This window comes from Dermacentor andersoni, chromosome 1 (genome assembly GCF_023375885.2).
Source record: "Dermacentor andersoni chromosome 1, qqDerAnde1_hic_scaffold, whole genome shotgun sequence".
Lineage (NCBI taxonomy): Eukaryota > Metazoa > Arthropoda > Arachnida > Ixodida > Ixodidae > Dermacentor > Dermacentor andersoni.
The window spans coordinates 409164444-409236532 of record NC_092814.1 but is presented as its reverse complement, the minus strand read 5'-3'; positions in this window follow the sequence as shown (position 1 = coordinate 409236532).

Sequence of the window (72089 nt, the reverse complement as noted above, 5' to 3'; positions counted from 1 at the left end):
AAAATGTGTACTATAATTTCATGTGTGACCTCCTGAAAGCCTGCCACTGCCATGTTGCTGCCAATGTACGGGTGGCACGGCCTCGTCAGGCAAATGTTTGCCTTTAGCCGTGTCCCCTAAGACAATCTGTTCATTGTCTTAAATAAATCAATAAAGAAAGAAAGAAAGAAATCGTCTCGTTCTTGTCTGGTCGCCATGGTCTACCGGATGCCTGCAGCCCGCCGACAACGCCACGCTACCCAACAGTAACGTCGGTGTAGCTTAGAGAAATAGGCATCGCAACTGATCGGCAGCGGTGAGGTACGCTACCCTGGAGAATGTAACAAAGGGTACTGCGGGGGAAGCTTATTGGAAACAGACACCTGAGTACACACTTCACCGAATTACCCACTGATCACCACATCTACGACCGGAAGGCAGACACTCACTCGTGCCCTCTAATACAGGCTTTATCCAAGCGCATTTGCTATTGTATTTTTCTTACTTCACATAATCCGGGTGCACCAGGTCAGTGGTTGCTCCACTGTCCCGCAACACGTTAGTTTTTCCCATTCACCTGCAGTTACTCTAGTTCGTAATTACTCTGCGAGCCAGAAGCGCACGCGAGCCCAACTTTTGGTTTGCGGCAGTCGACCGCTATATGACCGGTTTCGTTGCAGTTAAAACACGTCACCGGCCTCCGTTCTTCGAACAAGCTCTTCTTAGAGCGTTTCTCACAAATCTCTCTCTTGTTCTCCTATCGGGTTCTAGTGAACCTCGGCTCCACTTCTTTCACAGCACCGCTCATATTACTGGGCTTAGCTGTACCCTTCGAGCATCTCTTTTCCACCACACCGGCGATCGCAGCCTGCTCTTTAATTCCTCTGCGTGAGGCATACTGATCCGCCATGTCAGTGGCTGACTGCACCGACTCGACACGATCCCTGTCTTGGATCCAACGTTTCATTGCCTCCGGCACCTTTGAGTAAAACTGCTCCAAAGCAAACACATTCACCACCTTTCCGAAGCTGCCAAAAGCTTTGGCGCCGTTTAACCACTCTGGCAAAGTTACGTTTAACTCATAAGCGAACTCAGCAAAAGTGGCGCCCTGCCTTTTGTTCAGACTTCGAAATCTCTGCCTGAATGCCTGCGCTGACAAGTGAAACCGCAATAATAGGCTCTCTTTCACTTGGTCATAGTTGTCAGAATCATCCGCAGACAACCTCGCAAGCACATCTGCTGCCTCGCAGGGCAACAAACTGAGCAAGCCCAGCGCCCAAGTGCTGCGAACAAATTTTGACTTTCGCAAGTTCTCTCGAAATTTACGAGATAGAGGCCTATGTCTTGGCCAACCTTGAAGGGCTGCATAAGTTTGAATAGATCATAAAGGTCACGTCTACCTGCTCCCTCTGATTCTGGAACCACCACTTGTCTCTCTCAACTCGACTTTAAGTCGAAGTTTCTCTATCTCAAGCTCTGTTAGCTTCTGCTCGTCCGCCTTGTGCCTTATGATCTCATTCCAGATTTCTACGATTTCCTCTTTCGCAAGATCCGTGCTCTCAATCGCTTCAATGATACTTGCTTTCATCATTTAAAGCTGAACTTCACCGCGTAGCTCCTCGACAAGGGATATCAGCTGAGTTCTATGCAACCGCTTCAGATTCATCGCGGAACACTGGTGTGACAGTGCCGTGACCTCTACCCTGAAGTACCAAAACACACGCTTCTGCGGCAGCTCCCTACCAGTGACTAGGATTACACGTCTATCAAGTCAGCCTGGTCACTCAAATTAGCAAAGCCAACACTAACCCGCCCTAAGCGCTTCCTCCCCGTGATCTCGGTGTGCTGTCGTCCGTCATACTTCAGGCTCGATTCTGCCGCTCGCCATCCCATTGTTGCGTGTGCCGAGGTATGTGTGGCCGGCAGGAGGTTTGGACCCCACTTCACGAAGAGTCAGAGACGAGGAGAGCTTTCCCGGCGAAGAATTCTTTATACAATGTTTACACGTTGTCGTAGTTATCGAGAGAGCAACGGAGTAGTTGCAAGCTGCTTAAATAAACACCCGCAGTCCCCAGATTCCCCAGACAGTCCCTATGGACGAAAAAAGGTCGAGAGAGTGAGGGTCCTGGCAGCATCCGTGGTCCTAACGCCGCTCTCGGTGGCCGGTGCTTCCTCGAGCCGCGCTGCGGAGCCAGGCCAATCTGGCGGTCGGTCAGAATAAAGCCCCTCCATCCACGCGCCACCGCCGCTTTCTTAAGTAGCGACAACCGCCTTTTCCCCTCACACCAAATCCGGTTCCGGCATTTCCGCTTCCGGTATTTCCGGTTCCGGCATGTCCGGTTTTAAGATTTCCGGTTCCGGCGTTCACGCTTCCTGGAGTTGCGCTGCGAGAATTTCCACTGTGATTGCAGACGATGGTGAGACGCCCGTGCTTAGCAACCGGTGCTAATTTGAGTAGCTCGCTCTAGCCATTCCACCAAGCGTCATTCGTGTGCATCTACGTGCTTGTTTGCGTACGCTGCGCCCGCACGCTTTGCCTGTCGTCCCCTTTCTCTGACAAAGTGCGGAGAGCCATGGGCTGGGGCACAACACACGAACATAATTCGCCGTACCCATCTGCTCGCGTCACAACACTAACACAATTCGCCGTACACCTTTGCACGCGTTACAACACGCGCGCACGCACCAATTCACTGCACACCTCCACTGATATCGCACAAGAAAAGCACACTTGTTTTCACCATGTCACTGAATGCCCTCCACGCAAATTTGAACTTGTTATATTTCATAGCTTCACGTCATTGCAGTTCTTCACGCAGTGCACGCACTTGGGACATTCGTTACCTTCGATCTGCCGTACGAGACAAGTTCAACCTCAGAATCAACAGCATAAACTCTATGCGTCTGCCGTACAAGTTGGCGTCGCGAACTCCTTCACTAAAGTCCCTCCATACGTGCTGGCTGGAGGGGATGTATGCTTCAAAACAAGAAGAATTCAAAGGGCACAAGCTGTTGTATTCCGCTGAAGTAGTAGTTTGCGGTCGCTGTTTTCCAAATGCACGAAAAACGGGAGCGGTCTCCAAGCACCCAGGCACTACGTTCCACTGTACGTTGTTTCTCGTGGCACAACTTGTCGCAGGTTGACGCGAAGCAGCGAACACGACCAGATCGCCGATTACAGTAGGCGGTGGTTCTTGGATGGAATCGCATTAACAGTTTCAACCGCAGCTGGTGCAATTAAAGCCTCTCCGTAGACGCGAAAGTAAACAACGCTAAAAAAAACATAGGGTCACTTCCACTCGGAACAGGAAGCTGAAGCTACGTAAGTTCCGCTTGACGCCGGAAGCTGAGGGGGTGAGTGGGAGAGGAGCGTGGAGGAGGAGGGCAGGTTGGCGGTACTTAACCTGGTCGGCGGTGACGCGTGGATGTAGGGGCTTTAGGTCAGAATGGTGCGACGGGCAAGTTTTATGACCCGGCATAGGCCAAAGGGAACCAACTGCAAGAGGCACGAGGTCGAAACACAGCCGTCCTTTGGAAACTGTCCCAAACGCAAAGGGAGTCGTCCGTGGTGCGGGCGCCGCCGGACACAGGAGGGAGGATGGGTGCATTGCTGCCGGCCCGGGGAGGTGCCGAATAGCAGTCCGTGAGCCGGCGGCCGCTTCCGTCGTGTACGCCGTGCAGCCGCGAGGAAACCCGAGCCGTGTACGCAGTCATCGTATGCCCGAAGCAGGTACCATGCGGGGATGAATGCTGCCTCCACGGTCGACACACCATAGTAGTGACCTCCCGTCAGGCGAATCCCAGGGCAGGAACATAACAATAGCAATGATCGAGAAGACACCGCCCCCCAATCTGCCTATGATGCGTTGCCATTCCTCTTTTGAGAGTTGATGAAGCGAAAAAAACTTTCCGCGTTTGCGCGTGACCTAAAATTAGCTCAGGGGAATTCATCCGAATTCACAAGTGCACGCATTCAAACCATTCAAACCTAACGCGGACCCTAATTTACAGCTTCGTATTCCACCCGCCCTTCCGCAACGTAACTGCAGCCTTCTGGTCCGTCTACGGCTTGTAACACTTAGAGCGCTTTCGCAGACTTCGTGACAGTGCCCACAGAAACAGTTCTGTAGTGTGTGTACGTGTGTGTGCTTTTTTTTTCATATTATTTCTATCTCTCTCACCTATCGCATCCCCTCTTACCTCACCCGGAACAGAGTACCCAACTGGAGATTATAGTAGAGAGTTTTAGAATAGGGCCCCCAAAAGTTTGGGGCCCCAACGAGATAGCGTCGAAGTCACTGCGCATGCGCGAGACGCAAACATCGTTTGAGTTTGCGTCCGGCACGCTATTTCACTGATTCAGCGGAGCCCCGAAAGCTGCCCCTAAAGATTTGCGTAAACAAACATGGCGGCACCAATCGAACCAACGGCTCTAACCTAGCACCAAACTCGGCTCGATTCGTGGTAACGCGTGAAGTTCGCTAGCTAAGAGGCGTGACAGCGGTTATGGCTTTCTCTCAACTAGCGTGTGTTATGAAGATTGATTCATTAGACGCCGCTGCTTCCAAATTCGATTGTTGATTTCATGGCTCGTGGGCCTAACGCGGCTTAGCTTGACTGGTGAAGGCACGTCACGTTGGTTACTCAAAACTAAGCGCAATTAATTGTTTGCTGCTAATAGAATGATAGCAGCGGTGGCGTAGAGGTAGAGCATCCGCCTCGCGTGCAAGAGGACCGTGGCTCGCAGCGGTGGCGTAGAGATAGAGCATCCGCCTCGCGTGCAAGAGGACCGTGGCTCGAATCCCCGTGCCGCGCAATTTCCCAGCGGATTAAAAAAAATACACGTGTTGATAAAATTGCATAAACAGGCCTGGAGTGCGGCCTGATCCCGGTGAGCAGAACCGACAACGAACTCCCTCACCAGAGCAGGATTGGCCGCCCTGGTGCAGTACTTGGCCACAACCTCCTATATGCATACAACAATCAAACCCCGACCCTCAGTCCCCAGCAGCTGCGAAGTACCCGACCACAACGGCAGTCAGACCTGTGACAAAGAAGAGGCTCCTAAGAATATCTCGGTCCGGACAGACCGCCATTGGAATCTGAACCTGGCCACATTTAACGCTAGAACGTTATCTAGAAAGGCGAGTCTAGAAGTGCTATTGGAGTAATTAGCGGGCAGAAAATGGGATACAGTAGGGCTCTGTGAGGTTAGGAGGACAAAAGCATATAACGTGCTAAAAAGCGGGCACGTCCTGTGCTACCGGGGCTTAGTGGAGAGACGAGAACTAGGAGTCGGATTCCTGATTAATAAGGATATAGCTGGTAATATACAGGAATTATATAGCATTAACGAGAGGGTGGAAGGTCTTGTTGTGAAACTTAATAAGAGGTACAAATTGAAGGTGGAATAGATCTACGCCCCTACATCCAGTCATGATGACCAGGAAGTCGAAAGCTTCTATGAAGACGTGGAATCGGCGATGGGTAATGTAAAAACAAAATACGCTATACTGGTGGGCGACTTCAATGCGAGAGTAGGCAAGAAGCAGGCTGGAGCGAAGTCAGCGGGCGAATATGGCATAGGCTCTAGGAAAATGCAGGGGAGAGTTATTACTAGAGTTTGCAGTACAGAATGATATGTGGATAATGAATACCTTCTTTCGCAAGCGGGATACCAGTAAGTGGACGTGGAAGAGCTCGAATGAAGAGACTAGAAATGAAATAGACTTTATACTCTGCGCTAACCCTGGCATCATACAAGATGTGGACGTGCTGGGCAAGGTGGTAACAACTCGAATTAGCCTAGACTTGATGAGGGAACGGAAGAAACTGGTACATAAGAAGCCGATCAATGAGTTAGTGGAAAGAGGGAAAATAGAGGACTTCCGGATCAAGCTACAGAACAGGTATTCGGCTTTAACTCAGGAACAGGACCGTAGAGTTGAAGCAATGGACGACAATCTTATGGGCATCGTTAAGGAGTGTGCAATAGAAGTTGGTGGTAACTTCGTTAGACACGATACCCGTAAGCTATCGCAGGAGACGAAAGATCCGATTAAGAAATGCCAATGTATGAAAGCCTCTAGCATTACAGCTATAATAAAACTCGCAGAACTTTCCAAGTTAATCAACGAGCGTAAGACAGCTGACATAAGGGAGTATAATACGGATAGAATTGAACATGCTCTCAGGAACGGAGCAAGCCTAAAAGCAGTGAAGAAGAAACAAGGAAAAGGCAAGAACCATATGTATCCCTTAAGGGGAAGCTGAAGAGTCTGTCGAATTCAATAAGACGCTCATATACGGATGCGGGAACCTTATAAACCATGTAGGTAAAATTTGGGGGTTTTTTTCAATTAGGAGCGACGTAATCGTCGATTAAAATTGCGCTGTAGCTCCGCTCCCCGTCGAATGCCGCGCGTTGCTGCTGACGCTCTCGATGCGAGCGGAGACCGGAAACCGCGGTGTTGTGACGTCAACACTAGTGTTCCGTTCCTTCCCAGCCTCCGCGACCGTGCCTGACCATGCTTGTTTCTGCGTGCGTGCCATCGTAATCTGCTTCGATCGACCCTGCATTCCTTTGTTGGTGCGTCTGCGTGTATGTAGAGTGGTAGTCAACGTGGACAGCGCACAAATGCCGACGATCGCACCCCCGCTTACGTTCCACGAGGAGGCATGCAGGAACACAACACTACAGATGTTTGACCGGAAACGAGCTCACTAGATCGGCGAAAGATCGGCGAGATCAATAGATCGCTTTGCAAAAAACATACTCACCAAAGAGCATTTGCAACACGAGGAGATCCCAAGACTTCGCTTTCGTTCGCGTCGAAAGCACTGCTCGCACCAGCATCGCTTGCTTCTTCGAGAGGCCGGCTCTTCGCAATCAGCTCGTACATGGAGGGAGTAACGCCGAACTCCTCAGAAAAACGCAGTCTCCCTAAATTTTCCCTTACTGTCTCAGAAAAACAGCACCAAACTACCTGGCACCGCGCTGCATGTGTAGCGGCAGCGGTCGGTTCGGACAAACACTAGTGTTGACGTCACGAGGCGCCCGACCAATCACAGGCGGAAACGAGACGCGCGAGCTGGGCGTGTCCGCTGCTGCACTTTTCGTCGAAATAAAATATATTTGCGCTTTCTTTCGCTCAATTTTGATACGATATTCGAATTCGGAGGGTTGAAAACCATTATGTACAGATGTTCACTCATTTTTTCTGGAAAGCCTTTCAGCTTCCCTTTAAGAGACAATGCCGGCAATATCATAAACTAATATGGAGTTCTATAAAGATTTATACAGTTTATGCAGATTTATCCCTCTTCCACGACGATAACGGAAGAAGGAATAGTTTAGAGGAACCTGACATCCCACAAGGAACGCCGGAAGAAGTAACGAAAGCCTTGGGATCTATGCAAAGGGGGAAAGCAGCTGGGGAGGATCAGGTAACAGCAGATTTGTTGAAGTATGTGGACCGATTGTGCTAGAAAAACTGGCCACCCTGTATACGCAATGCCTCATTACCTCGAGCGTACCGGAATCTTGGAAGAACGCTAACATAATCCTAATTCATAAGAAAGGGGACGCCAAGGACTTGAAAAATTAAAGACCGATCACCTTACTGTTCGTTGCCTATAAAGTATTTACTAAGATAATCGCTAATGGAATCAGGAACACCTTAGACTTTTGTCAACCGAAGGACCAGGCAGGATTTCGTAAAGGTTACTCAACAATAGACCATATTCACACTATCAATCAGGTGATAGAGAAATGTGCGGAATATAGCCAACCCTTATATATAGCTTTCATTGATTACAAGAAAGCGCTTGATTCAGTCGAAACCTCAGCAGTCATGCAGGCATTAAGGCATCAGGGTGTAGACGAGCCGTATGTAAAAATACTGAAAGATATCTATAGCGGCTCGACAGCCACATTAGTCCTCCATAAAGAAAGCAACAAAATCCCAATAAAGAAGGGCGTCAGGCAGGGAGATACGATCTCTCCAATGCTATTCACAGCGTGCTTACAAGAGGTATTCAGAGACCGCGATTGCGAAAAATTGGGGTTAAGAGTTATTTATTTTATTTTATTATTTATTTATGTCATACTGCAGACCTAGTTCATGTCCAAGCAGGGTGGATAAACACTACGATACCACAATACATTATTCAATCAAGCAGGGTGATAAGACACAACAGTAGTACGATGAATCAATCACTTGAAACCTGCAACGGGTTATTCCAGTCAGTTATAGTTTGGGGAAGAAAAGAACACTTGAATACATCCGTCCGTGCGAAATAAGGTGTTAGTGAATTCGGATGATGGTGTCGAGTAAGGCTAGACATTGAACTAGACGGATAGGATGCAGGATTAATTTATAAGTCTCCATTAAAATGTATGAAAGAAATCGAATTCTTAAGCGTTGCCTTCGCTACTCAAGGATTTTGGTGCCACTATCACGCAGTATTGGTGAGGGGGAATAAGATCGAGAGAATTTTGAATATATGAATCGCACGGCTTTCTTCTGTACCCTTTCGGGGCATTTAATATTTTGTGTCGTAAACGGGTCCCAAACAACACATGCATATTCAAGTTTCGGCTTAATTAATGAATAAACAAGCGGTTTTACGTTAGGTGCGGAATCTTTAGGTTTATGTCGCAAAAAATATAGTTTACGCAAGGCCAAAGAACAGAGATTATCAATGTAAATTCCATGATAAGTTCTTAGTAATTGTGACACCCAAATACTTATATCTTGTTTCTCCCTGCAAAGGCAACGAACCTAACGTGTAATTAAAGGTTAGTGGAGCTTTCTCACGAGTGAAGGGAAGAAAGACTGTCTTTTCAGCGTTAAGCCACATTCCGCACATTTTGCACCAATCAATAAGGCCAGCTATAGAAGTATTTAAACCAGTTAGATCATTTGTTGATGTGATTTCTCTAGAAAAGCACACAATCCTCCGCAAACAACCTAATTTGCCACTGGAATGGATTGAAGTAGTAATATCATTTTTGTAAAGAAAGGAGAGCAATCGTCTTAGGGCACTTCCTTGAGGAACTCCCGAGGTGACCGGAAGACAGCCAGACTGTTGCTTATAATTTCCACGAACTGGCGACGATTTTTTAGATAGTTTTTTATCCATGCGATCAATATTTCTGGGAGCTCAAGATGTCCAAATTTTAGTATTAATTTGTCATGTGGAACTATAGGGAAGGCTTTGCTAAAATCAACGAGAAGAAAGGGTTAACCCAGGGGCCCGATCTTTATTAGTCATATCATAAGAAGCCAACAAATACTGACACCAAGGACAACATAGGGGAAATAACTTGTGCTTAATAAATGAAATACAGAAACGATAAATATAATGGAAATTAAAGTGAACAAAAAAAAAACTTGCCGCAGGTGGCAACCGAACCCACAACCTTCGCATTTAGCGTGCGATGCTCTACCAATTGAGTTACTGCGGCGCAATTTCCCCATCCACTTTCTTGGGTATTTATGTGTCCTAGTAGAACCCTGCAATTGCAATTGGCCAGAGGCCAGAGGCTGCAATTGCACAGAGGCCTTTCGCGCGCTTTCATACGATTACATATCGAGGACAGCTTACACGGGGCACTGAGAAGCAAATTAATATTATGTCTATTGGAAACATTCTTTAGATTGCGCGACAACTTGTGCAAGTATGGCACCACGTGCGTTTGTCTCTTGTATTTATTCTTTTCTTTTTGTGATGTTCCGAAACTTATTTTTTTCTCTTTCTGCAAGATGGCTTCGCATAATGTTGAAGACACGTGAAGCCACAAATCATAAATCGCGTTTCACTGACTGCAGGCGCAACGTTACCTATCAGATACCGCTGAGCTCTGGAAAAACTCACATAGGTCAAACGGGACAGTGTTTCAGTGAAACAGCTCGGCAGCACGCCAGTAACCTAAAGAATGGCTATGGGAGTCATTTATCAGGACATTGTAACAAGTGCCACTGCACTCCCATATTTGAAAAAAACAAAATTCATAGGGAAAGCAAAAGGTACGAGGGAAAGGAAAATAACAGAGACTTACTACATTAGAAAGGAAGGAGATAAATGTGTAAGCACTCCCTCCCTTACCTTGTCGGGAAAATAAATAGCTTTTTTGGATGTAAGGTTATGATGCTGCTGATTCGTAGACATTCTTGCGACTGGTGTAGGCATGCCTATGGTGGAAAAGTTATAAAATGGCTGGAGAATTTCAAATGAACTTCTAGTTGGCAGTCAGCGCTTGCCTGTGGTATTTGTTTCCTCGTGTCCTTGTTTTTTTTTCGCGCAGTTGAACCTCAGTTCTAAAAAGGTGTCCTTCCGCGTCGAACATAATTCAGCAAGCCATTGCTCAGCATCACAAGATCATGTTTAATGATCAGTTCATAAAACCTTTCACCTCCGTGACAGTGCGGATGCGTACACCACGATGGATGACGTGCATTAAAATCTCCACAAATAACAAATGATTCTGCAGCACGAGAAATTAAATTGTCCAAACTACTAACATCTTATGAACGAGTGGGGAGAAAGTATGAAATGAAAATGCAGTTGTCACTGTTTTTCCGAGGCACACGGTTCCTGTTGAGCACTCAAAATCGGAACCGCGTATGGCCACCGTATCTATCAAGGGAAAGTTCAAATCTGCGCGAACATACAGGCTATTTGAGCGAACACTTTCAAAAATCTTTAAATGTTGCCTGTGGCAGATATCACAATTCTAGCTCATGAGCTGGTCTACTCGAAGCGGCGGAAAATACTTGCACAAAAAATTGAGATGCAAAATCGATTAAATAATAAAAAATCACTAATTAAGTTTTTAACTAATTGCATTATGACGCATATTGCAATTTACAATTTCTGCCCGTGGAGTTCGCAAGAAAGATCCACTCGGAACGAACTTTCAAGATGACACCACTTTTGAGATATTAATTCCCGAACTTTGCGGAGAAATGCATTGGCGTTCCAGTTAATTTGTTAATGAATCGTCGTTTCATGCACTGAAGCACACAAGTAACTGGAACGCCAATGCATTCATTTATTTATGTATTTTATTTATTTATTTATTTTACAAGTACTGCCAGCCTTGTTACCAGGCCTTAGGATGGAGTAGGCATTGGGAACAAAAAAACAAGTATGAAATAAGATCAAACAAGATAACAGACACTGAACAAGAATCTGCATAACAAACAACATAAGAGAAACTTTTTCACAATCTTGATTTGACTGTTCAAAACGAGGGATGAACGCTATGGTTTATTCAGAAAGTGCCGAAAGAAAGGATGAAACCGTTGGACAGTCGACAGTTGTGGCCGGTAATGCGTTCCATTCGGAAATCGTGCGCGGGAAAAAAGGATGTTTAAATGCGTTGGTCCTGCAGGAAAAATCGCTAACTTTTTTGTTTTCATAAGAGCGCGTGCAGCGGTGGCTAGCCGGTAGAACATATAATGTCTTTTCTATTCCTAATTGACTGTTATAGAGTAAGAAGAAAATTTCATTCTGTCCCGGTAATGCCTTATTGCAAGGTTTTCCAGTTCTGCAGCTTCTAGAAGAGATGATGGGGTTCTGCACCAGCCATACGAATTGAAAATAAACCTGGCAGATTTTCTTTAGACTTTCCCAATTTTAGTGATGTTGGTTTGTGTGTGCGGATTCCAAACAATCGCAGCGTATTCTAGAATGGGTCGGATGAATGTTTTATACGCTAAAAGTTTTATTTCAGGTGAAGCGTTTCCTATTGATCGCCTTAAAAAGCCTAGTTCCTTCATTGCTTTATAATAAATGTATGTTACATGCTCGTTCCACCTAACGAGAGGGTGGTAGGTCTTGTTGTGAAGCTTAATAAGAGGTAGAAATTGCAGGTCGTACAGGTCTACACCTCTACATGCAGTCATGATAACCAGGAAGTCGAAAGCTTCTGTGAAGACGTGGAATCGGCGATGGGTAAAGTCAAAACAAAATACACTATACTGATGGGCGACTTCAATGTCAGGGTAGGCAAGAAGCAGGCGGGAGACAAGTCAGTGGGGGAATATGGCATAGGCTCTAGGAATAGCAGGGGAGAGTTATTAGTAGAGTTTGCAGAACAGAATAATATGCGGATAATGAATACCTTCTTCCGCAAGCGGGATAGCCGAAAGTGGACGTGGAGGAGCCCGAATGGCGAGACTATAAAAGACCTTATACTCTGCGCTAACCCTGGCATCATACGAGATGTGGACGTGCTCGGCAAGGTCTGCTGCAGTGACCATAGGATGGTACGAACTGGAATTAGCCTAGACATGAGAAGGGAACGGAAGAAACTGGTGCATAAGAAGCCGATCAATGAGATAGCGGTAGGAGGGAAAATAGAGGAATTCCGGATCAAGCTACAGAGCAGGTATTCGGATTTAGCTCAGGAAGAGGACCTTAGTGTTGAAGATATGAACGACAATCTTAGCACCACTAAGGAATGTGCAATAGAAGTCGGTGGTTACTCCGTTCGACAGGATACCAGTAAGCTATCGCAGGAGACGAAAGATCTGATCAAGGAACGCCAATGTATGAAAGCATCTAACCCTACAGCTAGAATAGAACTGGCAGAACTTTCAAAGTTAATCAACAAGCGTTAGACAGCTGACATAGGGAAGTATAATATGGATAGAATTGAACTAGGAATTGGCAAGAATCAGATGTATGCGTTAAGAGACAAAGCCGGCAATATCATTACTAATATGGATGAGATCGTTCAAGTGGCTGAGGAGTTCTATAGAGATTTATACAGCACCGGTGGCGTCCACGACGATAATGGACGAGAGTACAGTCTAGAGGAATTTGAAATCCCACAAGTAACGCCGGAAGAAGTATAGAAAGCCTTGGGAGCTATGCACATGGGGAAGGCAGCTGGAGAGGATCTGGTAAAAGCAGATTTGTTGAAAAAGGGTGGGCAGATTGTTCTAGAAAAACTGGCCACCCTGTATACGCAATGCCTCATGACTTCGAGCATACCGCAATCTTGGAAGAACGCTAACATAATCCTAATTCACAAGAAAGGGGACGCCAAAGACTTGAAAAATTATAGACCGATCAGTTTACTGTCCATTGCCTACAAAGTATTTACTAAGGTAATTGCAAATAGAATCAGGAACACCTTAGACTTCCGTCAACCAAAGAACCAGGCAGGATTCCGTAAAGGCTACTCAACTATAGACCATATTCACACCATCAATCAGGTGATAGAGAAATGTGCGGAATATAACCAATCCTTATATATAGCTTTCATTGATTACCATAAAGCGTTTTATTCAGTCGAAACCTCAGCAGTCATGGAGGCATTACGGAATCAGGGTGTAGACGAGCCGTATGTAAAAATACTGAAAGCTATCGATAGCGGCACCACAGCCACCGTAGTCCTCCATAAAGAAAGCAACAAAATCTCAATAAAGAACATTCATATTTAAAACAGCGCCAAAAAAACACGGACAAGGGAGGACACAGGACGAGCCCTGCAACAAACGGATGGCTCAGAGAAAACACAGAAAGGAACACTGCTCGCAGACGATAAATGATGACTCAGAAGGGTTTTGGTGCGAGCTAGTTGGTACGGATCATTGGTATTTAAAACAGCCCCCCCCCCCCCCCAAAAAAAAAAAACACGGACAAGGGAGGACACAGGACGAGCGCTCATCCTGTGTCCTCCCTTGTCCGTGCTTTTTTTGGGGGGGCTGTTTTAAATATGAATGATCCGTACCAACTAGCTCGCACCAAAACCCTTCTGAGTCAATAAAGAAAGGCGTCAGGCAGGGAGATACGATCTTTCCAATGCTATTCACAGCGTGTTCACAGGAAGCATTCAGAGACCTGGATTGGGAAGAATTGGGTATAAGAGATAATGGAGAATACCTTATTAACTTGCGATTCGTTGATGATATTGCCTTGCTTAGTAACTCAGGGGACCAACTGCAATGTATGCCCACTGACCTGGAGAGGCACAGCAGAAGAGTAGGTCTAAAAATTAATCGACAGAAGACTAAAGTCATGTTTAACAGTCTCGTAAGAGAACAGCTGCTTACGATAGGTAGCGAGGCACTGGAAGTGGTAAGGGAATACATCTACTTAGGACAGGTAGTGACTGCAGATCCGGATCATGAGACTGAAATAATCAGAATAATAAGAATGGGCTGGGGTGCGTTTCGCAGGCATTCTCACATCATGAAGAGCAGGTTGCTATTATCCCTCAAGAGAAAATTGTATAACAGCTGTGTTTTACCAGTACTCACGTACGGGGCAGAAACCTGGAGGCTTACAAAAAGGGTTCTACTTAAATTGAGGACGACGCAACGAGCTATGGAAAGAAGAATGATAGGTCTAACGTTAAGGGACAAGAAAAGAGCAGATTGGGTGAGGGAACAAACGCGAGTTAATGACATCTTAGTTGAAATAAAGAAAAAAGAAATGGGCATGGGCAGGACATGTAATTAGGTTTACTTAGAGATTAAGGGTTAGAGACTGGATTCCAGGGAAGGGAAGCGTAGCATGGAGTGGCAGAAAGCTAGATGGGCGGATGAGATTAAGAAGTTTGCAGGGATAAGATGGCCACAATTCGTACATGACCGGGGTAGTTGGAGAAATATGGGAGAGGCCTTTGACCTGCAGTGTGTGCAACCAGGCTGATGATGATGATGATGATGATGATGATGATGATAATGATGATGATGATGGGAGAGACGGATTTGCTGTTTTTGGTATGGGGATGACTTTCGCGTAATTCCAGTCGGTTAGAATTTCCGCACATGACAGTGATTTATCTAATATTAGGGTTAAATAGTTTGAACACCATTCGGCGTACCGAAAAAAGAACGCATTCGGGATTCCATCAGCTCCGGGCGATTTTTTAGCGTCCTGGTTAAGCATACGTGCTAAAACACCTTCCTCAGTAATTGTGGCATCACCAATCGGCAGAATGTGTTCATAGCTAGGGAGCTGTGGGCTGATACCGTCGACATGCGTAAACACTGAGCAGAAATATTGTTTCGGGAAGAAAGCAGGCCCACGAGTGTAAAATAACGCATATTTACAAATGGTGTATATGACGTTTAGGCAACTGCCAGACTTCGTCTTCCTCTTGTCCAATCCAACTTCTTTCTTCACTTCACCGTAACATCACCCTCCCGGTGGGGTAGCTCCATCCCGGTGCAAGTTATACAGCCTCACTTAATGGGGGGGGGGGGGGGACATAGGGCTTGAACCTGGTGACGTGAACAACTTCGCTGGTTACGTTGGGAGGCACTGAAGGCTGACCGACTGGGGTGATCTCGTACGTCACGTCGGACAGTTGGCGTAAGATCTGGTAGGGACCATAATAATGAGAAAGTAGTTTTTCCGACAAGCCGACGCAACGTGAAGGCGTCCAGAGAAGGACAAAAGAACCAGGTGAAAAATGGTGGTCTGGGTGCCGAAAGTCGTAGCGTCGCTTTTGAGAAGCTTGCGAGACTTTCAGGCGATGACGGGCGACATCTCGAGCCTGGGCGGCTAAGTCAATAGCATCGCGAGCGTAACCAGTGCTAGGTGATTGTACTGCGGAAGGTAGCAACGTGTCAAAGGGCAAGGTGGGGTCGCGGCCATACAAAAGGAAAAATGGTCAAAATCCGGCAGTGTCATGACGGGACGAGTTTTATGCGAAAGTGATGTATGGTAAAGCGCCCTCCCAGTCGCGGTGATCGTCGGAAACGTACATGGCGAGCATTTCATTGAGTGTCCGGTTGAGTCACTCGGTGAGGCCGTTCGTTTGAAGGTGGTACGCGGTAGCAATCTGGTGTTCTGTAAAACAGGAGCGGAGCAGAGCATCGACGACGTTCGATAGGAAGTAGCGGCTGCGATCCGTCAGCAACTGGTGAGGGGCGCCGTGGTGCAGGATGACGTCGTATAGTAAGAAGTCGGCGACATCTGTAGCGCAGCTGGTTGGCAGCGCTCGTGCGATGGCATATCTCGTGGCATAATCGATTGCTACAGCAATCCATTTGCTTCCTTTCATGGAAGTAGGAAAGGGGCCAAGGAGGTCGAGGCCCACGCGGAAGAAGGGCTCTGTAAGTACATCAATTGGTTGAAGCAAACCAGCGGGAGGCATAGCAGGCGTCTTCCGGCGCTGACACAGGTCGCAAGAAACGACATAACGGCACACAGAGCGCTAAATGCCGGGCCAGAACAAGCGGCGCCGCAGGTGGTCGTAAGTACGAGTGATGCCCAGATGTCCAACAGTAGGAGCGCCGTGAAGTTGCTGGAGCACGGCGAGTCTAAGGTGCTTGGAGACGACTAGGAGGAGCTCCGGGCCGTCAGGACGAACGCTTTGACGGTATAAAGTTCCATCGCGCATGGTGAACATCCGAATTGATGGGTCGTTGGGCAAGGAGCTTAGGCGTTCCATAAGTGTTCGAAGAACAGTATCCTTGCGTTGCTCCTCGCCAATATGGAGGAAGCCGGAGAGGGATAGAACACTGATGTCCGAGTCTGCATCGGTGTCGTCCGGGTGATCCACGGGATTGCGGGACAGGCTGTCAGCGTCTTTATGCAGGCGCCCTGACTTATACATAATAAAAAATGTATATTCTTGTAGACGCAATGCCGAACGTGCAAGTCGTCCAGTTGGGTCCTTCAAAGAGGAGAGCCAGTACGGGGCGTGATGATCGATTACGACGCAGAAGCTCCGACCGAAAAGGTACGGCCGAAATTTCGCGACCGCCCATACGAGCGCGAGACATTCTCTCTCAGTAATGGAGTAATTTCGCTCGGGCCTGGAAAGAAGGCGGCTAGCGTAAGCGATGACACGGTCTTGGCCATGTTGATGCTGAGCGAGGACAGCGCCGATGCCATGACCACTCGCGTCAGATCGTACTTCAGTGGGCGCAGAAGGGTCAAAGTGTGAGAGAATCGGGGAAGTTGTAAGCCGCTCAATCAGGGTAGAGAAGGCTTTCTCCTGTAGTGTTCCCTAATAGAAAGATGCGTCTTTTAAGAAGGTCAGTGAGAGGGTGAGCGATGTCGGCAAAATTTTTCACAAGTCGCCGGAAATATGAGCATAAGCCCAGAAAACTACGGACATCGTTGTGGTTGTGAGGCGCCGCAGGTGGTTTTCAAAGTTCGGCGAAAACACAATCATATCGTCGAGGTAACACAGGCATGTAGACCACTTCAAGCCGCGCACGAGAGAGTCCATCATGCGCTCGAATATAGCTGGCGCATTGCATAATCCAAAGGGCATGACTTTAAATTGGTACACACCGTCCGGTGTGACGAAGGAGGTTTTCTTGCGGTCCATCTCATCGACGCTAATCTGCCAATAGCTGGAGCGGAGGTCAATTGATGAAAAGTATTGGGATCCGCGAAGGCAGCCAAGAGCGTCATCAATGCGAGGCAGGGGATAAATATCCTTCTTTGTTATCCGGTTGAGGTGACGGTAGTCAGCGCAGAAGCGCCACGAGTTGTCTTTTTTCTTTACTAAGACAACCGGTGATGCCCACGGGCTACTGGAAGGTTCAATGATGTCCTTGTCCATCATCCTGTCTACCTCTTTCTGTATGATAGCCCTTTCTGTTGCGGAGACACAATATGGCCGCCTATGAATGGGGCTGGCGTCACCGGTGTTGATGCGATGCGTGACAACAGATGTCTGGCCAAGTGGACAGTCGTTCAAATCAAAGATGTCCCGATAAGATGACAGGAGGTGACGAAGAGCTGTTGTTTGCTCGGAAGGAAGGTCAGGGGCGATCATCTTAGAAGCATCGTCCGCCGGCGTCGAGTACGAAGGAGTGGGAGAAGGATTCAGGTAAAAAAAGAAATCTTAAATTCTTCCAAAGGAGTTATATGCGCTATGGCGATACCCTGTGGCAGCACATGTGACGAAACTCCAAAATTGAGGATGGGCACGCGAGTGCAGTTTTCGCGGATGCGGATTAAGGTGCTCGGTAGGGCAATATTACGCCACAATACCACGTCAGTAAGCGGTGACACGACGTACTCGCCATCAGGTACGGGAGGACAGGGCGTCAGGAGGACATTTGTAGCCGCCTGTGGAGACAGCCTTGCAAATTCGGCGGAACATAAGCGGTGTGAAGCACAAGTGATTGCGTTGGCAGGAAGCGGCAGATCCAACTGTGCAACACCTGCGGAGTAGTCAATTTGGGCAGAGTGTTTCGAAAGGAAGCCAAGGCCGAGAATTAGGTCCTGTGGACAGTGTTCAAGGACGATAAATAGAACAACGGTATAATGGCCCCCAACTGTCACACGTGCTCTGCACATTCCAAGGACAGGTGACGTACTCCCATCGGTGACTCGCACAGTGCACGGTACGGCGGGTGTCAGAACCTTTTTGAGCTTTCGGCGGAGAGCAGCGCTCATAACTGAAAGCTGGGCTCCTGTATCAACGAGAGATCTAACAGGAACGCCATGAACTTCAATGTCCAGTAGGTTTCCACATATAGGCACGGTCAGCAGAGGATTTGTGGGCCGAGTCGGAGTAGCAGCTTCACCTCCGGGAGATGATCCGCCTAGTTTCCCGAAGCGAAGCAACCGGTTGCAAAAGGGGACGAAGAACGGTGAACGAGAGGCGAACGGGACCTACGACCTTGCGGAGACGGGGAGCAGCTGGATCTTGGTGGAGCACTGTCGACTTTGATGTTCCTAGTCGGGGTATAGGGCGAGAAAGTACGATTGTCTGGTACTTGGCGGTAGTGACTCGGAGACGACCACCGAGGAGGCGACGACCAGTGGTTGCGGCAATGACGGGCGTTGTGTCCAATACCGGAACAGTTAAAACATATGGGTTTACCATCCGCTGTGCGCCAGTCAGCTGGGTTGCGACGGAGTGGCGGAAAGCTTTGCGTCTGGGAGCGAGCGGCCGGAGAAATTTGGGAGGTGTTTGTATGGCGGACCGAGCAGAGAGATGGAATACCCAAACTTGCTATTTCCTCCCTAACGACAGCTTGTATAAGGGAGATAGCGGGTACGCTTTCCCGACAGTCTGAACGAACTGGAGCCGGGGCCATGGCCTCAAGCTCACGGCGAACGATGCGCGTTATTTCTTCCGGTCCTGTGGGCTGAAGGAACCGCGGCGGGTCTTCGCAAGAAGATGTCGCGGCGGTATTGGGCAATCGGCCGAAAGTTTTAGTGACGCGGCGGCCCTTCGCTTCTTCGAAGCGCCAGCACTCCTTTATGATTGCATCCACAGTGGCACAATCCTTACACATCAGGAGATTGAAGGCATCGTCTGCAATACCTTTCAATATATGACCAATCTTTTCTGCCTCGGTCATGTTGTCATCAGCCTTGCGACAGAGGGCCAGCGCATCCTGTATGTACACGACATAGGATTCTGTGTACGTCTGAGCGCGGCACGCAAGTTCTTTTTTTGCTACCAGCTGACGACCGACAGGTCTGCCAAACAGGTCTCGCATTCTTTCTTTGCAGACAACCCAGCTCGTTAGGTCACCTTCATGTGTGTCTTACGATTGCTTCGCAGTTTCCCTCAGATAAAATATCACGTTTGCTAGCATCGTTGTTGGATCCCACCTGTTGTTGTCACACACTCGCTCGTACATCGTAAGCCAGTCCTCGACGTCGGCGTTGTCCGTGCCACAAAATGTCCCCGGGTCCCGCGGATGAGTGAGGATGACCGTTGGCGCGGGCTGCCGAGGCGTTGTCGCTTGTGTCGGTTGATTTGCCATTGTGGCGGCAGGTAGATGACGTCCGCTGCGAAGTTCCGTGGTTGTGCCCCGCACCTTCCACCAAATGGCCCACGAGTGTAAAATAACGTATATTTACAAATGGTGTATATGGCGTTCAGGCAACTGCCAGACTTCGTCTTCCTCTAGTCCAATCCAACTTCTTTCTTCACTTCACCGTAACAATATCGGTTGAGCGCACCTGTGGTTTCGGCACTGTCGGTTAAAAAGGTATCACCGATACAGAGTTTGGGTGCACCTTTCTTTTTTGGCGATAAGTGCTGCCAGAACTTTCCTGGGGATGAGACGAGAAAATTTTACTGTTAATTTTTTATAGTATTCTTTTTATTTTTTTTATTTTATCAGCTAATAATGTACGCAAGGCAAGAAGCCATTCGCTTGCGGGAACAGTCGGGCACTACTTGAGTTGTTTTCTTGCCTTTTTCATTTTCCGCTCTATTGGGACTATTACTTTTGTTACACAACGATTGCGCTTCCGCAGCACTTTTCGCTTCACAGGTACAAAATCACGGATGCACTTCAGAACCAGGAACTTGAAGTAGCCCCATATATTGACACGTGTACTTATATCTAACGGGCGACCACGTTTCGCCGCCTAACAAATGTTATCGCACAGCGCGGGACGTGCCTGCATGTATCCGAAGTTTCTGGAAAGTTATCGATGCTTCTATCCGCTCTCTGTTGTCGCCGAACTTTATGTTGTCTGATTTCATCGCCTGACGCGAATGATGTAGAACTTTGTGGAAGGCACGCGGGTCCGAACCATTAGTCTGGAACATTCGACGACTGCTCTATAAAAGCCGACACTCATGACCCGCTGATCAGATTTTCGACGATCGCCGACCGTGTTCGCCGCTATCGTTGTGCTTAAGTGTAGCCTGTTTTGTGGGCACAGGTTCGCCCAATGAAAGTTAGTTTTGTCGTTCACAGTATTGCTACTGTGTTCTTTGAAGTCACGACCACGTGATATCTGGTGGAGGTGCTTTTCGTTCATGTACCGGACGCCCCCGACAAGTCGTGATCCAAGCCCGGACCGCAAAGAGAGCACCAACGTAGTCCTGGACCATCGAGCAAGCCGTCGTCTACAACAGCTGCCCCCGGAGCACGGACATCTACCTGAGAAGCCCAAGAAGATTGTGGCCAAGACAACCACAATGGCTGCCCCAGTGTCACCCATCGTACTTCAGCAACCCAGGGAGCCCCCTACCTTCCGTGGAGCTACGTCAGAGGATCCCGAAACCTGGCTCGAAACCTTGGAAAGGATCTCGACCTTCAATAACTGGACCTCTGAGGATAAGCTACGACACGTGTACTTCTCCTTGGAAGATGCCGCGAGGACTTGGTTCGAGAACCGGGAGTCCACCCTAGCAACATGGGACCTGTTCCGCAGTAACTTCCTGAGGACGTTCACGAGCGTTGTCCGAAAAGAAAGGACCGAAGTTCCACTGGAAACCCGAGGCCAACTACCCAATGAGACCATCGCCATCTTCACAGAAGAGATGACCAGTCTTTTCCGGCACGCCGACCCGCAAATGTCCGAAGAGAAAAAAGTGCGTTTCTTGATGCGAGGCGTAAAGGAGGAACTTTTCGTCGGAATGGTAAGAAGCCCACTGAAAACCGTCGACGAGTTTCTTCTTGAGGCGACGAGCATCGAGAAGACACTGGAATTGCGGAACCGGCAATTCGACCGCCGCGCCAAGCCAACAAGCTACGCCGGAATTCAATCACTGGCCACGGACGATCTGTGCGAGACCATCAGGGCCATTGTGCGCGAAGAACTGTGCAAGGTCTTGCCATCGTCGCAGCCTCAAGTGGCCTCGATCGCCGACATCGTGAAAGAAGAGGTGCACCGATCGCTTGGAGTTGCTGAGGTGCAACCACAAGTACCGCAGCCTCAGCCAGAAGCGATGACTTACGCCGCCGTCACAGGCCGTCAAGGTCCCCCTCCGCGACCGTGCCAGGGCCCTGCAACGCCCCAATTCCGTCGTCCACCGCCGCCGCCAGTACGACCACCCGTCGCCCAGCGCACCTACGCGAGGAAGACGGACATTTGGCGCGCCCCCGACCACCGCCCGCTCTGCTACCACTGCGGCGAAGCCGGCCATGTTTACCGCCGATGCCCATACCGCGAGCTGGGATTGCGAGGCTTCGCCGTCAACGCACAGCGCCCGAGGGAAGGTGAACGCCCTCGTGACATCGCCGACTACCTCGCCGCTACTCAGTGGAGCCCTCGACGACCGTCCCGTTCGCCGTCACCAGGCCGCTACCTGTCGCCTCAGCGCCGACCATACACTGGTCCAGCCCGGGGCCGGTCCGTCAGCCCATATCCGGAAAACTAAAATCGGCAACCGATGGAGGTGCGGTTGCTGTTCGTCGAACTGACGAAGATCCTCCGCCGCCGACGAAGACGCCGAAAAGCCTATCTCGACGACATAACAACAAAGACACACCGCCGTCCCGACGAAGTCTGCCAGGAAAGAACACGCTGACGAAAGACCACCTGACGACGCCACGTACCAACCACAGGGCAACGCGACGCAGTCGTGATCCGACGCCGAGGCCTAACTGTAACGCAAGACAAAGAACCACCGACCTCGACGTGCTTCTCGACGGCCACGCAGTCACCGCCTTAGTAGACACAGGAGCCGATTACTCTGTCATGAGTGGACCCATCGCAGCCCAATTGAAGAAAGTTAAGACTGCATGGGAAGGCCCGTTAATTCGGACCGCTGGAGGACACCTCATCACGCCTAGTGGAATCTGCACGGCAAGAATTACCATTCATGACCGGACTTACCCTGCCACCTTCGTTATCCTGCAACAGTGTTCACGAGACGTCATTCTCGGCATGGACTTCCTGAACCAACACGGGGCAATCATCGACCTGAAGTCGAAGTCAATAACGCTGTCGGAAGATCTAGCGATACCGCCGGAGAGCCCTCGTAGTCACCACGCCTTGAGTGTGCTCAAAGATCAAGTGAGCATCCCGCCTCGCTCCAGCATTGTTATTTTGGTCGGCACCGAAACACCCGCTGACGTAGAAGGCGTCATCGAAGGCGACCAACGTCTACTGCTCGACCGTGAAATTTGCGTCGCAAGAGGGATCGCTCGACTGCACGGAGGAAACACAAAGGTGTTGCTGACAAACTTCAGCCAGGAGTTCAAGCACATCAACAAGGGCACGACGATTGCATACATCGAGGAAATTCAGGAAACCAGCGATGCCTTTGTCCTCTCGGATTCTGTCACATCTACCCCGACGACCGTAGTTCCCGAGCCAGACTTCGACATAAATCCAAGTCTCCCCGTGATTAAGCAGCAGCAGCTCAGAAGTCTGCTTCGACGATACAAAGACTGCTTTTCGACGTCATCGAGGATTCGACAAACACCATTCGCAAAGCATCGCATATTAACCGAAGAGTGCGCTCGACCATTACGCCAGAGCCCTTACCGAGTTTCCACGCGAGAACGCGAAGCTATAAGACAACAAGTCAACGAATAGCTGCGCGACGACATCATCCAGCCGTCGAACAGCCCGTGGGCGTCTCCAGTTGTTTTAGTGAAGAAAAAGGACGGAACCTTACGTTTCTGCGTCGATTATCGTCGACTGAACAAAATCGGGAAGAAAGACGTATACCCCCTCCCACGGATAGACGACGCATTGGATCGGCTCTGCAATGCTAAATACTTCTCATCGATGGACCTCAAGTCTGGCTACTGGCAAATAGAAGTCGACGAAAGGGATCGCGAAAAGACCGCCTTCGTCACGCCAGACGGCCTCTATGAGTTCAAGGTTATGCCATTTGGACTGTGCTCGGCGCCTGCAACGTTCCAGCGCGTGATGGACACGGTTTTAGCAGGATTGAAGTGGCAGACCTGTCTTGTTTACTTGGATGACGTCGTCGTCTTCGCCGGAAATTTCGACGATCACCTTAAGCGGCTTGCGACAGTATTAGAGGCCATCAAGTCATCAGGGCTCACTCTGAAGCCGGAAAAGTGTCGCTTCGCTTACGATGAGCTTCAATTCCTAGGCCACGTCATCAGCAAATCTGGAGTACGCCCCGACCCGCAGAAGACAGCTGCCATCGCAAAGTTCCCGCAGCCAATCGACAAGAAGGCAGTGCGCAGATTCCTTGGCATGTGTGCCTACTATAGGCGCTTTGTCAAGGACTATTCACGCATCGCGGAGCCGCTAACACATCTAACGAAATGTGACGTCGAATTCAAGTGGGAAATGCCCCAGGCTGACGCATTTCAATAACTCAAACGACGCATGCAGTCGCCGCCGGTACTTGCACACTTCGACGAGGACGCCGATACTGAAATCCACACTGACGCCAGTAGCCTAGGCCTCGGTGCCGTCCTAGTCCAGAGGAAAGACGGACATGAACGGGTGATATCTTATGCTAGCCGGTCGCTCTCAAAAGCGGAAGGCAATTATTCTACGACTGAAAAGGAATGCCTCGCCATCATTTGGGCTACAGCAAAATTCCGCCCTTACCTCTATGGCAGGCCATTCAAAGTCGTCAGCGACCATCACGCGTTGTGTTGGCTAGCTAACTTAAAGGACCCTTCAGGACGGCTGGCGCGGTGGAGCTTCAGATTGCAAGAATATGACGTCACCGTAATATACAAGTCTGGAAGAAAACACTCTGACGCCGACTGCTTATCCCGTGCCCCCATCGATCCCCCGCCGCAAGACGACGAGGACGAGGACGCCTTCCTTGGAATAATAAGCGCGGAAGACTTCACTAAACAGCAGCGAGCAGACCCTGAGCTAAAAGGCCTCGTCGAGTACTTGGACGGGAACACCGACGTTGTCCCTAGGGCATTTAAGCGCGGGTTGTCTTCGTTCACGCTACAAAACAACCTGCTCGTGAAGAAGAACTTCTCACCAGTCCGCGCCAGCTACCTTCTTGTTGTACCTTCAGCGCTGCGTCCAGAAGTACTGCACGCCCTACACGGCGATCCAACCGCTGGGCACCTCGGATTCTCCCGGACGCTGTCGAGGATACAGGAAAGGTATTACTGGCCGCGTCTGACCGCCGACGTCGCCCGTTACGTCAAGACATGCCGAGACTGTCAGCGGTGCAAGAAACCACCGACAAGGCCAGCAGCATTACTACAGCCGATCGAACGTCCTCGTCGACCATTCCAGCAGATTGGAATGGATTTGTTGGGGCCGTTTCCGACGTCAACATCCGGGAATAAGTGGATCGTCGTGGCGATGGACTACCTCACCCGCTTCGCTGAAGCTAAAGCTCTACCAAAAGGCAGCGCAGCCGAAGTGGCGAAATTTTTCGTCGAGCACATCCTGCTGCGACATGGTGCCCCAGAAGTCCTCATCACCGACAGAGGAACGGCTTTTACAGCAGAGCTCACCCAAGCCATTCTGCAATACAGCCAGACAAGCCACAGGAGGACAACTGCCTACCACCCGCAGAAGAATGGTCTCACGGAACGCCTGAACAAGGCCCTCGCCGACATGCTAGCAATGTACGTCGACGTCGAACACAAGACCTGGGATGCCGTCCTGCCGTACGTAACATTCGCTTACAACACGGCGGTGCAAGACACAACACAGATCACGCCGTTTAAGCTGGTTTACGGCAGGAACCCGACGACGACGCTCGACGCCATGCTGCCGCACGTCACTGACGAGGAAAATCTTGACGCCGCTACCTATCTCCAGCGCGCCGAAGAAGCCCGACAGCTCGCCCGCCTACGGATCAAGACCCAGCAGCGTACCGACAGTCGACACTACAACCTCCGACAACGCTTCGTCGAGTACCAGCCCGGCGACCGTGTTTGGGTATGGACCCCGATACGCCGACGAGGACTCAGTGAGAAACTACTGCGACGCTATTTCGGACCCTGCAAGGTCATCCGACGTGTTGGCGCACTGGACTATGAGGTCGTGCCAGACGGCATTTCGCATTCACAGCGGCGCCGCGCACGATCTGAAGTGGTCCACGTGGTGCGCCTTAAACCCTTTTACGGACGCTGACGAACTCCCTTATTTTGTTGTTTTCTTTGCTACGAGTGCTTTTCTTTATTTCGTTTGTTTGCAGCATCGGGTCGATGCTTTTTAAGAGGGGGGTATTGACAAGTGTACTTATATTTACCGGGCGACCACGTTTCGCCGCCTAACAAATGTTATCGCACAGCGCGGGACGCACCTGCATGTATCCGAAGTTTCTGGAAAGTTATCGATGCTTCTATCCGCTCTCTGGTGTCGCCGAACTTTATGTTATCTGATTTCATCGCCTGACGCGAATGGTGTAGAACTTTGTGGAAGGCACGCGGGTCCGAACGATTAGTCTGGAACATTCGACGACTGCTCTATAAAAGCCGACGCTCTTGACCCGCTGATCAGATTTTCGACGATCGCCGACCGTGTTCGCCGCTATCGTTGTGCTTGAGTGTAGCCTGTTTTGTGGGCACAGGTTCGCCCAATAAAAGTTAGTTTTGTCGTTCACAGTATTGCTACTGTGTTCTTTGAAGTCACGACCACGTGACAATATCATCGATAGAATGTTCGTTTGATTCACACATGGCATGAAATTCTGAAAAAGCGCCATCTAGGGCGTCCAATACATCAATATCATTGGCACGGGAGAAACATGGGACAATTCTTTGTTTTTCAATCTGTGGAGCAAAATTCACTTCCAACGTAAGTTATACTATTTTATGATCTGAAATACCTTCGAAAACCTGAATTTGTGGGTTGCGGCGGGCTACGGCAGTATTTGGAAGGAAAAGGTCCAGAATTGACAGTGTATTGTTTTGAATACGGGTAGGTTCTTTGACAAGCTGTGAAAGGTTGTGAAGCACTACTATATCTTGAAAGGTTCAGAAGCACTTGAGAGGGCTCAGAGAAATCGTTAGTCCAGTTTACAGACGGAACAATAAAATTACCCGCAAGTAGCATACTGCAGCGCGTATTCTTATAGGCGCACAAGAACTCGTTAAGATTTTCACAGAAGGTGGTGTCGCAATTTGGAGGCTGATAGAACCCTCCTATGATTAGATTACAATCGTCAAGAAAAAATTTCAGAACAACATTCAATTCCTGTGATATCAGGCATCCTAGCAATACTCAATGTTTCTTGGAAGAGAATTGACGGGAATCCCCTGTCATGTCTGTAGATTCCGTAACCGCGAGCTGTTTCGGTAACCGCGAGAGTCGGTGATATCCCTGTGCAACCAGGTTTCTGTTATTATTAGAACATGGGGTTTGTGGGCAGTTACAATACTCTCTAATTCGGCGGTTTTGTTTGCTATGCTCCGAGCATTTATGTTTAGGCACCGAAACATTTCTTTTTTAACACAGGAATGGGGTCATTTCTCCGCAAAGTTCTGGAATTTATATCTCGAAACTGGTGACGTCCTGAGAATTCGTTCCTAGTAGATCCGCCTTGCGATGTCCACTGTTAGAATTTGTAAATTGCAATATGGATCATAAGATAATTAGCTAAAAGTTAATTAGTAAATTCTTGTTAATTAGTCGAATATAAATTTCAGGAAGTAGAGCCGCTGCTGCGCGTACCGCTATTCGAAGCACTAGAGAGTGTTAGTTTAAAAGACGGAAGCCTCTTGCGTCTCATAAACTAAAACTCTCTATTAGTGCACTCCTTGCGGCCGTGCGTCTTCATGGGACTGACGGTGTGCGCGGGGGCTTCGCATTGCTGCGACCACCTTTTTGGGCGTGGTCTGCTTTCTTGCCATCTCTTAAGATATATGATTCTCGTTTGATTTTTGAGACAGTCCTTCGTGGTAGCACCAACTTAGCACCAAGAGTTTCCGCTTCGACTTATGTCGCTTTGACAGACCCTAAGTTGTGTGAGCCCAAACAACGCGGAAATGTGATATCAATAATGCAACACCCCTCTACGAGGAAATCCGCCTGGAGAATCTATATTGTTGTTATCGGAATAAAAAATAAACATGCCGTAAGAAGGCATGCGGAAAAGCGACTAGTTTCCCGTTCGATGTAACCAAAATATTGATCATTGCTCTTTTAGGTATGGTTGTGTCTGCTTGTGAAGCAATTACACGTTTCAATACAGGAATAAATGATTGCAGAATTTATCATTTCACGCTTGGTTATCAATTTCTCGCTCCGTCCAGCCTTAAGACTGCGGCACGCAGCAGGTAATGGCACGCAGACTGACGCAGCAGAAAACACAGATTTCCTGTATTCGGAAAAAGAAAGCAATAGAAAAATCGTTTCCTAAACGTTGCTATGCCTTAGCTGAAACATTCTTTGTGCGCTTGCATATCTCAGTGATGCTTTACCTTGAATATTTACCTTTGAACTGGCTTACTTAATTCAGCGAGTTAGGTTTGTTCGTTTGCGGACAAAGACAACAATAGATAGACAAAGATAATTTTTTTTCTTCCGGTAGTTTCGTACAATAATTTCGAATTATTTCGCATTTGAGCTGATGCATGCCAATAAGCGCAGCACTGGTTCCTGTCAGTAAACAGGGTTCAATATTTCAGAATCAAATGGCAAAGTGACCTCCATCACAGGTGGTGATTTGGCAGGACGAAGCACTACTGGGGCGACTACGCCACAACAAAGAAAGAAAGAGAAAAATAAAGTCGTGCGTACGTGCTAAAAACACGATATAATTATGAGGCACACTGTAGTGGAGCTTCCGGATTAGTTTCCGACCTTATCTTGGACGCACCTAAACTACACGAGCGATTGCAGCATGCTTGCGTATGGGTGGATCATGCTACGTCTTGCTTCATGCCTTATCACGACGGTGAAATGCACAGGTGAACGCAAGCGCCAACAGGAGCAGGCGATTCGTTTAAAGCTTTGAAACCGGTTCCCAAAACGAATAAACATAGACATAACCCGCCAATTGTGAAGTATAGCGCGTTTCCGGCAGACGACGAACTCTTGCAGATATATAGTATTCCACTTCTACATACCATCGGGAACGAAGTCGGTGTGTTATCTGTCGAAAAATATTACCCCATTTTAGAATAAATGGGCCTCAGCACGCACTTTGTTCCTCGTAGACCGTCAGTCGTCATTTCCACATCGCTAAGGGAAGACTCAGCAGTGCAAGACAGTTTCTTTTTTCTCTCCTCATCCAAGCCGCAGCAACGGTACCCCTCGACGCATCAAAAGCCCTCGGTTGCGAGCGCCGCGGTGGGGAGAAGCAGCCCTTGCGTTTAATAAGTTTTCTCGCACTCTCTCCCTTTGCAATTTCCAGCGTGCGTCACTCGAACCCTCGTGTTTAGGCGACGCGGCTCCTCTTTCCGCTCACAGCGCGATTCCTAGGTGCAGCGTCTCATGCGGGACGCCTCTGACTGACGTGATCGCTGCGCCGTGGCACGTCTGGCGGGAAAGCGTTCCCTGCGATGTGTGCCGTCTGCTGGCGAGGAGTCATGCATCTGCGCTCCCAGGCGAGATAGAGGACGATCCCATCGAGGCGTCAGCCCCATGATCGCGTCCGGCTTCATGGCGCGTCGCTGCCCGGTTGTCCGTGCCGATCACCACGTTTGGCTCGCGTAGATCGTTTCTCCCTCCGAGACACCAAGTTTTTTGGTTCGTTCCGCTTGCTCAGGCGCACGTTTCGTTGCCGCGCCGAACACTGCGTTGCTCGACGCTCACCGCGTGACTAGTGGGTGCAAAGTCCGGTGCGGGGCGCCTCGTAAGTGATCGCTGCGCCATAGCGCATTGTATTACACCCCTTGTCGGGTCGACGGGAACGCTCTCGCGTTCCACTCTTGAAGGCGAAGCTTAAGTGTCCTCCATTTTTTTTTTTTTTTTGCAGTTCGCCCTCATCGGAATGCGGCGCCGCGGCTGGGAATTGGTCCCGCGATCGCGTGCTTAGCAGCACAACACCATAGCCGCTCAGCAATCGCGGCCGGTGGCTCGCGTAATCTCGGAGGCCACGGTATAACGTCCAAATATAAGATCCTATTGCATCCCGTGCGCGGTATACGCTGTATATACGAGGTAGAGTATTCAATAGTACACTCTAGTTTGAGAGAAAGCGCGCGGCGGTGAGAAGGATGGTGGCTTGATGGGAGCCGTCTGCCCGCTGGCCCAGTGTTTGCGCTAGTTTGCGCGCCTGGAGGTGAATGAGGGGCGAACGCGCAGTATCATAATGAAGCGCGCACAAGGGCTGAGGGGGAGCACATTAAATATTTTCATGCGCAGATAAAAAATTCAAGAAAAGATTGCCCGGGCCCATGCCACTATTTATAACACAGCGGGGGGAGGGTGGCGTTCGACTCCTCTTCAGGTCCGGCCGTGGCTTCGCATGACGCGGCGATGAGTGCGGCCCATGGCGCGCCCTGTATTCAGCTGTCCTGCGGCAGGATCTGCGAGCCGAGATGGCTTCGTATGCGCTGCGCTCTCGCGCGCCAATTGTTGGGGGCCGCGTAATCTCATGTTTCAGCGACGCGTTCAAGTCGGACGCCGCACAGAGTGTTCACTCGCCGCTTCTGCAGTTTGCATACCGCCAGTGTTGTAACGGTGAGTGTCCGCGGTTATCCAGTAAGATGTATTCACATCTGTCTAAGCGCGTGTGACACTATGCTTGCTAGTTTTATTAGTAAGCGAATGTTTACTGCGATTTATACGGCCGATGAAACTACGACACTTATGTCTTCTACACGCCCAATGCTTTTCCGTCGCTATCGATGCTTCGTATGTCGGGAGAAACTGCGACTTTTTTAATGCAAATAGCATTCTTGCATTGTGAGACCAGTTTTGTTCTTTTTGGCTATCTAGCCATTCATCCATCCCACCAAAGCTATGAGCCACTCTTCAATGGACCTGTATGACGCCAATGTGGGCAAGCTCTGCATGTGCCCCTGCGGGCACTGGGCGTTTGTCACTGGGTGCGTGAATGACCTTCTTTGAACTTGACTCACTGTGTATGTGCCGCTGGGTGCGCGCGTATTTCACGACGCTGCCGCCAGAAGGCGCAGCGTGTCCAGAGCGAGGAGTCCGGCCGCACGCCTCCACACCTTTCAGCTATTCGCGCACTTCATTAGACAGCCATCGTATATCAGTTCTTTTTTTCTTTTTACGTCTATCGATCAATTTCTAGGGTTGGGCGTGCTAAATTTTTATTAAACCCTGGGGTGTTAGGTGCCATAACCACGATCGCGCGCATGCTATATAAGCGCGAGGTCTAAACCACGACAAGCACCATTGCCACTCAGCTAAAGCTAAGTGAATAGAGCATAATACGGAAAATTTTCAAAGCCGCCGCAGGGGCATGTTAGTGGCCAGCGTGGAGGGAATGGGTGGAGTTCTGCTTCGTACATGATGGTAGGAACCGTACTTATACTACCCCTGTCGAGCGGGCGAGTTCAGTGCACTTACGGACAGTGCACTCGTTTTTAAGTGCGCTTTCCCAAATCCACACGTCGCAAGCGTAGTGTACTTGTAGAAGAGTGCACTCCGGTCAGAGTGCGTTCCCTGAACGCGCTTTGCTAGTCGCGCTTTGCCAGCGGTTTCAACAATACAAAATGTAATGTATAGAAAAAGCACAGAGAAGTTCATTCTAGCTGTTGAACAGCTTTTAACAAAATAATCCTAACTCGCTGATAGTCTGTTCTAGCAGTATCTAATGCACCTGAACATCGCCCCCGAGGGCTCCGTGGTCGCTGCGCATGCGTTAGCTGAGAGAAGGTGAGAAAGGAGGACAAGTTGGCTTTACCGGATGTGACGTCACATTGTTGTTTGTTCTTGCTTTTATGAAATAACTGCTCTCGAACTCAGACGGCATGGCTCGCGTCTCGTTCGCGCGCGTACGTATGGATGTGGTCCGCTTTTAGTTTTTGGCGAATGCTTAGAAGCTTCAAGTTGCGGACACTGCGGTGGGCCAGGGCTTGATGACATTTGTTGCCCAGCTGTTGGTGCTACCGCGACGTACTTGGAACAACGGTAAGTGTTGTGCGATTACCCGTTCTCTTGCTGGCACGTAAAAAACCGGTTGCGCATTCGAGCTGTGGTCGATGTGATCTCGAAATTCGAAGGAACACGAAACGGTTGTCGCAGGTCCCGCAGTGATCGCAGTATAATTTATTCGTTCGTGCCTTCAACGCTGCAGTTCCTACGCGTTGCACCGATGTAAAAAATTGAACAAAAAAACAGCGACATCTTCCACGCGCCAGAAATGCATGCACTCAACTAGCGTGCATGTCGTCCTATGATGTTTATCGCGTTCTTAAGTCTATTTTTCTCCATCTCTATAGGATGACTACGCTATGCCCTTCTTATTTACCCATGCAGCGCATTGCTGCATTTAATTACCTTTCTCACTGCTGACCGCGGTATGGGCGTCAGAGGCTTTCATTCGTTGCAGTGAGATAACGAAAGCGTATTTCCTTCACTTAAAGCTTCTTGGTAGCTCCTTTGCGAGCCGTGGAGTTAAATCATACAATGCGTACGTTGCGAGCGAGCTGGTAAACGAAACCACTTTACTGCTGCTGCTACTATCACTTTTACGGGAACTTTCAAAATTAAACATATATGAGTATGAATCGGCTCACCAAACTTTATATGCACGTCCGTTGCTTTCGTTCATAGATCATGTTCGTAGCTTTGCAACCGTGACCGATATTGTAAAAACAGCAAGAAGACAGATGACACAAATAATGTGTCTGCTTTAATTGTTGTATGTGCTGTGTTTAGAATATCAACCAACCCCGCGCAGTCGTGCTGTTTACAGCTGAAACGTGTTTTTTCTTGTTGCATGAGGAGCATTTGCTTCTAATTGTGGCAGTAACGTTGTGAATTGTCCTCGGCCCAGATCGCTGACTGTCTGCAAACCTTCTAATTTGTTTCACTTTGCTGCTGTCTTTACAGCTTCTGCTTATTTCCTCTGCCTGCACCTTATATTTGTTGTGTTTATCGAGACCTGGCCTGTCTCTGCCTCGTTGAAGACAAATAGACACAAGTACTGGTTGCTGTTGGTTTGTTTGGTTTGCTCAGTCTGAGCGTGGTATGTATATCCATGCGCAGTCTGAGCGGGGTATGTATATCCATTTGCTAAAAGGGTATGCAGCTGCGTCTAATGCAGGTACTGCTCATCTAAAGGTAGATTTAATAAGTAGTGGTTTCAGTGAGAATTAGTTGCTTTGAGTGATGTATGACACCAGAGAGTTATTGTTCTAGAAAGGTGACAAAGCTGGTCCACAAATTTAAGGTATGGAGATGCTTAACCATTTAAGTGTTCTAAGTTGCCATGAAGTATTACACACATTTAAAATTTCAGTTGCAAAAGACATAGTAGAAGAAGAATCCAGAGGATTTGCTGCCAGATGTCTTGCGACAATAAACTAGAGAAAGCATTATAGTGTGAGCTGCCAATGATTGGCGTCAGCTCTAACCCATTTTTCTATATAGTCACTGTTGCTTCATTGTCTGTTGCCATCACATGCTTGTTATAAACAAAAAATTGAGCTGCATGATTCCCCTGATTTTTCTCGCTCATAAGATACAAATGTTTTGATTTCGGCTGCCTTGGGGCCTCATGGTAGAAAACGAGTGTTTATTAGCCAGTTGTCAGCTTCTAAGATCATGTGCTCTGTAATGTGGGTGTTTTAAAGGATACTACACGTCTGCCATCATAACTGTGAGTGCTGCTGCCTAGCACTCCCACGGCTTTGCTTAGTACATATGTGCAGCTATCCAAGAAAATTGACATTGGGACAATTGCCGTTGAAGCTCACTTCGTAGAGCATTGCAAGCACAAGGCAGAAAACGTGGGTTCAGCTTCGTTGTCTCTTATGCAAAGCATTATCATGAGCTGTCTCCTGGCTTCTTCGTACATCCAGTCAGATAGGCTCAATAATAGTTAGTAACGTGCCTGATGGTGGGTCGCTAATCTGGGTCCTTAGTGCAGCAGCCCAATTCTTTACCCATTAGGCTAAAGATGCATGCATAGCGCACCAGATTAATCTCATTGGTTCTCTCATAGCAGCTAATTTTTTCAGATGTTATGTGACACAGAGTTTGGGATTCACCCGTTTCAGCTCAGATGCAAGAAAGCAGGTGTTGTGTCTATTTCGGTGAGAAGTGTGTGCAGTTGTTTTGGTTTCTCTGTGTTGACGTAGTGTGCTTTGTATTTCATGTGGTGTTAGGCATTACCTCAATTGCAGCTTCAATGCTGTGCCCATAAAAGCAGTTGTAGGTAGGTGCTCAGGAGTAACGGGAAGCTCATTCTTCCTCATTCTCTCTTGCATACAGCAGGTAGTGCGTCCAGTTTAGTGCCATGCACCTGTGTGGGGCATTTCCTCGTTCTTATTCTGCTGATGTGTTGTACATAGGGGGAAAGTCAATCCTCTACAGCATGGTTGTCAGTGCCGCTGAATACAGTGCAGTCTCAGTCTCGCTGCCTTGAAATGTCATAAGAGGTGACATCTGGGGGTAAAGTAGCATCTTGCTGTACCTTGTCATCGGGCATAGCCAAGGTTGTGGTTGCGCAACCCAAGGATCCTGGAACTTTCTGTGGGACCAATGGCACCGATGTTGAAAAGTGGGTGGCTATGTACGAACGTGTGAGTGGAATCAACAGATGAGACCCCACGCGTGTGCTAGTTAACCTGTTGTTCTACCTAAGAGGCACGGCAAAGGTGTGGTATGAAAACCACGAAAAGGAGCTAACCAGCTGGGACCAATGCAAAGAGAAGTTGACAGAGTTGTTTGGCAAACCAGCCAGCCATAAAATTGACGCAAAACAGGAATAGGCCTCCTGTACCCAATCTCCCACGGAGTCCTATCTCTTGTACTTCCAAGACATGCTGGCACTTTGTCGTAAAGCAAACCCGATCACGACATGACAAAAGCTGAGAAGGTCGGGCATGTGCTGAAGGGTTGCTGACGACGCCTTTAATCTGCTCATGTGCAAAAGCTGCTCTACAGTTGATGTTATCTTTAAAGAGTGCCAACAATTCCAGCACACCAAAAGCCGATGTGTCTTGCAACCATTCGCCAGACTTCCCACTACTGCTGCAACGCCAACGTGTGAAGATCAACCCACACAGCAGCATGCGTCGCCATTGGAGGATGTGGTGCGAATCGTTGACGTGAACTGGATGCGATGGCGCCTGCATTTCTGTTTGCCTATCCCTGATGCTACAACATTTTCAGTCCCCTTCTTACAAGCCATCATTCACCAGGAACTTGAAAACATTGGCTTACGTTCTGTCTGTTCTGTTGCCAATCCTAGAGCTAACAAACGCCCTTCTACTATTTTTGCTCCACCCCGACGCTTCTCTCCGCGTTATCGCAACCCGACTGAGTAGAGAACTGCGGACGACCAGCCGATATGTTTCACCTGCTGCCGCATTGGTCATGTCGCCTGATACTGTCACAGCTCGTGGCCCTTAACACTTCGCATGCCGACCAACCTGAGCCGTTGTGATGAAAATGCCCGCAATGTTTCGCCCACCGCTGAATCTAACAGCGCCAACTCTGCTAGGAACATGTGGTACAGTCGCTCACCATCGCCGCACGGACACCAGTCTCGTTCACCGCAAACACATTGCCCATCTTCGCGTTTGCCACAACCACGTCGCCTTTCGTCCCCTGTGGCGTTTGGCCGCACCCGTTCGTAAAACTAAGAAATGCAGCCCTCGGAGGTGGTGCTGCATTGCCTAATGCTGCAGCAAATCCTCTGTCTATGCACACAAGGAGAAGTGTAATTGGCGTTAAAATAGACAGCATAGCTGTCCAAGCACTCATCGACAGTGGAGCCCACATACCTGTGATGAGTGCTAGCCTGCGTAGTCGTTTAAAGAAGGTGCTCACCCCAGCAGCTGCGCGAGTGCTTCATATGGCTGACGGTGGAATGCTGGTTCTTGGAATGTGTACTGCAAGTATAGCTGGCCGCCTACTTCTGTTCTCTTTACTGTGAGCAACATCTTCCCTCACAACGTTATTCTAGGATTTGACTTTTTGTCCACTCATTCTGCTCTCCTCGACTGCACGGCCGACGTTCTTCAGTCAGAACTGCCTCAACTCGCCGATGCTCCGAGCACCGCCCCACCACACTTGTGCTCGCTTCGTGATGTGCGTCTGTCACTCGAAGCAGTTACTTACGTCACTTTGACCGCCCAGCCACAGTTTCCTGATGGTGAATATGTGCTTCGCCCCATCATCGATGTGCTTTGAACCGGTCACGGTTACTAATAATGACATTGTTTTACCTCTTCTGAATTTGAGCCTGTGCCCTCAAGTGATTCCGGCCAGCATGTTCTTGGACAGCGTTTCTAGTGGTTCTGAATTTGATATTGTGAGTCTGAATTCTGAGAGTGGTTTATTAGTGCCAATCGCAGCGCCCAGCTCTGGTTCCTTAACGGACGACTTTGCGAAAATGACTGCACTTAACCTCACCTCTGCACAGGCCAGGGACATACGTCTCCTGCTTGAATCGTACAGTGGAATCTTTGATTTCGGCAACAGGCCTTTAGTCTGAACATCTGTTGTTCGCTACCATATAAACACTGGAGACACAAATCCTATTTGTCAGCGTCCCTATCGTGCATCGCATGCTGAACGTCGAGTCATCCAATCAGAGGTGGGCAAAACGCTCCGCAAAGGGGTCATGGAGCCATCAGCCAGCCCTATGCCTGTCGTCCATGTGAAAAAAGAAAGATGGTGCTTGGCATATTTTCGTCGATTATTGCCACTTAAATGAGATCACGCGAAAAGACGTCTACCCACTACCATGCATCGATGACGCCTTGAACTGCTTGCACAGAGCTAAATACTTATCGTCCATCGATCTTTGATCCAGCTACTGGCAGATTTCGGTTGATGAAATGGTTGGAGAAGACAGCCTTCATCACACCGGATGGCTTATATCAATTCAAAGTCATGCCCTTTTGCCTATGCAATGCTCCTGCGACATTTGAAGTTGTGATGGACTCTCTTCTGCGATGCTACAAATGGACCACCTGTCTTTGTTACCTTGACGAAGCTGTTTTTTCTCCCATGTTTGGCAGCTGCCTTACCCGACTCACTGCCATTATTGCGGTCTTCTGAAAAGCTGGCCTCCAACTCCACGAAGTGTCAATTTGGGCACCGTCAGATTACCGTGTTGGGGCACCTCATTGACGCATCCGGTGTCCGACCAGATTCGGAAAAAGTTCGTGCCATACGCAGTTTCCCTGTGCCACATTCTGCTTCTGACGTGCGCTGCTTCTTCGGCCTGTGTTCTTACTTTCATCGTTTCATCAAAAACCTTGCCAACATTTCTCGGCCTTTGACAGATCAAAACGAAGAACACACCATTCTCATGGGGCCCGGAGCAGGCTCATGCGTTTGCCGCTCTCATCAGGTTTCTGACCACCCTTCCCATACTTGCTCACTTTGATCCATCTGCACCGACCGAAGTCTACACTGGCGCAAGCGGCCATGGCATCGGCGCTGTTCTCGATCAACAACAGAATGGTACGGAGTGCGTGATAGCTTACGCCAGCCGCCTGCTGTCACCTGCCGAGAGAAATTACCCCATCACCGAGTGGGAGTGCTTCGCTTTAGTTTGGGCTGTCGTCAAGTTCCGGCCATATTTGTACGGCCATACATTTTCAGTCGTTACAGACCACCACGCACTCTGCCAGCTGTCTTCCCTCCGGGACCCGACAGGACGGCTTGGTGGCTGGGCTTTGTGGCTCCAGGAATTTTCATTTATTGTCAATTACAAGACTGGATGCCTCCACAAGGACACTAACTGCCTCTCGTCACCCCGTGGATCCACTTGATCCTTCTGTGCATAATCCGGTGACCTGCGTGATGGCTTTCACTGACATGACTGACATGCGCACCGAACAACAACGCAACGAGTCCTTACAGTCCATCATTGCCAGAGTGCAATCACTCCGACAACACTGACGGCACATGCCGCATGTTCTTGCCGCGCAATGGCATCCTCTACCACCGCAATATGAACGCTGATGGCCCTGAGTTGCTCCTTGGCCGTCCTCATCATCTGCAATCTGTTGCTCTTGAACAACTCACGATGCACCGACGGTGGGACACCTTGAAGTTTTGCATACATACGATCATGTACAACTCCGGTTCTTCTGGCCAGGTCTCTACTGCTTTGTGCACTGTTAAGTCGCAACTTGCGAATTGTGTCAGTGCCGGAAGAAACCTCCCCTACCACCTGTCGGATAAGTCCATCCAGTTGAAGTTCCCTGTGAACCGTTCTCTCGCTTAGGCCTTGACTTACCTGGCACTTTTCCGACGACGACTAGAGCTAACAAGTCAACTGCCATCGCTACTGATTACATGACACGCTATGCGATAACAAAGGCGTTGCCGACTAGCTGTGCAACAGACGTCGTCGATTTCCTCCTCCACGACGTCATTCTCCACCATGGTGCACCTCGACAGCTATTACAGACCGCAGCTGCTCATTCCTGTCTCTAGTTGTCGACGGCCTCGTCCGCTCTTGTGCCACTGAGCATAAGCTGTCCACCGCCTACCGCCCACAAACAAACGGTCTTATGGAATGTCTCAACCGAACAATCACAGAGATGCTGTCGATGTAGGTCTCCAACGATCACCGCGACTGGGACACCACGCTGGCCTTACTGCCGTTTGTGTATAACTTGTCCCGACGTGACACTGCAGGATATTCACCCTTTTATCTTTTGTATGGTTGCAACCCCACTTTGCCCTTTGACATCATAATCCCTTCTGTGCCACGTGTTGCAACTGACCATGCTCATGAAGTCATCGATCGCGCTCACAGGGCATGTCAAGTCGCCCAATCTCGTTTATTAGCCCCGCAGCATATACCAAAAGAGTTATGACTGATGCCATCGCGATGTTAAGTTCGCACCAAGCGCTTGGATGCTCCTTTGGTTACCATGTCGTTGGGTTGGCCTCTCCCAGAAGCTTCTCTCTCACTACACAGCGCCTTATGAAGTCCTAAGTCAAGTTAACAACGTAAATTACGAGATTTCGCCACTTCAGTTTGATGCATCCTCAAGTCTGACGCCTGTTGATGTCGTGCATGTTTCGCGGCTGAAGCCATACTTCGCTCGCGATTCTTTGCCTACCATGAGCCAAGACGGCGCTTCACCACCCGGGGGTCCTGTTACGGAAGGATGAAAAAAGAAAGGAAGAAGACCGCAGCACGCTGGCTGCTGCGTGCTGTTGGTGGTCAGCCATCTTAACTACTCTGCCTCATCTTGTATATTGACACGTGTACTTCTTTATCTTTATTGGGTGACCACTTCTCGCCGCCTAACAAATGTTATCGCACAGCACGGGACGCGCCTGCATGTAAAAGAAGTTTCTGGAATGTTATGGATGGTTCCGTCCACTGTCTTTCACTGCAACTTGTGTTATCTGATTGCATGTGTGCGCGACGCGAATAATGTGGAACATTGTGGAAGGCACGCAGGTCCCAGTGACTGCTCTGGAACATTCGACGACAGATGTATAAAAGCCGACGCGCTTGACCCGCTCATCAGATTTTCGACGACCGCCGATCGTGTTCGCCGCTACCATCCTTCTTTGAGTGTAGCCTCTTTTGAGGGCACAAGTTCGCCCAATAAAACGCTTGTTTCGTTAATCATAGTTTTGCTGCCTTCTCAACCGTCACTACCACGTGACAATATATATTGTAAATACAGTCTTTCTATACTCCCAACATCCCCGTAACAGTATGCTTTGCCTCTGGCATGTTCATGATCGCCGATGGTATATAAAACTGATGCAGACTAAGCTTCACAAAGAATTATGTTCCGTCTCTTCCTTACAGGCTGCTGTGTTTCAGCTAAATCTGCTTTTCCTGTGTCCAGTGGTCTTGTCGCTCAATTAGTGCTTGCCTATTTCTGTTACACTGCAACCTCGCTTCTCCTCTTGTCCTCCTGTCCTTTTACACTGCTGCAAACTTTTAGATTTCAATACTCGAATGATTAATACAAAGATTGATGCTACCATATAATATGTGACGACTGTCATGACGGCAATAATTTAGGTGTACCTGAAACTAAATGAAAAAACAAGAAACAAAACAGGCATGTGTGAATAGGAATAACTTCCTTGTGACAAAATTGACTCCATGCTGAACTTTGCCTCAAGGAAATTGGTCTTAAAAGTCTCAAACCCATTTGCGCATACTGCATAAGCCAAGTTTTCCACTCGTCAAAACAGCAGCCGCCACAAAGTGTTAGGAAAGAGGCAAAGAAACCATGCCTTTGCATTCGTACTCTCCTCACAAAGCTTGTGTCATATATGCAATCACTCACCATACACAAACACATTGGTCAACACTGCAATGTTTGGAAGAACCCGAACCAACACTATGTAGCCATTTTCCTGCAGTATGCCTCCTGTAACATGAATCCCCACTGTGCTTGGAATCTACATAACTTTTTTTAATTTCTCAGGCATTTGGTGGTAGAGGCCAATGCGTTAGACAGAAATCCTGCTACACTGCAGCAATGTTCTGAATGTAGTATGAAGTACTCTGTCTGGCTGGAAGTTGAAGATAGAAATTGTATTAGTCGTTAAAATATAGTAGCCAGTATTGAAACTACACATGCACTCAAGGCTGAGCTACATCATGAAAACACGGAAGAGCAGACACACCCTTGAGCTGCATTGTGTAGCTTTACCAACAAGCCCAGCTGTACACTGAAGTAAGGCATGTTTTGGGCTAGTCAGCTCGTAGCTTCAGCAAAATTTTAAACTCTGCGAGGAAGACAGGACATGAACAAAAACATAGATGCATGCACAAAGTGTAGACTTCTGACTGGCTTTGTTTGGTGAAGGCAGAGAGTTTATAAGTTTCTTCAAAATGGCAAAACAAAGAACATTCGCAAAGAAATTGTGCACGAGGAAGTGACAAAAAATAGCAAGGCCACCTGTGCATTAAGAGCGCAGTAGAGTCCCAATGTGCCCATCTAAGAATTCTATTTCTTTCCTTGATAGGGATCAAGAAGGTGAGCTAACTTAGTTGTCACACCTTTTAGCGATGTGGAATGCCTTGATGACTTCTCTTTCTGTTCTTGAGTTTGCCTTCGAAAGGAATTTATTCTGTTCCTCATAAGGCAGGCAGCTTTTGCTGTCGCAGCTCTTGCACTGCAAGAGGAGATTCTCAAGGAAAGAATTGAAGTCTTAGATGGGCACATTAAGACTCTCCTGCACTCTTAATGCATACATGGCCTTGATATTTTTTGTCAATACCTCGTGCACAAATTATTTGCAATTGCTCCTTGTTTTGCTATATTGAAGTACCTTATATATTCTTTGCTTTCACAAAATAAAACCAGTTAGAAGCCTGTGCTTTGTGTGTGTCTATGTTTCAGTTCACGTCCTGTCTTCCTCGTGCAGTTTAAAATTTTGCCTAAACAGTTGTCTAGCTTGTGTATACGATGAGTAATTAATATTATGATGACTGCAGCACAGCGATGGTCTAGTGGCATAGTGTCGACATAGTATAGAGATGGTACTAAGTTAAAAATTTGGAAATGCCATAAATTGTGCAATCAACCCTTATCCCTCGGTTTCCTACAGCTGCAGAGCACTTGACCACTGCAGCAGTCAAGCATGCTGTATATTGGGCAGTGCCAGGAATTGCGAGATCGAGACACGCTGCCACTAGAAGTTCCTTGGGCCAGGTGATAACTCAAATACATCCAAATATTTCTATATTTCACTATATAAACCTTTGTAGAATGAGGAACTTTTCAAGGGTGAAGTTGTTTCACACAAAGGAAAACTATTACTAAATAGTGACCAGTTCCTTTTGTTTTGTAAGCCAAATTGCATGTATTTGACATTGCTTACTGACTCTTAATTATTCTCGCTGTCCAATACAAGCATATGCACTCACATATGTTTTCAAACAAAATTATTGTGTGGAGCCATGTTTGTGGTGGAATAAAATTGGTCCCAATACAGAGCTTTGTGGCACACCAGATCTTACTAGCGATCGCGGAGAACGAAGTTAATTAGTAGTTACAAATTCGTACGGGTTAGTTAAGAATTTACTAATCCAATTCGTAGTCCTCTCAATTCGAAGTTTACTGTCGTTTGTGTATCGGACCAAGCCGATGTCCCCTGGCCTGGGCGGTCCCTGGCGCTTCACCTAGTGGTGGCCTTTGAAAATAGCAGTGTGGCACCAGTGGTTGCATCAGGATCTAGGCTCATGAAGATAGACAGCAACGTGCACAGGGCAAGGAGTTCGGTGGCCTGGTACTCGTCACAATTGTGGAGAACACTATAGTTTTTGCGAGCCCTAGCCCCTACCTAGGGTACTAGTCTTTGCACTGCGCGTGTATATATATATATATTATGACGATATGATCGGTAAATACCCGAGAGACGAGCCGCCGTGAGAACGACGACGAAGTGGGTCGGTGCCCTTAGCGCGAGTAAATGTCGGCCTGGCGCTCTGGCTCTATTCTAGTGTAAATAGTCTGTAAATAGCCTCTTTTGCCTGTGTCTTTCTACACGTAACATTCTGGTGGAGGTCAGCGATCCCCGTCCTCGCCACGGAACTCCGGAGTGGTCGGTACGTCGAGCTTGTCACCATGCCTCCCGGTGACGAGCCCGCCTCTGCAACGGCTTCGGCTGGTCCGACTGCTCCCGTCGTCACGGTTGCCCAACATCGCGACCCTGGTGTGTTCTCTGGCCTGGAGGGACAGGACGTTGACGAATGGCTCAAGCTATATCAACATGCCAGCGCTAATAACAGGTGGGACCCAACCATTATGCTCGCCAATGTCATCTTTTATCTTGGCGGCACGCCACGCGTGTGGTACCAAACGCATGACGAAGAGATCAGCAGTTGGGACTCTTTCAAAGAAAAGCTACGGGAACTGTTCGGCGACCCCATTGGCCGCAAGGTTGCCGCGAGAAAGGCTCTTGCGTCTCGCGTTCAGACATCTACAGAGCGGTACGTTTCCTACAGCTTCGACGTCTTGGCTCTATGCCGCAAAGCTGACGATGCTATGTCTGAATCAGATAAAGTGTCACATGTCCTAAAAGGCATCGCCGACGACGCTTTCAATTTGCTTGTTTTCGGCAATGTCTCGACAATCGACGACATCATTAAAGAATGCCGTCGCCTTGAACATGCCAAGAGCCGTCGTATCACACACCACATCACGCGGCTACCCAACACCGCTGCTACGTCGACATGTGAGGGTCGATCGCGTCAGGCCACCACCTGTGACGACGTCACCCGTATTGTTCGCCGCGAGCTTGAGGCCGCCTGTTCGCCAGCTTTCTCCACGACGCCTCCCGATCCGCCAGCAACCACGATTGCCATGATTCAGGCCGTAGTCCGACAAGAATTTGAGAACATGGGTCTGCACTCCGTGTGTTCAACATCTCAACCCAGCGTTCCCCAGTTCTCCACCGGCCCTCCTCGTTCCCGTCAGTCCTTTTCCGCCACATCTCGCCGCAACCCGTCCGATCGGCGTACCCCTGACGACAGACCAATCTTCTTTCACTGCTGTCGCATCGGCCACGTCGCTCGTCACTGCCGCAACCGATGGCCTCCGCCTCCTCGGACATACGCCGCCACTTACTCCCGCACCTTTGGACCTTCTGTTCCCTATGCCACCCGCTGTGAACCCACTACCGCTGATGCTCCTCTTTCGAACCTTCGCTACAGCCGCTCGCCCTCACCTCGACGCCGTCAGTCCCGTTCGCCCCAACCCCGCCGCTTCTCTTCGCCGCCTATCACCTCCCGGGCCCAGCCGGAAAACTAGGCACTGCAGCTTCTGGAGGTGAAGCTGCGTTGTCGACACTGCCCTCAAATCCTCTGCTCACGCTAAACACGAACCAAAACCTTCTTGACGTTGACGTTGATGGATATCCTGTCACGGCACTCATCGACACAGGGGCACATCTTTCTATTATGAGTGCTGCCTTCCGACGACGACTGAACAAGCTCCTCACCCCAGCGTCGGCACGCGTCGTCCGCGTTGCGGATGGTGGTACTGTGCCTATCATCGGCATGTGTACGGCACGTGTTAGCATCGCCGGCCGCCACACTCCTGTCCTCTTCACCGTGATTGCTCATTGCCCCCACGACCTCATTCTCGGCCTCGATTTTCTCTCCGCGCATTCTGCTCTTATTGACTTCTCTGCCAGTACCCTTCGCCTTGAGTTACCGATTCTCGCAGAACCTTCTGACGCACCCCAATGCCGCCTACGCCCCACTGGCTTTATTTGCCTGCCGCCAAAATCAATAGCCTATATTGAACTCTTGTCTTCCCCACCAGTCCCTGATGGCGAGTACCTCGTCACTCCTCTGCGCGACATTCCACTACAGTATGACGTTACCGTCCCTCACAGTATACTTACTGTTACTGCGAACCGCACTTTCATGCCTATCTTTAACTTTGCATTGGCGAAGCAAATTCTACCACAAGGTATTTGCCTTGCCAACGTTGATTGTCTCGGCGACCATCACGTGGCAGCGTTATCAACCGATCCTTCTTGCGAGCTTAGCAGGCCTCTCGTGCCAGCCTCGGCCGCCGATCCCAAGATACAGAAAATGGTTGCGACGGACCTGTCTTCTGCACAGGCTGAAGACCTTTATCGAGTATTATCGGCCTACAGAGATATTTTCGACTTCGACGATCGCCCTTTAGGCCAGACGCTCGCGGTCAAGCATCGGATTCTTACTGGCGATGCTACTCCTATTCACCGACGACCGTACCGAGTTTCTGCGTCGGAACGCCAAGTTATTCAAAGCGAAGTGAACAAAATGCTAGACAAAAACATCATTGAACCTTCTTCGAGTCCCTGGGCGTCACCTGTAGTGTTGGTTAAGAAGAAGGATGGCACGTGGCGCTTCTGTGTAGACTACCGTCATCTGAACAACATTACCAAGAAAGATGTCTACCCGCTCCCACGTATAGACGACGCCCTTGACTGCCTCCACGGTTCCAGCTATTTCTCTTCTATTGATCTTCGTTCTGGATACTGGCAGATTGCTGTTGACGATATGGACAGAGAAAAAACCGCGTTCATCACACCTGATGGCCTATACCAATTTAAAGTAATGCCGTTTGGATTATGCAACGCCCCTGCCACCTTTGAGCGTATGATGGACTCCTTGCTCCGAGGTTTCAAATGGTCCACATGTCTCTGCTACCTCGACGACGTCATCGTCTTCTCACCCACGTTCGACACTCACCTTGAGCGTCTCACAGCTATACTTGATGGATTTCGAAAGGCGAAGCTGCAACTTAACTCGTCCAAATGTCGTTTCGGCCGCCGCCAAATTACTGTTCTGGGCCACCTCGTTGACGCTTCCGGAGTACAGCCTGATCCTGACAAAACTCGCGCTGTCCGAGACTATCCGGTTCCGAAGACAGCCGCCGACGTTCGAAGTTTTGTAGGGCTATGCTCGTACTTTCGTCGTTTTATTCAAGATTTTGCGGCAATTGCTAGACCCCTCACTAATCTTTTGAAGAAAGGCGTACAGTTCTCGTGGGGTACTGCAGAAGCCGCCGCCTTCTCTCGTCTCGTCACTCTTCTCTCCTCACCACCCATCCTCGCCCATTTCGACCCTGATGCCCCTACAGAATTGCGTACAGATGCCAGCGGTCATGGCGTCGGTGCCGTCTTAGCCCAGCGTCAGCGTGGCCAGGATCGCGTTATTGCTTATGCGAGCCGCCTCCTCACACCACCGGAGCGCAACTATTCCATTACGGAACGAGAATGCCTTGCTGTAGTCTGGGCGGTAGCGAAGTTCCGTCCTTACCTTTACGTTCGCCCTTTTTCCGTAGTCACTGACCATCATGCTCTCTGCTGGCTCTCATCGCTAAGAGATCCTACAGGCCGGCTTGGTCGATGGGCTTTGAGGCTACAAGAATTTTCATATTCCGTGGTGTACAAGTCTGGCCGCCTGCACCAAGACGCTGACAGCTTGTCGCGTTACCCTGTTGACGACCCTGACTCCTCCAATATTACCAGTGCTGCTTGCATATTCTCTGTCTCCATTCTAGTGTAAATATTCTGTAAATAGCCTCTTTTGTCTGTGTCTTTCTACACGTAACAATATATATGTTGTGCAGGATTGCTCGTTGGCAGCACGTGCTCATGCAGCAGCTGACGGGCCTTTGATGTGTTTCGCCCTGGTAGTGCGGTCGTCTTTGTGCTTCTGGAGCTGCGCTGGCATTGCCCAAGAACAGGATATATCGGCATGGTGCAGAATTGCAGAGTGGGGGCGCTCCATTCTATTCCCACTTCATTCCTTCAGAGTTGTGGTTTATGTGATTCGAGTCCTTTTGTTGGGGTTCTGACAGTTGAACCATTCCCACTCCTTGAGTGGTCGAACTAATCTGCTCCAATCCTCCAATTACAGTAAATAAAACGCTTTCTGTATAATTACTTAACACTTGCGCCCCGATGCGATAGCGTAGAGGTAGAGCATCTGCCTAACGTGCAAAAGGACTGTGGTTCAAATCCCAGTGCCCAGAAATTTTCCACTGGAGAAAAAAAAATCCACATGTTGATACAGCTGTATAAACAGGCCTGGTGGCCTGACCCCGGTGACGAGAACCGGTAATGCACTCCCTCACCAGAGCAGGATTGGCCACCTTGGTGCAGTACTTGGCCAGTCCTTGACCTTCTGTATGAATAGAACAATCAAACCTCGGCCTTCAGTCCCCAGCAGCTACTAAGCAACTGACCATTGCGGCGGTCAGACCTGTGATGCAGCAGAGCGTGCTAAGAATCTCTGGATCTGGACAGGCCGCCATTAGAATCTGAACCTGGCAATGTTTAACGCTAGAACGTTTTCTAGTGAGGAGAGTCTAACAGTGCTATTGGAGGAATTAGCGGGCATTAAATGGGATATAATAGAGCTCAGTGAGGTTGGGAGGACAAATGAAGCATATACAGTGCTAAAAAGCGGGCACATGCTGTGCCACCAGGGCTTAGCGGAGAGACGAGAACTAGGAGTCGGATTCCTGATTAATAAGGATATGGCTGGTAACATACAGGAATTGTGTAGCTTTAACGAGAGGGTGGCGAGTCTTGCTGTGAAACTTAATAAGAGGTACAAATTGAAGGTCATACAGGTCCACGCCCCTACATCTAGTCATGATAACCAGGAAGTCGAAAGCTTCTATGAAGACGTGGAATCAAGCTAGGTAAAGTCAAAACAAAATACACTATACTGATGGGCGACTTCAATGCCAGGGTAGGCAAGAAGCAGGCTGGAGAAAAGTCATTGGGGGAATATGGCAAAGGTTCTAGGAATAGTAGGGAAGAGTTATTAGTAGAGCTTGCAGAACGGAATAATTTGCGGAGAATGAATACCTTCTTCCGCAAGCGGGATAACCGAAAGTGGACGTGGAGGAGCCCTAATGGCGAGACTAAAAATGAAATAGACCTCATACCCTGTGCTAACCCTGGCATCATACAAGATGTGTATGTGCTCGGCAAGGTGCGCTGCAGTGACCATAGGATGGTAAGATCTGGAATTAGTCTAGACTTGAGGAGGGAATGGAAAAAACTGGTACATAAGAAGCCGATCAATGAGTTAGCAGTAAGAGGGAAAATAGAGGAATTTCGGATCAAGCTACAGAAGAGGTATAGGGCTTTAACTCGGGAAGAGAACCTTAGTGTTGAAGCAATGAACGAAAATCTTATAGGCATCATTAAGGAGTATGCAATAGAAGTCGGTTGTAACTTCGTTAGACAGGATACCAGTAAGCTATCGCAGGAGATGAAAGATCTAATTTTAATACCACCCCTTATACATAGCTTTCATTGATTACAAGAAAGTGTTTGATTCAGTCAAAACCTCAGCAGTCATGCAGGCATTATGCAATCGGGGTGTAGACGAGCCATATGTAAAAATAGTGAAAGATATCTACAGCAGCTCCACAGCCACCGTAGTCCTTCATAAAGAAAGCAACTAAATCTCAATAAAGAAGGGTGTCAGTCAGGAAGATACGAACTCTCCAATGCTATTCATAGCATGTTTACAGGAGGTATTCAGAGACCTGGATTGGGAAGAATTGGGGATAAGAGTTAATGGAGAATACCTTAGTTACTTGCGATTCGCTGATGATATTGCCTTGCTTAGTAACTCATGGGACCAATTGCAATGCATGGTCACTGACCCGGAGACGCAAAGCAGAATGGTAGGTCTGAAAATTAATCTGCAGAAAACTAAAGTAATTTTTAACAGTCTCGGAAGAGAACAGCAGTTTACGATAGGTAGCGAGGCACTGGAAGTGGTAAGGGAATACATCTACTTAGGGCAGGCAGTGACCGCGAGTCCGGATCATGAGACAGAAATAATCAGAAGGATAAGAATGTGCTGGGGTGCGTTTGGCAGGCATTCTCAGATCATGAACAGCAGGTTGCCATTATCCCTGAAGAGAAAAGTGTATAACTGGTGTGTCTTACCAGTTCTCACCTACGGGGCAGAAACCTGGAGGCTTACAAAAAGGGTTCTACTTAAACTGAGGACGACACATCGAGCTATGGAAAGAAGAATGATGGGTGTAACGTTAAGGGGATAACATGAGAGCAGATTGGGTGAGGGAACAAACGCGAGTTAATGATATCTTACTTGAAATCAAGAAAAATGGGCATTGGCAGGGCATGTAATGAGGAGGGAAGATAACCGATGGTCATTAAGGGTTATGGACTGGATTCCAAGAGAGGGGAAGCGTAGCAGGGGGCAGCAGAAAGTTAGGTGGGCAGATGAGATTAAGAAGTTTGCAGGGACAGCATGGCCACAATTAGCGCATGACCGGGGTAGTTGCTGTTTATTCAAGCATTTTGCAAATGTGGCTCGCTTCTAAGCACCCCTTCTTTTCTCTAAAAAAGACAAAAATGAACATCCAATATTCTTTTTTAACTTTCACTAAGCTTATCGTATAGCTCAGTGTTAACATACAGGTTAACATACAGTATTTACAGGTGAGGTTACAGAAAGCAGTAATAATTGACAGTAAACACTGCTTGGGTGGTGAAAAACATGGGAATCAGGTCATTTTATTTTCGACAATTTTTTTTGGCATAGGAGGCTAAGCAAATGGTGATGTAGCAACACTGTAAAGACTGAATAAGATGGATGTGGGATGCCTTGATGACTTCGCTTTGTTTTTTATTTTGCCTTCGAAAGGAATTTATTCTGTTCCAGATAAGGGAGGCAGCTTTTGCATCTGCAACAGAACATTGGTGGATGTTGTGTGAAGCACTTTCTCCATGCTTTTTCACTACCTGAGTAAGGTAACTTTCTTGGTGCTTCATCACGCAATTTATACAATCAACTTCCATTAATTCTACCCTCACAAGACTGACGGGTCGAATTAAGATGCAAAAACCTGCTGAAGCACCGTTGATTCATTTGGCAATATGCGCTTCAGTAACACGCCTCTGAAACGAACGTGCATCAAATTTCTATTTGTCCACAGTATAAAACTAAAGTAGAAATGACTTAACTCCAAACCAAAGTAGAAACCTACGCGTACCTCATTTTTTAGAATGCCAGCTGATTTTCCAAAGCCACCTTCGCCGTATTACAGCCATGATATGTGGTAAAGCATATGAATGGTGCAACCACGGTTTTAGTTTCGCAATCGATTGCACAGCTAGGCAATTTTCGTCTCAATGTCCTTCGAAAACAAAAAGTGTTCGTTAGAATCAGATAAGTACCACAATCGGACATTGTCAGCTACCGTTACTGCTTGAAAATCTTTCTCGGGTGGGTCAAAAATAGGCATTTCAGAGAGATGGCATTTGTTTAACGCATTCACTGTCCCCTAAGCTCTACTGAGACATGGGCTGCCACTAAAAGGGGTCATTATTGGGGTCTGGTCAAGTTGCATTATCTGGCGAATGCCAGTTTTAGGATCGAAATGATGAATGTTTAATCCCATAGAAATGCATGGGCGTCGGCCAGGTTCGAATTAACTGAAAAAATTAAATTAACCGGAGTCAGATTATTGGAAGTTTACTAAACACCCTTTTCTGTTCTCCAAGAAGTTGCCATTTTAATATGTAGTTTTCTTCTATCAGTGTGGCAATGGTGCTAAATTTAGCATTTGTTTGAATCATCCATTGTTCCAAGGACAAGCTACAAAATAGGGGCACACTTTGAGACTTGAAACATTTCCACATATAAAGGCAGGGCATGTTAACATCTGTACAATTAACATAAGTTGGCTGTATTGTCTGCATAGCATGTGGTTGCTTTTTCGGAATGTGGTCTTTCTGTAAAACAAAGTTGCATTTGTTTCAAATAAATTGCTGAACCATTGCTTGTGTGTTTTCCTGTGCTCTCTGTGCTGATTGCGCTTTTGAAAGTGCAGTGAGCAACTGCAGACTGAAATGCACAAGGCTTCACTTTATCATGCCAGGAAGCATTTTGGCTTGACAAAGGAGCCTTAATTAACCCCTTCCATGCACACACTTTTTTTGTATAAACACATCAAATGAACGACAGTGACCTCTTCTCATGTATTTTAAAGCCTGGCAGTGTTAAAGGCAGAGTGAAGTTGTACAAATACAATTTACTGTTAAGTATTGCTGCTAAAACCTCATGCTTGTGTATAGTATATGCATGCAGTGCTGGCTATGCCGTGGTAGAGCCGTGAAACAGCTTTCACTACACTGTTTGCTATAGCATTGCTGTGTTCTGCAACCTGAGGTCAAAACTATGAATCTCTAGATGTTCAGCAGCACAATTGACAGCTATTTCCGTATGTTCAATGCACTCCTGGCCAGGGACTTCTCGTCCTGTAGGCAAAATAGATGGCTGCCTCGGACACTGTTTTGGAAAGAGCGCAGCGTACCTCGAAAGCTTGCTCACAATACTTCACCAGCAGATTTTGCCAGCGAGAGTGGAGGGGGGCACAATAATTTGACTTTACATGGTGCGGCACAATACCTTAAAATGCTGCTGCTTCTGGCTTCCACTTACTATGACATGCTGGTGCACCTCAACATGGAGCAATCCCATTTTACTAAAATTCTGAATTCTTCTACCAACATGGTGTGGTGTGGCTATCTATGATCACTGTATAAAACCGGGGCAAACAGCATGTCTAAAAAGTACAAAAGCTGGTATAACTGTAATGAATGACCTGCAGTCATCCGAAATGTGCAAAATTGCAAGAATTGGTCAAACTCAAACACTGCAGAGTTTAAGTAGTCCTGGCACAATTTTTTTCTTATGCGTGTGTAGCTGTCATTCAGTTAACTACACTACAAAACTTCAAATTTCTTCTATGCGCAACAAATATATCCTTAACGCCAACATTTCAACATGTGCCAAAGGCAGTGTGGCCCCATAATCTGGTGACAACATTGCATGGTAGGTCACAAACAAATGATGCATGCTGCAGTTGTTCATGAGTAAGCCATTAGGTCATTGAAAACTGAGCATGTTAGGACCACTATGGAGCACAACATTGGTCTTTCTGTCTTGGTGCACACTGTGGAGTGGGTGCATGTTAAAAACCTCAGGCGATTAAAGTTAAGCTGGAGTCCGCAACTATGGCATGCCTCGTAATCGTATCGTGGTTGTGACTTATAGAACACTAGAAGTAAATTAATTTTAATTTAGATGTTTGAGAAGAGTCATAAGAAAATTTATTTAGTGAAGCAAGTCTTAGCAGACATTAAGAATCGCTCAAAGCACATGCAGCTTTCAGTGGCATGGTGTGGCCATAAAAGCTGCCATTTGGAACCAGACTAATATAAAAAAATTCAGTCCAAAAGTTTAATGTCAGTGCTCCTTTACATGTAAGCATGAGGGACACATCTTTAAAGGCATCATCTAAATCCTGTGGAAGTATTTATTGGTGAATATCAAATGGCCCTACATCTAAGGAAGTTATAGGGTGTTATGATAACAGGAAGCCACAAGATTTTTGTTGTGCACTCTTCCTATATAGGAAGAGTGCACAATATAGGGCAGCAACAAAATAGTTGGGCCTAGTGAATAATTCATTCAAGATCCTTGCCAATTTGGCAGGTTCACTATGATTAGAGATAATGAAGGCCAAGCACCTTGAAATGCATGCCCAAACCTCATCAACATTGCATCACTTATTTCAAATAACTTTCATTTTGTCATTTTGCCAGATTAAATGTTCTCAAAAACCTGCTTGACTGGTTTCAAGAACTTTTCGAGAACGGTTTGGTTCCATTCGAATGCAGCATTGTCAGTCTTTAGTGAACTAGACCCATCTTTACTGATATGCAATTAGGTAGATCTAAGCAGATGCTGTCAAAGTGCATGTGCAAGAGTGTTTGGAGTGGGCATTCCTGGGTTATGTCGCCAAGAAGGGAGTTTTGAGCTTAATGCACACAGCAGCTATAGATATGAAACCCAGCACTTTATTATTTTTTTAGATACCACAGACCTTTAGCAGGGCTTGAGCTAATGCTGGTCATAATCTACTATAATTTCCACCATATATGGCCCTTGTCATCACAAGTTTTTTTATGGTCGTACAGTTTATTCCCGCTGTGTACAATTAAAATCTCTGCCAAAGACAACAGAAACAGTATGATTGGAAACTGCAGAATTCTCCATCTGCGGAGGTGGCTGGCTGATTGCCGTATTAGATGCTTTGTGAGCTGGCATTGATGTGTAAATCTCAACTAATCTGCAAGCATACAAAATAGGCTTTGGGATACTTTTACCACAAGAAGAGAGACTAGAATGACTGTTGCCTGTGACATATGGCACATACCCATGACGAGGGATCGGCTAGGATTCCCCATGAATACAACATCAAATAGCTTTATATTCCCACTAACTTGATAGTACAAAATACTGATATGTAACAAAAATAAACAACAAAGTAACTGAAAAACGAACAGGTCTACTACGATTGAGCCACAAGGGGAAAGATAGAAACATTTGTGTTAATTGTATGAAAAAAATGTGCCGAAGATGTCATCTTCCCAGCAGCAACAATATGATCATGCACAAACTAGCATTGCTCTTCAGGCACACACCAGGCTGCTCACACCATTTTCTACAAGATTTGAAGCCCAACAGGCAAAAGGGGTGAATACCTTCAGCATAAAAGAAGAAAGTTATTCTATTCCATATCCTCACATGAAACACAGCAATATTGTTACAAGCCATTTTCACACATTGAAGGCATCAGCAATGTGATGAAGACAATTGAAGCACTCATGTTCTTATTTCCATTGCAATACAAACCTACACTTGGTCATATGAAGGTGCATGTGCCAAATTCAACCGTGTACTGTTATGAGGCACATGGAACAGACATTCCAAGGAAGTGAAATATTTGTAATGCAGTTACTTAATTTGTCCAGTCAGAAGGGCAATGCGCTAAATACAAAAAAAAAACCCTACAGGCCCACTATGCAATGCTTTTGCCAAACTATCCAAAACTTCAATGTGTGCAAGTCCACAATGGCCAGGAAAAGAAGTAAACAAATTTCTTGAAGATGGAATGAAAAAGAAATGTTGTAACAATTGAGAAATGAGTTCTTTGCTTTCTAGTGGCACACGGATAGACAGTCGGTGGGCACAATTTGAACTTGAACTCATGGCAGTGTTGCAGGGGCAAATACCACTCATACTTCCGAGAAGCGTCAGTTACAATGCTGAGTTGGAAGGGAAACTTTACAAATACTTAATCGGAAGTTCAAGCATTTGACCAGTAAGTAGTTGAGCATGACTAGGGGAAATATGATCAATTTCACAAATAGCACCATTCCAAAAGAACTGGCACACTACATTGATTTCTCAGGTGACAACTATTTTTCGAAAAGCCTCTGAGCGCGTTAATACAACCTGAGGCAGCTTAAATCTAGGTCACATGGAATCGAAAAAGTACAGCAGCGGGCGTAACACTTAAATTTGCTATCTCGCGAACATGAGCGAAAACTTCAATTTGAAAAGGTTTGCTCGAAAGGAAAACTCACGGCCATAACGCTGCTGCCCATCGCCAGTTGTGTGAATAAAAAAAAACACATCTGCACGATCAATAGACACTTCGTCGATATTTGAAGCCGATCGTTAGTGGATATCAAGAAATGTGCACTGGATAAGAGCGAAACGCCTAACCGACCGACTGACGGAAGTAAGGCTCACAGGATAAGTTTTCTCTATCTGCACCGATAATGCAGCACGTACTGTGCAATTAAATCGCCCGTAATGCGCAGCAATTACCGCACTCGATTGAAGTCACCATCGCAGCGAAGCGCTATTTATTTCAGTACCACGAAAAACAAGGTATTCACCTAAGTACAGCGGCGGTTTACCTGTCGGCAAGCCCCTAACTCGCATATGACGAAAGCAAATGCCACGGAGTCCAAACCCACGATTGCTCAAGTCAAACTGCGCTCGCACGAATATCGCGCACGTTATACGCTTTCGACACGCACAAAAGCGCGCCAAGCGCGCGCAGAACGTCTTGCAGCCGACACGACGGCAATGGCTAATCTACGTTCGAGAGTAGCTCTTTCAAAAAAGTAAAAACAAGCAACAGTGTGACGTCACATCCTGCGAAAAAGAGTTGTTCTCCTTTCTCACCTTCTCTCAGCTCACGCATGCGCAGCGATCACGGAGCACTCGGGGGCGATGTTCAGGTTCTAATGCCGCCTCGTCGCACGCCTCCATCTTGTTCTGGATTGGCTAGGCATTCGTCTTGGCCAGCCTTGACTTGTAACACTCTTGTGATGAAGATATTTTCGTTTTCTGATGCGTAAATATAGATTAGGATTGATTTTATTTATAATACAACTAAAGCAATCGCTCTTTAGAAGGTGTTTTTGTTTCAATCTACATATTCAAGAAACGTGATTTTAGTCTGTCACCATTTTTTTTTACTACTGCGAGTGCGCTGTTTTCCCGTTTAGCACCGCGTAGCCTAAAGTGTCACTCAAGGGCCCGAAGTGCACTCCCTGTAAGTGCACATAACTTCCGCGCTTGACAGGCGTACTTGAGCCTTCGAAAAAGCACTCGAGTCACTACGTTCTTGGTGCTGCGCTCATGGGTCCCGGAGGCTCCGCTTTGAAAAGACGATTTAAGTAGAAAAAGTGGCGTAGACAGCTCTGCTGAATGTTTCGATTTCAATTTCACTTATTTTGCAACAAACGGTTCGGGGCCCTTTAGGAAAGAAAAGCTGTCGCGGACAGCTTCGAGTTCCGCCGAAGCCTCTAGACACAAGAGCTTTCATGACAGCTTAACACAAATACGCTATTTTTTTCTCTCGTGGCAGAGATTTACACAAAATAATTAAAATTAAAAGAAAATTCTATTGCACACTACTTGAAACAAGCGATCTCAGAAAATATTATACAACGGAAATTAGAAAAGCAAGGCATCATAATATAAATAGAAACATATTATTGCACACTGAAGTCAGCATACAGAGTGTTAGAACTCATGGTTTGAACACATGGAACACATAGAACACATTTCCTTTATATAATCTCTTCCTAAAATCGTTTGTTTCACTTCACGAGGTAATACATTAAATTGGGTACGCTGTATCACCACCTTGAAAGGAACAATGTTTCATTGTAAATCTGCAAAAGTAAACACATTATTAATGACTCAATACGTACCAGATTTCGGCTGACAACCATTAGAGAAACGGTATTTTGGTTTTCAAAATGCACAGCGAGATCACTTTAGCGTAAATAAACATTCAACAAGTAAACATTTCTTTGCAGAGAAAGTTTGCCAGCATTACCAAGATATGCCGTAAACATCCGGCAAACTGAAACACAATTTTCTTTTCCGAGTATACAATATGCCACAAACATAATCATTTCTATAAATTTTCAGCATATTGAGGATTGTTCTTGGTAATGTAGGGTTTCGTCAATGATACTTTTTGTGAGATATCTTTTTTTTTTGTATAGATATTATGCATTTTGATGCTGTTTTGGTGTAATGCATCATTTTTTACCATCGCTTTGTAAAACATATGTGCTGCCCCTCCTCCTTGGCCGAAGTTGGCCTGCAGTATTTATAAATAAAATAAAATATCACATATACGTTACTTACACGTAAATAACGTAACCACGAATACATCGCGAAGGGGGACAGTCTCTCTGAAGAAGAAAACAACATATTGCGCTTCTGTGCCACAAAACCGAATATTACGCGAGGTGCACTCCGGGGTTGGAAATTCCGAAAATAAACAAAAGATCGCGCGATATTCCTGCAAATACAGTAATTTTCGAGTGAAGCTAGCGGCATGTGACGCAATCTGTCTTGCGCCTCCCTTTTGCTTGCAAGGAAATGGGAGGGAGGAGGCACCTCTCATAGAAATGAAACCAAACTTGCTCTCGCGAATAAAAGACTCTAACCTCAGCGCCCAAAAACACAGCACAGAGAAGAACAACGCAGCGTCGCCCTTCTCTTCATCTCTCTGATTTTCGCTAGCAGTAATGCTTCCTCTCGCTCCATGTAGTGTCCTATTTTGTTCAGAGGGGGACATTTCTGTCAATTCCATCACAAAAATGTGACCAAAAAATTTAATTCCCCGTAAATTTTCCACTATATCCCACTGCCCAAGGGAGAGTAATCCAAGTCAGCAGATGTACGGTGGCACTCGGCCTGAGGGGAGACGATGACGCTTCCTCCACGTGCCTCGTGTTCCAATGCCCTTTTAAGGAAGACACAGTCCGGCCAGCGAGCATTGGCGACGTCATCACTCTGCCTGCCGGAAGCTGCCACGAGTCACTCCGCAAGAACACGTAGCGTTCGAACGAGGGCCCACCCAACAACCCATCGAACTCAGCGTGCTCGTCACCTTGGTGCCGCCCCCGAAGACGAGGTACGACGATCCTGTACGTCCGCCTCCTCTGCCGGCTATTCATCGGCTCACAACGTATCCGCAGCACGAAAGAATGCCACAGCAACGGACGCGCGAGCATCGGCGGCTACGTGTCCGCATATTGAGGCAAGCAGTTCCGCAATCATGCGCCAGCCGCATCGTCGCCTCCCAAGTTCGATCCAGGCGGCGGGGCAAAATCCGTCCCGCCAACCTCCACAAGATCACCGCGAGCCGATGCCAATCTCGCACGTTTAGCGAGAGCTAGGCTTCTGACAACGAGGGCGCAGCGGAATCAGACGTCCGCACGCCAACTTGCATCCAAGACGCCAGCGCTCGTTTCTCCCCTGGCGGAACGATTTCACCTCCAACGGGTGTAGGTTTCCGCCGCCGCTTCCCTTCACGGTCACGCCCGCGTTCAGCTCGCGCTGCGCGCGAAACGTCTCTTGTTTGCGACGAAGACGCTTCGGATGACCGGAAATTATTATTGTGTTGTTAACTGTCACGACAGCAATCTAAATACCAAAGAGTTGATGCCACCAGTGAAATTCTGCCGATTCACGAAAAAATGGTACGAAAAAAGCAGACGACAGACATGGATTATTGCGGTGCGCCGAACGAAGTAAACAACCTGCAAATGAAGCGAGCTCGTTCATTGATCACTCGTGAGGGTATGACTGTTTTTATATGTAACCCACATGAATTTGATGATTACTCGGTATATAATCTTTTTATTCATATAAAAATTTTCAGTTGTTCGACCAGCGCGTGCCCTGTCTTCTTTCTCGTCTTTCGTTTGTGTGTGCCCTGCCCAAGAATGTAAACCACTTCTGTTTCATGCGCTAGCAGTGGCCGAAGTTGAATATGTGCACGATGCATTGAACATGACCGGAGTTCATTCCTGCATCACCACTGCAACGATCGATCGAGTTACTCGACGATACACGCCCGCGTCGTGGTCGCGCCGACATTGCTGAAGCAGAAATGATTACTAATACTTTCAACTTCCGTCTCTTGAGCCCTCCTAAAAAATGGCCAAGCTATTTACATTGCTGCCTCTATTCGATATTGTAGGGGACGTACTAGTTAACGTTGTGTGCGCATGTCGTACTTGTGCTATGCAGCGATATATTTTATTTCCGCACAGTGTCGATGGAAGTCCGTTGTCGCCATCAGAGACAACACGGATTTGCAGCGAACATTTTGTGGCAAACTGCAAAAATGACTTTATCTAACACGCATCGTATATGCCGACAATTTTTCCGGCGGCACACACGATGTCGCTTCCAATTACCTGCTCAGCGTCACTTACATGGCTAAGCAGACGCTGCCCTTTCGCCCGCATTGCAGCCATAAAAAATAGTCGTCAAGCGTACCGATCTTCTTAAAGGCAAATAGAAGCGTGTACATCGTCCTTCGAATAAAACGTCCACGCACACAGACGTAGGCACACACCGCGCGCGGTACGGAACGTGCCCAAACACGCGCAGTGCAAGCAGTGCGAGAGGCAATCAAGGCGGTGCGAACGAGAGATGGGAGAGGCGCACCACCCGCTAGTTGAATTTTGCCCCGCATGCGGTGCTCTCAACGCCAGGGCAGCAGCGCCGCTCGTGGTGCCGTTCTGGTCTATTGGCACCGGATTCGCTGCCAGCAACGACCATAGAGTTTCTCACTACATTACCTAGAGGGAAATCTGGCGCTGCTGCCCTGTGGTATGCATGGGAATGCCGGTATATTGTGGATTCGGATTGGCATCGTTCTCGTAGAGACAGGACACCTTGAAGACGCGCTTGGCAAGTACACCTCAAGTACCGTTTCGTCTGTCACAATGATTCATTTTCTACTAGAACAGCACGTAAAAAGCTGTTTTAGCTTTATTATTACGCGAAAACATGTTTTGTTTAACTATGAGAACTTGTTATTGTGTGTACGACTACAGTTTACGTAAGAAGTATCAGCGGGCCGCTAAAGTTGGAGGACAGACGACAAGGTTCGCGCTCGCTTTGAAACAGTTGGTCGTCTGTTCTTGCTTTTCTTCGCTTGGTCATTCATCGTGGGTGAGTAAAGATGTAATATGCGTGAATGGAAACATTTTATGAAGATTTTACTTTGAGAACGCGTTATTTGCGTAGCCATATCCACGTTTTAGACGAAGCCTCTTACAACACCAGCCAACACGAGCCTCGCAGACACATATACCGTCATTCCCATGACGGCACGGTGCCCCCTTAAGAAACTCCCATAGACGGTGGCGCCAGATTACCCTCTAGGTGTTATAGTGAGAAACTCTATGGCAACGACGGCGCGACGCTCAATCTCGAGTGCCTGTAGGCAACGTCGTCAGGACCCGCACACTCTCAAGTTCCACCGATCGCCACAGAGGGCGAAAAATCAACCGCGGTGCGTTCCAGCATAAGCGCGCAAGTGGAGCCTACTGTAATTTGGTCGCATACTTTAGTTTGTATTTTTTCTGCTAGGGGCGCTCAACGCGGCTAAGTATTGAATCTATAAATGTACATATAGTAACCGTCAAATATAGTTAACGTGCAATTTTTTTGCAAAATAAACAGACATTTTTTTTATTAAACCTACGTTATTAAAACCTGCGCTTTATTACTTGAATAAAGGTTTTGAGACTTCACTATCGTGTGATAAGCAGCAGCCGACTGGTATCGATTGCAGTCTGTTCCGTTTACCGATTCAAATTGTACGGCGGCTTTATTTGCGAACGGGGTGGTCGTTTCCATTGTGCAGCATCACGCAGGTTCTTTTTAATTAGACAACAATTATATCTCAGCCAGTTTGTGCATCCGACATTCGATGGCCGCTACCAGGCGAACGTGTTTAAAGACGGTGAATTTTATCAGCTGCGGCGTTTTACTGGCCTAATGGCTACATACACAGCTTCCGTCGTCAATGATCAGCCGCGTCTGGCAGCGTAATGACGGGTTGCTCGAAAAAAAAGTGCTAGCTAGCATAAAACTCGTCGCTGGAACCGAGCACAGTCTGCCTGGGAACTACCCAAGAAAGCGGATTAACCTTGCAGCCTCTAGGTGTGTCCACCGGTGAGTAAAAGAACTGCTCCTGTAGTCAGACTCCTGTAGTCATTTCTCTTTCAATGTGGAAAATCATAATAAAGTTATTGCTCTTCAAAGGCAATTCAAGCAAGGCTCTTGTTATTTTGCCACACTGCTAAAATTCCTGACACGGAGTACGGTATAAAAAATAAATAGTTATGGCTGTGTCTGCATAAATGATTCACTGCAATAAATTCACAGCACATTAGTGCAAATGTACTTCCGGTGATACAGTTCGAATAATATCATTTGATACATAATAAAATTACCGTGTTTATTACCTAGTAGCTGGCAAAAATTTTTTATCGGGAGTGGGTACAAAGCAGTAGAGTAAAACAAACGAACCAGAGCAGTGAATTCTGGTAATACAATGATTCTCCTGATTATAATATTTTAGCTAATGTTTTGCAAAAAAATGTTTGTTACCGGTGATGGCTACGTTACTTGAGGGAAGGTGGTTCCATTCCTAGATGTACGGGGGATGAAAGATTGAAAGAAAGACTTCGTGTAACAAGAATCAATGCCTGCCTTATTCCGATGATCGATGCGGTTTGAAATGTACTTGAGGCCGTGGTGTGAAGTTGTCTTGAAGTGTGGTATGACGGAAAATTTTATGAAATAGCGAAACACGAGCGACTGTGGCGGTGAGATAGGGGAATAAGTGCTGGTTAGTTTCATTAAGGTTATACTCCCGGTACGGTTATAATTAGAAAGAATGAAACGAGCAGAGTTATATTGTACTAGTTCAAGTGAAGTAATAAGATGAACGCGACTAGGTTCCCATACTGCAGATGCACATTCAAGTTTCGAGCGTATTAGTCTTTTAAAGGTGTAGTTTTAAAGCAGACAGTGCTTTAGAAAAGTTGCACTGTAAAGACCCGAGCAGGTGGATACCATTGTTAATGACGTACTCTTTAGTGGTCCAATTTAAGTTATTTGTAATGTTACACCAATATACTTATAGGACATGACGAAATCTAAGGGAACATTGTTTATTTATTTTATATATTTGAAAACTACTGTCAGCCTTATACAGGCCATTAGAGGGAGTGGACGGTTCGGTACACGTAGGAGTACAATGTGTCAACTATACATCAGTAATCATACCCGATAGAACAGCAGTCGATCCATCCTATACAACCGATAACAAACAAATCCTAAGCCTCATTAGTAAGCATAAAACATAAGTAGACATAATATAACAAAGTATAACACATGAACATGTTATGGCATAAGAAGCTATTCTTCTACCCTCTCCACAAATTTCTCTACGCTATCGATGCCAATAATTTTCCGGGGCAAAACGTTCGATATTTCAATGGTAGCAGGAAAAAAATGAAAATTTGAGCGTGTTGCAGCCTGTGAGCGTGTTGCAGCCTGATATGTTTATCATGACACTTTCTACGGGAATTACGATGTGGTGGTTTCAAGTGGGCGTGTTCATCTATTTTTATGCGATCATGATCAAGCAAAAAAAGGAACTTCATTGCTGCCACACACCACCGACAAGCAAGTGTAGGAATGCCTGCGGCATTTCGAAGAGCATTGAAGCTGTCCTGACGGGAATATTTTGAATAGACGAAAGATAATGCCTTATTTTGGATTCTTTCCAATCTCTCTATAAGGTATACCTGATTAGGGTTCCAAACTATACTGCCATATTCGAGAATGGGCCGCACTAGAGTTTCATATGCTATTAACTTAACGGAAGCAGGAGCCGCAGCTAACGTTCTTCGTAGAAACCCGAGTGTTTTAAAAGCTATTGCGCATATATTCTCTATGTGAACGTTCCATTTTAAGTTACTTGTAATTGTTAAGCCCAAATATTTTATAGCGTCTGTTCGTGTTATGTCGGAGCCCGCTATTCTATAGTTGAATGTAATAAACGACTGCCTATGGCTAATAGCCATGCACTTTGTTTTTCTGACGTTAATTTCCATGCCCCAGGTTACACACCATTGAGTAATTTTATCGAAGGAGGCATTTAGTATCCTCAGTATCACGCACACAGGTGTACAAAACCAGATCATCAGCGAATAACTGAACTTTCACGCCTGCTTCAACACAATTAGCAACGTCATTGATATAAATAAGAAATAATAGTGGCCCTAACACTGATCCCTGTGGTACTCCGGAGTATACCTCAAGTAAATCACAGTTAGTATTATTAATGGTCACATATTGTGTGCGATTCAACAGATAGGCAGTGATCCAGGCTAATAATTTTGGTCCTATACCAATAGACCTAAGTTTGTCAATTAATTTAAGATGTATAACGCGGTCAAATGCTTTTGAAAAATCCATGAATATAGCATCAATTTGTTACCTATCATTAATTGCTGAAGCGAAGTCTTTTCTTATCTCTAAAAGTTGTATTACTGTAGATAATCCTTTTCTAAAACCATGTTGCATTGGGCATAATAAATTATTTTGTTCTAAGTCGGTCATGATTGCTTTGTTAATTATATGCTCGAGTAATTTGCAACAGCAACTTGTAAGTGATATCGGCCGATACTTGTCTACCACTGTCTTTTTGCCTTCATTGTGAATAGGAGCAACCTTTGCGCATAACCAGTCCGCAGGTAACGTGGCTGTACTAATTGTGCAAGAAGGGTGTTAACTGTTGTGCATATCGTATCAGAAACGTGTTAGATATGTCATCCGGACCGGGCGCTTTCTTGGTATCAATTTTGTAAAAGCAGGTTCAACACGCCTGCTTCTGTTATCAGAAGCTCTGGCATAACGACGGCAGGTTCAGCCAAGGATGTGCTTATTACAGGTGAACAAGTGAATACCGATTGAAAATAATTAAGTGTATTTGCTATAGTGCCTTCATTTGTTACAACAGAGCCATTAATTTCTAAGTTACTAGCACGATCCTCCGGTTTCGATAGATACCTTCAGAACTTTTGGGGTTGGTTCTGCATGAAGTTCGCTGGGGTATTTCAAAAGAAGTTATTTCTTGCAGTTCTGATCTCCGATTTTAACGTTTGCGAACTTTCACGTATGTCTTTGCAGGTATTCCTTTTATTCCTCATTTTTTTTCAATTTCCGTTTACGGTGGATTATGTGGCGTGTTATCCAAGGAGACATATTCCCAATTCTCGTTAGTTTTGTAGGTATGAAGGTTTTTTCACAGTGCACGATAGCTTCTTTTAATTTCACCCACGGCTCATTAACAGTGCCGACAGACTCAATTGAAAAATTATCTAGTGCCTCCTCTAAGTAATATGTTACGCTTTCGTCGGCAATCCGGTTGTAGTCTTTAATTTCAGTACGCGAGGGGTTAGTATAACGGTTAGGGCTCATATTTCTGTTCCGTACTGTCAACATTAAATCTTATGATCCGAGATACCATCAGTTATGCTAATACTTGTTGATAATGTTCCTGACACGAGAGCCAGGTCTAGCAGTGACGACGTGTCTCCCTGCACACGTGTGGGTTCTTTGACAATTTGGGTTAAAGTAAAACTGAACATTATATCCAAAAGTTGCTCAGAACTCTGCTTTCCTTTTGTGCCCACCGTTAGGTCTTCCCAATTTATGTCCAGTATTTTGAAATCCCCTGTTAGCATTATCTGAGTGCGTGGGTTTGTCACGCTCTGTAGATAGTCATGCACTTGTGCTAGATATTCATCTGGCGCTCCTGGGCATCTATAAATAGCGCCTATTAAGAGCGAGTTCTCATTAAGCTTAACCCTACACCATGTATTCTCGTGATTTGCTATGCCTATTTCTCTTTGGAAGGGTAGGTAATTCTTTATCACAATAGCCACTCCAACTCCACGCCCGTCACGATCTGTGCGTAACAATGTTTACGAGGAGGAGACTACTTCTGAATCATGGATTTCAGGATGGAGCCAGGTTTTTGTGATGATGATAACATCTGGAGAGTACAGTACTATTAATTCTTCACTTTTATCAACTTTATTAACAATACTACGGGCATTGAAACAAAGCAACGAAAGCGAGGCATGATTGCCATTCCGTCAGGCGGTCGTACCACTGCGCCCCGTGTCAATGTCTCGATTTGCCCGCCCTACTTGGACTCGCTTACTTTCGCGATCATTCCACACGTATAGTTGGTCGTTTACCTTAAGTTTGTAAAATACAAGCGTAACTTTATCACCATTTGCACGATTATCTTTGGCTGACCGCCATAGCTTTCTACGCCTTTCGCGAACATCGGCAGAGTAATCTTCCGATATTAATTGCGAACTGCCTTTCAGCTTGAAAGCATTGCGCAAGATAGACAGTTTTTCTGTGAAATCATAAAAGCGCAAGATTACCGGACGCTCTCGATTTTTTTATTAGAGCTAATTCTGTGAATACGCTCCAGCGAACGCACTTCAACACCCAATATCCCTGATAACGCCCTTCACAACTTTTTGTTCAAGTGTTGAGTCATCTTCCCGTACGGTTTCTTTCAAGCCGTATACCACGATGTTATTTCTTCAACTGCGCTTTTCTAAATCACAGATTTTGTTGTTAATTTGGTTCACATCTGCGCACATCGCTTTGACTGTTGCTACGCACTCATCTACTTTTTCGTCGTATTGTCTTAATATAGACAATGCAGTTTCTACTTGCGTTAACCTTTGATATAAACTTTCGAGTCCACTTTCTAGAGTAGCCTGTGAAGTCTTAATTCAAGTGACCATGGCAAGAATTTGGTTCAGCTTATCCGGACCGGGATTCTTCTCGACATCACCACTAAGTTGTAAAAGCAATTGGACAACACAGAACGACTCGTAGCAATAAGATAGCAGCCACTGTGGGCTTGGCAGCACAATAAGGCCTACGCAGTTGCTTTTTATGCAATTAGAAAAACACCATTTGTCACTAACCTGAACAAAGAAGAGCACGAAGTTTAACATCGTGCGCCGAACGGTGCCGCCAAGCCCACTGGCCTGCCCGTGCCGCTGTTCTCGGTTTTTAAGCGTTTCCCACGATGGTATCGATGCCGCGGGTAATCTAAAGGGCGGGTCCAGTCGGGAAGTTATCTGCAGCGCTTCCTCGTGGTGCGATGGTGTCAGTAGAGGCATCAGGTTGTCTATCGGGCGAGGCATCACCGGTTGATAGCGGCTTGTCGAACTGTGGTAATCCAAGAGCAACGGCAAGGTGCCATTGCCTGGCCAGCGTACATCCACGCACACCTGGACAAAGAAGAGCACGCAGTTTAATATCGTGCGCCGAATGGTGCCGCCAAGCCCACTGGCCAAGTGTCCTTGTTAGATGGTAAGTGAGGGGATTAGAATTAGATCTGGATATTGCATTTTTCATTTGTTATCCACAAAACGCTCATGTACAGTTTGCATAAAATCAGTAACTAGGCTAGACCTGCACCGTAAGAGATGGCTAGAACAGGCAACTTCACACAGCTGGCCTACTGCAGACTTCTCAAACATGACATAACAATAAAATCACTTTTTCTTTCTCTTCAAACAGCAGATGGCATACCTCAGGACAGTGTACTCACTAAAACTTTTTGGAATATACTCGAAGTTTGACTTGACATTCAGCCAATCAACAGTCGACGAGCAAGGGAAGCCTCAGCATGGGAACTTTCCTTCGTCACGGCCCTCAAAAATATGTTTGATTGTTGAAACGTTGGCTACAGGCTGAGGCTTCCCTTGCTCGCCTCTGTTACTCAACCGAAGTGTTGATCTCCTTGTAACCTTTTTGCATTGTTTTAACACGCGAACCGACATCTTTTTTCAACATCATACCGTAAGTTGCATTTTACAAGGATCCGTGGAATTAGTTGGGCATACTTATATGTTTATTTAGTGTCCTTGTTTATACACAATATCACAAGCACTTTCGTCTCCATAACGTCCCTCGCCTTCCTACGAGTACTCCACTTGTGTCAAAGCGTTTACTGCTGCACCTGAACACTAAATGTACAGCAGAAATATCAAGAACACACAATATATGAGCTAAAATTTAGGATAACGTTTTTACCCCTCTACACTTCGTACCTATCGCCAGTGTGTTATGAAAACAATGCGACATTGCAGCTCGAGCTTGCTTTACTGACAGTACATCTTGCCGAGCACTTATGTTTCTTTATTAAATCTAGCTGAAATCGTCGAAGGCAGACAACATACGTATAGGATGAAACGTCAAACAGATCTGTACGCAGCACAAGTATGAGTGTAGCGGGGCACAGTATCGTTGTCATTGCTTTAGCGGCACGCCAAACACGATGAGAAAACTTCGCCCAATTTCAGTTTTTAATTCCGTTAACTAGATTACTACCTGTGTTTCTGTATGTTGTAAACTCATTGATTGACAGCATTCGCTCCACCTTACCTGCACGAAAATTGTGAGCATGTACTGCTTCATTCAAACTCACAATAAACAATGTAAGCTAACTTGTCTGACGTGTTTTTTTGCCAGTTGAGGCCTCTCGGTCACCTGGCGATAGAATAAAGGTATCGGTAGTCATTTCAGAGTATAGAACACGAACACCGCTCCGAAAGCTGTAGCAAAACGCCCAAAACCAGCGAGCGAGCAGCGCAACGAACTACACCAGCCGCTACCGTAACGGCCATATCATAGAATAAAGAACAACTTCAGAGAAGGGAAACTGTACCTTCCGCAGTGGTTCGAAAATAAGCAGCGGCAGCGCATGGAACTTACCTAGGTGGACGCCAGATGACGCTGCTAAAACAGGAAGCGGAATTGCGCATTTTTTTTTTTAGAGCATTATTCAATATGGCCGCTTTTTGCCGGTCGTGTACGCTTGCATCCGCTCGTACGCGCCGTACTCGCCTCGGCTGCTGCGTAGCCGGTGCGTTCTAATTGCCAGGAGAGCAAAGAGCCTCTACTGACGCCCATACAAACAAGCCACAAGTGAGTGAACAGAACGTGCGACTTTATTGGCAGAAGACCAGCAGTGTATGTACATTCTCGTGCAATAGCAGAAATAAAATTTGTATGTCGAGATACACTGAAATCTTTGACGCGAGCTCGTAAACGGCTCACCGTCGTCGTCACACATGGCGGTCTAGTAACGAGCGAAAACCAGCGGCTCATGCAGATTGGTCAGTGTCCCGCCTTTTTGCAGCGGCAGTCGCCGTTAAAGATGAGCAACTAACACTGCGAAACAATCGGGTGAACCAGGCATCTGCTGCCGCAGCCAACACAGCGACATGGACTACCCGGCATTTTAGCCTTAACTCTTTTCCAACCTGCACGTTACTTTTCTTTCGGGGGCCGCTAATGTGTGGCTCGCACTTGGTGTCCCACATTGTCTCAATATGGACAAGTCGCTTTCGTGGGCATCACCTTCATCAGCCACTTTTGCGGGTCTTTGCACCCAACTTCACACACGTCGGACCATGTAAGCACGTATGCCGGTCTCCGTTCGTGCTTAATCGCGGCCGAGAAAGGCAACAGGCACAATTTGCCCATGGCTGCAGCAGGAAAGGCTGAACGTGAACGGGGAGCACGAATCACGGTGTGTAAATTGGGAGTCTATGGCGCTGTGCAGATTGCAGGAGCAAATGCTTACTTCGAGAAACTGCTTTCCAGTGCAACTGACCAGGCCGCCACATCCGATAAGCATAACACGGCGACCGTAACCAAGTGAGATAACAGCAAAAATAAACGGCAATCATTCACCACATAGTGTTCAGAGAATACATTATACATTGGCTACAAACCATATGGCAACAGTGAGCATTCACATACACGGGTCTCTTAGGATACATTCAGCTGCCTACTTACAGGCATAATGCTTGCCTTCGTCGCATGTGGTGGTCTGGTAACGAGCGACAAACAGCAGTAAAAACAGATTGGACAGAGCGTCGCACCTGTTTGAACCGACAGTTGCCGTTGAAGATGAGCAACTTCCATTGCGAAGCAATCAGGTGATGCAGGCATCTGCTGCCACAACCAACACAGCGAAATGGACTATCCGGCATTTTAGCGTTAACTCCTTTCCAACCTGCATGTTTCTTTTCTGTCGAGGGCCACTAATGTGTGGCTCACATTTGGTGTCCCATTTTGTCTCAATATGGACAAGTCGCTTTCGTGGGCATCACCTTCAGCAGCCATTTATGCGGGCCTTTCCACCCATGTGGCTATGAACTTCAAACACGTTGGACCATGTAAGCACGTATGCTTGTCTCCGTTCGTGCTTAATTGCGACTGAGAAAGGCAGCAGGCACAATTTGCACATGGCTGCAGCAGGAAAGGCTGAACGGGGAGCATGAACCATGGTGTGTAAATTGGGAGTCTATGTCGCTGTGCGGACTGCAGGAGCAAATGCTTACCTCGAGAGACTGTTTTCCAATGCAACTGACCAGGCCCCCACATCCGATAAGCATAATACGGCGACCGTAACCAAGTGAGATAACAGCAAAAATAAACGGCAATCATTCACCACAGTGTTCAGAGAATACATTATACATTGGCTACAAACCATATGGCAACAGTCAGCATTCACAAACACGGGTCTCTTAGGATACATTCAGCCGCCTACTTACAGGCATAATGCTTGCCTTCGTCGCATGTGGTGGTTTGGTAACGAGCGACAAACAGCAGTACAAACAGATTGGACAGAGCGTCGCACCTGTTTGAACCGACGGTTGCCGTTGAAGATGAGCAACTTCCATTGCGAAGCAATCAGGTGATGCAGGCATCTGCTGCCACAACCAACACAGCGAAATTGACTATCCGGCATTTTAGCGTTAACTCCTTTCCAACCTGCATGTTTCTTTTCTGTCGAGGGCCACTAATGTGTGGCTCACATTTGGTGTCCCACTTTGTCTCAATATGGACAAGTCGCTTTCGTGGGCATCACCTTCAGCAGCCATTTATGCGGGCCTTTCCACCCATGCGGCTATGAACTTCAAACACGTTGGACCATGTAAGCACGTATGCTTGTCTCCGTTCGTGCTTAATTGCCAGTGAGAAAGGCCGCAGGCACAATTTGCACATGGCTACAGCAGGAAAGGCTGAACGGGGAGCACGAATCATGGTGTGTAAATTGGGAGTCTATGTCGCTGTGCGGACTGCAGGAGCAAATGCTTACCTCGAGAGACTGCTTACCAATGTAACTGAGCAGGCCCCCACATCCGAGAAATGTAACACGGCGACCACAACCAAGTGGGGCAGCAAAACCAGATTCTGCAATCTATCATTCAGTGTAGCTTGCGCAAAGACCCAGGCTATCGAGGAAGAAGAGCAACCATCAACGAGACTAGGAATATGGAAAATGAGAAAGCTTGCATTCAAGAGAGAAGCCACCCTGCTCTGCAAGCATTGAAGGCCAAAAACAACAAGAAAAGTAAAATGGTGCATAGCAAACAGTGCGTAGGTTAATGCAAGAAACATGTCGATGTTGCATCAGCTATTTCAGGAGAGGAATTGTGCATGACAACATGCACTAAAAGGTACTGCTACAGATATGTTATGCTACTAGACAGTGACTGGTATTAAGTATCAGCGAAGAATCGGTTGACCTTTATGTTTGGATGAGGATGAATGATCTCTAACGAGAATGGGCAATGAAAAAGCTTGCATTTATAGAAGAAAAATTACACTTGGCACAAATGGAATTGACATGGCCAGGAAGCTGATTAGGGGCAAACTGATGGAACTCTTTTGGCCAGCGTCGTCCGTGCTTGATCAGAAGTTGCAGGCGCATCTGAAGACGAAGAATTTCCATAAAGTCCTTTTTGAGTTACCTGGATGACTAAGCCAATTTGTCCGCGCTGGTGGAATGGTGGCTGAAGCTCTTTTCAGTCTTGACACAGTGCTCTGCAGACTTGATATCTCATGTAAATTCTTCTGCATGCGCTTCTTTGTTCGTGGTGTAAAAGCCTTGCAAATTCAGGTCCAGCCCCTTTCTGTTGGTGTGGATAGGAGCTCCTGTGATGACCAAGGTATGCTTGGCATGGACTCTGTTGGGGCAGAACGGTGACACATGAGATACAGCACAGATTAGCCAAACTCATGTGTGTTTTCTTTTATGTTCGAACCAATTATACTGAACCATAAACATGCGCAAACATTCATTTCTGCTGCAAACAAATGACATGTATCTCAAGACTAGCAAGACAATACAGCATATATCAAGCATATTTATTTCTGAACCACATGTTGTTTACCTTGTAGTAGCAGCCAATGTCCACACAATGGCCTTGTTGTAGCAGGCAGCAGCTTCTGTTTAGTGCGTGGAGTGTGTTGCTTTATACTGGTGCCATCCTCATTACTGCATGTCTGGAACAGAAATTTTGACTGAATCAGAAATTGAAAAAAAGCACAATTTTGCAATATGAAATGCAAGAAGGTGTGACATATATATTGTAATGGTTTGCGACTACAGAACACATGCAAATATACCCTGTCTGTTCTAGGGCGCTTAAGCACCACGTTAAATAAATATTGCTGTTGTCCATAAATTTATGCCTTCCTAACTATACAATGCATGTGAACAGTTTAAGTATTATTAATATCACAAATGAGAACATTTGTGCGTTCATTTATACACTGGAAGAGATCACACTGCTGGTTCCACAAGCAAATACATGAAAGTCATGAAGCTATTAAAACTGATGCATCATTTTTCTGCACGAACGTGATGCACTGCTGCAGTACTGCAAAAATAAATGCCCTACGGTAAACCAAACTGAACAGCAAGAACATTTGGAACCAACAAGTACGAAATATGAGTGAATTATCACGCTTGCAACTATTTAATACATTAAATTCTGTACTTTCACATCATTTTACCAAAGGATTATTCGATTTTGTGGACGAAAAAAGTTGCCGGCGGACTCGAAAATAAGTTTTATATGTATATTGTTAAGGCTAACCAGTCACCTATGGCCACGGCTACAATAAGATGAAAAATGAGGCGCGCGTTCCGATATCGCTCTTTCTTTCCCGATTGTGTGTGTATAACGACAGCCTCGCCAGTAACGGTTTATTTAGGAAACAGCAACGGAGGATCCCGGCTGCCATATGCTGCGCAGGATCTAGTTCGTTAACTTGTCTCCGCCTGTAAGTTAATGAGACGAATATTATATAACGATTCAAGCAGCGGTGTTAAACGACTCACCATTATTACCGTTGTCAGCCGCACCAGAATCCAGCTCCCGTTTCGATGCAGACGTGTTCCGAATGGCTCACGACCGATACCCAACTTTCGGGCTTACATGTCCGCTTGCAAACACGTCACTTCACCCCAGGTTAAATAACGCGTGACATCGAAGCGCAATAAACTAGTTTTAGCGAAAAAGAAGCAACCAGTCTGAGCGCACGAACGAATGAATCCGTGCCGCCATGTACTCGAAAATACCGGTAAAAATTTTAAATCCAGGCCAGAGGTCACGTGAAAGATCAATGATGCTGAACGCTATTTGTGTTTATAATGACAAAGAAACAATAAACTTACTTACAAAGAATACAATATCAAATTAGCAATGATAATTTCGCCCTCTTTTTCATGTAATAAACGTGCTTCGGTAATTGTAGGAGAAAGTTTGCAAAAAAAATTGCGCTTATTACGGCGCCTCCAGCGGAAAATGCTCAAACTAACGTAAGCATCCCGAAGTGATATTACTATGCTGGTTTTGTTAGCAGCAGCGCGCGGTCGATTTTTTTGCCCTCTGTGGCCATTTGTTGAACTTGAGAGTGTGCGGGGCCTGGCCATATTGCTGACTACGCAGTGATGATAATATCAGTTTTGATTTTGCCAGCGCCAACTCTAGGTCGCATATTTTAGTTTGCAACGCCACCTCTACTCTTATTTTTGTTGCACTGTGGAAAGTACAGTTTTCCTTCTCTAATTTTATATAGGTGTTCTGTGGCGCGATGGTGGCGCCGAGCCACGGAAAGCCTATGGCCGAGCGACGCCGTGGAGTTTTCGTCCTCTGCGTGATCGTTCTCTCGCCCGCGCGGACCGCGCGTTGTTCAACGTTGCTTATGTGAATGTGCTTGCGTTGCTTGTGTGTTGGTTGTAGGTTCTGTGTTACTTGGTGGAAAGCCTTGAGTAGTGGTGGTGCGGCAGTGCGGCTTTGGCCTTGGTGAGCTCTGGCAGTACCCGTACTTCCTTGAGAACTCGGCAGTGGTGACAGTTGAAATGTCGAAGTGGCCTAGCGCCTTGGCAGCAAAGTTCTGCCAACCGCGATGTGGCGTCGTCGTGTCCGACTTTGCTTACCGGACATGAAAAAAAATTAAATTATGGGGTTTAACGTGCCAAAACCACTTTCTGATTATGAGGCACGCCGTATTGGAGGACTCCGGAAATTTCGACCACCTGGGGTTCTTTAACGTGCACCTAAATCTAAGTACACGGGTGTTTTCGCATCTCTCCCCCATCAAAAGGCGGCCGATGTGGCCGGGATTCGATCCCGCGACCTCGTGCTCAGCAGGCCAACACCATAGCCACTGAGCAACCACGGAGGGTACGGACATGAAGGGATGTGCTGCTCGCTACAAGTCATGTAAATGCGACTGCGTCGACCACCCACTGTTCAGCGCTGAATGTGTGTTTAGTGTGCCGTGCTTCAAA